This window comes from Salvia miltiorrhiza, chromosome 1, assembly GCF_028751815.1.
Source record: "Salvia miltiorrhiza cultivar Shanhuang (shh) chromosome 1, IMPLAD_Smil_shh, whole genome shotgun sequence".
In the NCBI taxonomy this organism is placed as follows: Eukaryota; Viridiplantae; Streptophyta; class Magnoliopsida; order Lamiales; family Lamiaceae; genus Salvia; species Salvia miltiorrhiza.
This window is the reverse complement of record NC_080387.1, coordinates 26498153-26570013: the sequence shown is the minus strand read 5'-3', so window position 1 is coordinate 26570013 and position 71861 is coordinate 26498153. Positions and strand designations below refer to the sequence as shown.

The 71861-nt window shown below is 40.2% G+C and overlaps 5 protein-coding genes and 3 long non-coding RNA genes across 8 annotated transcripts; all 8 read right to left on the bottom strand.

Annotated features, from left to right (window-relative positions):
* Positions 1–2997: 2997 nt before the first annotated feature.
* On the bottom strand, positions 2998–9609 carry LOC131017167 (protein argonaute 4-like). Its single transcript, XM_057945901.1, is given in 24 exon segments — positions 2998–3398; positions 3519–3550; positions 3641–3735; positions 4091–4164; positions 4247–4358; positions 4484–4547; positions 4683–4748; positions 4888–5018; positions 5239–5376; positions 5471–5583; positions 5675–5840; positions 5918–6031; positions 6113–6175; positions 6316–6423; positions 6529–6645; positions 6729–6897; positions 6984–7081; positions 7176–7273; positions 7381–7517; positions 7590–7799; positions 7885–7991; positions 7993–8091; positions 8191–8486; positions 9469–9609. Coding segments are annotated over 23 exon segments (2775 nt in total). The 5' UTR covers positions 8479–8486; positions 9469–9609; the 3' UTR covers positions 2998–3222.
* Positions 9610–24556: 14947 nt separating this feature from the next.
* LOC131017161 (uncharacterized) lies at positions 24557–28133 on the bottom strand. Its single transcript, XR_009099460.1, has 3 exons — positions 27338–28133; positions 25419–25485; positions 24557–24816 (listed from the first exon to the last, which is right to left on the bottom strand). It is a non-coding gene; the product is annotated as an uncharacterized LOC131017161 (long non-coding RNA).
* A 2209-nt stretch (positions 28134–30342) lies between these two features.
* LOC131005266 (uncharacterized) lies at positions 30343–32186 on the bottom strand. The gene is made up of 3 exons (XM_057932154.1): positions 32028–32186; positions 31026–31848; positions 30343–30584 (listed from the first exon to the last, which is right to left on the bottom strand). The coding sequence occupies exons 1-3, from the start codon at positions 32184–32186 to the stop codon at positions 30343–30345; spliced, it is 1224 nt and encodes a 407-aa protein (XP_057788137.1).
* Positions 32187–39136: 6950 nt separating this feature from the next.
* LOC131017154 (uncharacterized) lies at positions 39137–41427 on the bottom strand. The gene is made up of 3 exons (XR_009099458.1): positions 39800–41427; positions 39652–39721; positions 39137–39567 (listed from the first exon to the last, which is right to left on the bottom strand). It is a non-coding gene; the product is annotated as an uncharacterized LOC131017154 (long non-coding RNA).
* Positions 41428–41579: 152 nt separating this feature from the next.
* Positions 41580–42299, bottom strand: LOC131017143 (uncharacterized). Its single transcript, XM_057945883.1, has 2 exons — positions 42187–42299; positions 41580–42101 (listed from the first exon to the last, which is right to left on the bottom strand). Exons 1-2 carry the CDS (start codon positions 42259–42261, stop codon positions 41817–41819), a joined length of 360 nt encoding a protein of 119 aa, XP_057801866.1. The 5' UTR covers positions 42262–42299; the 3' UTR covers positions 41580–41816.
* Positions 42300–61973: 19674 nt separating this feature from the next.
* LOC131017138 (uncharacterized) lies at positions 61974–64533 on the bottom strand. The gene is made up of 3 exons (XR_009099445.1): positions 64461–64533; positions 62834–62931; positions 61974–62230 (listed from the first exon to the last, which is right to left on the bottom strand). It is a non-coding gene; the product is annotated as an uncharacterized LOC131017138 (long non-coding RNA).
* A 2594-nt stretch (positions 64534–67127) lies between these two features.
* On the bottom strand, positions 67128–68075 carry LOC131005254 (uncharacterized). The gene has a single exon (XM_057932132.1). The coding sequence runs from the start codon at positions 68073–68075 to the stop codon at positions 67128–67130; it is 948 nt and encodes a 315-aa protein (XP_057788115.1).
* A 1150-nt stretch (positions 68076–69225) lies between these two features.
* Positions 69226–71280, bottom strand: LOC131017128 (calmodulin). Its single transcript, XM_057945865.1, has 2 exons — positions 70848–71280; positions 69226–69896 (listed from the first exon to the last, which is right to left on the bottom strand). Exons 1-2 carry the CDS (start codon positions 70921–70923, stop codon positions 69523–69525), a joined length of 450 nt encoding a protein of 149 aa, XP_057801848.1. The 5' UTR covers positions 70924–71280; the 3' UTR covers positions 69226–69522.
* Positions 71281–71861: the final 581 nt, after the last annotated feature.

Sequence of the window (71861 nt, the reverse complement as noted above, 5' to 3'; positions counted from 1 at the left end):
CAGTACCGATCGGATAAAGTACTGAGTTTGTCTAAGTTGTGTTGGAATCAGGCCAATTGCTTCAGGAACGTGATTGCACAAATCTTGTGCCCACATTAGACCTCACGATTTCACTTGCTCATACTTAACTCGATTTTTAGCCCAAACCAAGGAAAACAATTACCTAGACATAATTAAATAAAATAACACAAAATAAATAAAGGAAATAAACATACTTGAATTGAAATAGAAGTTCAAAAATAAAAGCAATCTTTGTGCAACACCAACTTTGCCCAAAGCAAATAAAAACAATACATAAAATAAAAAAGTGCCCAAATGGCTTGTTTCTTTCTGGCTAGACTCTCATTGAAAATAGAATTACAAAATAAACTAATCTAAAGTGAAGAGTGGCTGAAATTATGTGGTGAAATTCGTATCCAGCTCCTTTGTGGCCGCAGGGAAGTGCTTCTTTATATAGAGAATGGAGTGGGCCTTGGGCCAGGTCTATGTAGATTAGGGCTTCTGGGCGTAGCAGGCAGCATCTAGGGTTTTTGGGCACGGTGGCTTGGGTTTCTGGGCATAGCCAAGTTGCTGAGATTTCATTTCATATATGCTTAGCCCAAATCAGATATGCATCCCATAACTTTGGCAAGTAAATTAGGTCAGATCCTCCTATACATGAGTAATTGGATATCCACCTCATTATTTCCTTATGTTGATGGGTGCGCGTTGTGCCCTTACACGCCAGGTTAGTGCCTCAAAGTTAACATCACAATTCTTCTTAGTTTTCGTTCGACCTCTGATTTGTGACTGTGCCCGTGAACACCAACTTTTTCTGATGTGCCCTGGAATGCCAGATTTTGCTCATGTCTCGCCGTTGTGCCTTGGAACGCAACTGGATCCCGCATGGTACTTGGTCTGGACACATGAGTACAACTGTTGTGCCCATAAATGATCTGAAATTTGTGCCTCTTTTACGGAATGCAGCATGTTGTGCCCAAGATCCGTCCACCTATCCTTATGCTTAAAATGTGTCCTCCCAAACACAAAAGAAACAAAAAAACACGGAAACAAGACTCGATCTAGACCTAAAAGACACACAAAAAGAGCACGAAAAATGGGCTCGTCACTCTCTATAGAGTATTGGCACCCCGAGGTCATCACGAGTATTGGAAGTTATTTGGGGCAGCCTATCAAACTCGATGGAGCCTCAACAAATCGGGATGTTGGGCACTTTGCCTTGCATTCTAGTCGAGATAGACCTTTCTCTTTCTCTTCCATCTTCCGGAATTCCTTTTCATTGATGGAAATAGTTATGCGTTTCATGTTGAGTTTGTGTTTGAATGTTTACCTTTATATTGTTCACAGGTCACTTGCTGGACAAATGTCATAGGATCACGTGACCTAAGAGTAACCCTGTAAACGTCGAAGACACGTCCCCTGATAAAGACAACGGTCCCATGGACTGCACTGCTCTTACTGCTCCGGTAGTTTATAACACCAAGCCTATGCGGCAAGCGTCGAGTATGAAAACTTGGCAGCCTATGGGATGAATCGTTCCGGATACTAACAAATTTGATTCTCTCTCGCGGGAGAAAGAAACCTATACGAGTGCCAAAGGGACTCAAGTTAGCAGCAGTAATCGCAGCACTTTCCAGATTTTGGAGCAGTCTGCGGATTTGGATGTGGAAGATCGAAATGGAGGCCCTTACTTGGGCAGTCAGCCCAAGGCTAAAGCTCCCTCACTTGGTGGCCAGACTAAAAATAGGCACGACACCTAGCTGAATAGTAGTGGGGATTTGCAGCTGGCTGATCCTTCAGTGTCTCTAGTTACTGGATGCGTTTAGTGGTCTAGATTAGATGGAGGTCTGGTTTAGCTGAAAGATTCTACCACAGCTCGGCGGATTGGTGAAGAGCTCAGTTCGCCACTGCTACTGATGGAAAAACTACCGCAACCTTGATGATTGCAACGCTTGAGCTGGAAAAGTGCCCCAGTCATTAAGAGAAAATTTCTAATCGTATTAGCAGGTTAGAGGCATAGGTTAGTCAGGGGATGCAAATGCTTGTTGAGTCGCAAGCACCGACTAAATGAGGACGGGGTCGTCCGCCAAAGGGCATGGGACGTGAGCACGTACAACAAGCTACGAAGATAGCATAAAAGGTCATTTTTTGTCGATCATAGCAACACTGCTAGTTTACGTGCCATGAACAATATCAGCCAACGGACATTGATCAGATGAAATGGAATTTGACAACTTTCACACTAACACTTATCCTTTTTGGTAGGTGAGTTGTAAGAAATTAAATAAAAAATAATTATTTTTTCAACTACTTGCCACGCAAGAATAAATATGCCACATCAAATATTAGCACAGAATTTGGATGAAATTTAGCCGGAATTTAGATTAGTAGCAAAATCAGATAAAATCAAAAGTTTAGTAATTATCACGACCACAGTTTAAAGTTTGTATGCAAAATTAGACATGAATGAAAGTTCAGTATTTTATGGACAATTAACCCTATAATATGAATAAATAATAAATAACACTACTAAAAGAAATCTCAATAATCATACCACAAAATAAGAGTTCCAAAAAAGTACATGAACTCAATTTCATGCCAACTCTTATTAGGGCATAAACTTTGGTACTTACATTAACCTTTGAGAGTAAACTCAATTTGTAAAACACTTCTCCTGAACTCCAACCAGTACTTCGAGGGTTCAAATAATCAGAAATGAAAAAGATTAATAATCCACTTTAAAAATAATATAATTTTTTTTTGTACATTCACCTGTGAAATAAAATATCAAAAATTTACTTTCTTGATTATGGTGAACAAAAATAACATTTTAACTAATTTTTTATACAAATTTTGTTCGGTGGCCATTGCATTTGATACAAACGCTACTATTAGGTACTCGTTTTAAAAACAATGGTATCATTTTTGAGACGATAAATAACTACATTAAGAAATGCCGCACAATACGAATCAAAGTAAAATAGGTGCGTATGCCAGTAAACTTAAATATAATGCCTTAATTTATAGACATAAACCCAACATTTGACAAAGTGGTTGCATCCTTGCAAAAGACAAAAACACTGCAACACAAAATCAAAAGCATTGCCAAGGGAGGGCCAAACGACCTAATATCAACGAGTTCTGGGCTCAAATATGAAAACATAACACAAGTCATGGGCAAAGAGCAATATCGAACCAAAAGCTAGACAAGTAGAGAACGACCTAACAGAAGAACATGGAGTTACGAACACTTTCATTTAGCTTAGGCATCGGAGGAACCGGGGGAGCAGCTCCTGGCCCGGACCCGTTGTGGCTAGATGATGTCTCTGATGCATCTTCGAACTTCATCCACTGCCCCAACTGGGTCGCTGCTAAGTGAGCGTAGCATATAGGGGCAACTACACATACAGAAGAAGTATTAGACAACAAATCAGAAAACCAAAAACAAATTACATTGAAGAGATACAACAATTACAAGTTACAACAACAACAAAACTTTAATCAATATATTTCATTACCAACAGATATTGCAGTGGTGCTGCGCTGGTACCTGCAATAAAGATCACAGGAATTATGGGATGAAAGAAGAATTTGACATATTGCACTGTGTGTTTTCAAGTTTTTTCATCCATCAACTTACACATAGGACAGCGAGTGGACAAGCTCCTGCAGCTCATCGGGGGAGAAGCCAACCTCATCCAGAAGGACATGATAGTGTGTTGGTCTCGTTGTCCCCTATAAAAGAAAACATCCATGTGAAACAAATTAGCTTATAGCCATTTTGTACCAACTTCTATTGAAATGCTGAGAGGTACTGCACAAAGTTTGAGAACAACTTTTGAAGACTGTCATTTAGGGAATTAGTTCACATGGCACCAGAAAAGAGAAATTTATTGTCTCCGGGCTTAGAAGGGGACAAAACAAACAACGAAGGTCGTAATGAAAATATTCCTGATCGAATAGAGTTGAAACTTATCCTGAATGCAACATTACATCTCCACCAAATAATCAGCCAAAAGAAATTAGAAGTTCAAGAAAAGGTTGGGAAATAAAGACACGTTAATGCTAAAAGCGAAAAAAGATTGCTCACAATCATCCCTGCATGTGCACACAGGTAAAAGTCATTGTTCTTGGGATGGCAAACTTTATTGTCAATTATTGTCCCTGCACATTAAAATAGTATAAGTAACAGCGTACAATTTATCCACTTGCTTTTGATCAAAATGAATGTATGAGTGTGCCTCACCAGCCTGCACATTTTCAGGAGAGTTCGGCTGAAAGAATTTTGTATGGTGATTTTTCTGTGCAATAATAACCACAAATTTGGGAGACCAGTTCGGATCGAGGAACTTGCACGCCTGGGGAAAGTACAAGAAAGGTTCGAAATAACATATGCTTTATCATATTCATGATAAAAAAAAAGAAAAAAAAAAGAAAGAAAACAGCACCATAAGCGTATTCAGATGCTAGCTGGAGGACCTACCTCTATAATCTGATTTAGTTCAATATTCAGAACCTGATTAAACTGAGATTCACTCACTCCATCTCTGCAGAGTTCATGCAAAGCAAACATCTTAAGAATCAAAAAGGAAAAATAGAACTTGGTGGTGGAATCAGAAAAGTATCTGAACATGATTTCAGTGCAGCCGCGCAGGCTCCAAGAATAAGGCTTCAACCATTACCTGAAAATAATTATCTGGTCTGGCTTCCTTTTCCCAGAACTAGTATAGAAATCCACAAGAAGTTCACTGCAAAATGAGGAAAACAAGAACCAAAAAAAAAAATTCAGAGCAATAAAACTCAAACGTGCAAAACCAGACACAAAAGAAATTTTTGGCAGGGAACTGTCGTGCTAAAGGTAACAGATAACTCAGTCAAAAACTTCACCGCATAATGCCATCATCTTCAGTTTCTGACACCCGTTTGTACAGAGAATCCATCATTTCAAGTTTCGGAGATTGAGTTCGAACAGCTGCTCTATAACGACAAATTGATGGCCACTGTCTTGAGCTAACCACCTGAAAAAAAAAACAAAAGAAGTCTCTGATTTGAGAGTCCACATTACAGGAAAGACCATAATGCCTTATCATGCTTAACCTTTGTCCATGGAAGCATGTGTAAGAAAATAATTGAGACCTGACACCTACACCCAGTAGAGGAGTAATACCTCACTGAGAATAAGCAAAACGGCTAGGACAATAGAGATATTTAAAGACATGGGAGCTTATGTCACTTAACCGCAGCAATTGATGGAATGTCCGACTGTCCAGGTGAGCCGTGAGACACGTCCATGCCAAGAATAAGTGTGGGGACCTTTGATACCACTGGAATTGTAGCCGGCAACTCACCTGCTAGCATTGAGCTCACACCACCGAGCTGCCAGGAAGAAACTGTCAGCGTTGACGTTTCAAAGTATACAGAAGCTACAATCTTATTCTCATCACATGATAAAAATTCGTGCATGACTAACCTTGGCATTGATCTTTAGCAGCAAATTTGTCAGATATTGATCATTCACTCGTGTTGGAGCCAAGCATTGTGTAACAACTCCAAAATCAGATAAGTTTTTACGTTTCCAAGGGCCTAAAAGGTACAGTTCAATTTATAATCACACCCTACTTAGTCCAAGTTTTCATCACAAAATTGAAGATTATGAAAATACAAATGCATATACCATAAATGTCACAGTTTTTTCGCTCTGGAAGCAAACAAAGCAGAAACCTAGGTGGGCCAGGAAGCTTTGACTGCACCTCTTCAAACATTTTCTCCACTCTAATCAAGGGCGGTGCTCGACGATACTGCTGATTTTCTTCAAACACATCAAAGGGTTCATCTACAGCCTGACAAAAGAATTGTATATGCTCAAGGGAAATATTTCAAGCACAAAGCATGTTAAAAGGATATGGAGAGAACATACTACTCCTTTTGCTTCACCAACTTTCTTTAGATCTCTAAGCAGGCCACGTATATCACAGCGGGCAGAGAAGTTTACAACAGCCCAACGATCTATCTTACATGGATTAGCAAATTTCTGCCCAAGAAGAAGTATTTTTAAGAAACACTCGACTAACATTTGAATATCTTATAAAGAAAATAATGATATGCAGCTGACCTTATTGTTAAAGTTCCATCTCCCATTACGAACAAACAAATCTTCACCATTACCAACTTTGAGCTGCAATTAATTGCAAACACAGTAGTAAGCAACAGCAGCCAATCACAAAAAATAATATAACAAGTTTGAACAAGGCAGCCAAACACACACACACACATAAGTCCAATACTTATGCAGAAGCAAGGTGCAGCATGTCATACCTTGGGGGTTGGCAGAACACGGCCTTCAACCTGAGTAAAGCTATTATTGATTGAAACACCACAAGCACGAAGCATAGGCTCAGCACCATAGTTATTAATTTTCAAAGCCTACAATCCACAATCAGTAAAAGAACTAAGAAGTACTCAATAATAATACATCTGGTGGATACCATACCAAATATTAGGGCAGGCTCAAAACGAAAAATGGCTTACATTACTCAGAACCAACATCCTTTCTTGCGGTTTCTGTCGTGATTTCTCCACCAAGGAGGATCGCTGGAATGTTGATAGAGCTTTTGTGTAACGTTGCAAAGAGACTAGAGAACATAGCTAATACAAAAATAGAAGCAATCAACAATATATGATCGAGAATACGTATGTCACAGAAATAAAAATGCAATCAGCATTTCAACCTCAATCGGTACATAAGTTGGTCGCTTAGGCTTTCCGACGTTAATGCAAGGTAAGTCTGCAGAATATCGCAAATCGATTTTCCTATGGTTAACAAAGTAATCATAGACAGTCACTTCTTTTTCTTGACCATCACAGCCGCCATCATTGTTTTTCTGCTTTAGTGTGAACCTAGAGATATTCCCAGAAGGTTAACCATGGCGAAAGACTAGGGGAAAGACAAAGCAATAAACAATCTTGAAAACACGGAATCATACCGTTGTTCCCGGCAAGGCATTTCACTTAACCCAGTTATTTTGTACTCTTGGTTTGTTGGACTTGTTGTAATCCTCAAATTCTTAAGAGTGCGTTTGGCCTGGTACATTGGATTTTGAAGAAAGTTTAGTAAATAAAGAAATATGATATGCAATCAGCCAATCACAAAAAATACAAAGACGCTTTCTTCTAACCTTTGCCCAATCAACTGAGAACGGATCTCTCACATTTTGATTGGCACACAGAAAGTCAGCAACACCCCCTGGCTGGATAATCATGGTCGTGGAAACATCTGGTAGTATTGAAACAGGCGGTCATGGTTAGGACTTTTAGCAATTAAGCTTGTGTACTAACAAAAGGAGTATGCTTAAAGAAAATCATATAGAGGTCAAATTTTACCGATATTTAAAGACAAGCCACTTTGGGTGGTTCTAAAGCTGGAATGGAATCCTCGGCAACCAAGAATACCACCCCCAACATCAGTAAAATTCTGTGCATCATTATGGAAGAAAGATTGACGAACCAGCAAGCATCCCCTGAGATCAAGCATTCAATAAGATATAAATTTATGTGGATTTATTTCACTGAAAACAAAAGAAGATGCTTACTGCCTTGCTGCATGCTGCCTTAATATGATATCTAAAACACGTAATGCTTCCTGAGAGTTCTCAGATTCTTGGCCACGTAAAGCATTTGCAATCGCCTGCATAGGAATCTTAGCAGCAAAGCTGATCTCTACTTTGAATGTTTTGGATTGGTATGGACGTCTTAACCTTTTCCTATCACTTTCATTTCCAGGGCTGGAATTGCCATTGTTCCTGCATGCAACCATACACTAGTATAAAGATACAATACATTACTGATTTAACAGCCACAACTGGAAAACAAAAGATCCTTACATACCTACTCGATGTAACATCCTCAAGCACAACAGTGAACTCTAGCTTATTACGTGGAAGCGAACCAACAGTGAACAAACTTTTCTCTCCATCATAAGCAAACTCCTTGCCCTGCCAACTCGGTCTCATATGTCGCACGAACCCGATCAAGCACTTTCCTACCAACGCCCTTGCCATCGACAGGGCGACCATCCTCGTAAAAAAGGGCAACCTATAGGTAAAATGAATAAGGGTGGGAAAGTTAGAATGAACCATCATATGCTTTAACAAACACAGAACATGAAAAGAGGCCAGTTGCCTGCATACATACACTGTAGTGAAAAAAGTGCCCATCAACACTGGCCACATTCACTTTGAAATGATTTGTCAGGATAGGGACCCTATTTCCTCTTGTTCCAGGGCCACGTCTAGCCATTGGGACCCTCACAACCTTTTTAGATTCTGGTTCTGGTTGAACTTTTAAAGGAGTAACATTTGGAGGAACTGGAGGAGGAGCGGGCAGAGCTTCCGGAGCCCCATTACCACCATGCTCGGGTGGAGCCCCATTACCATCATGCTCGAGTGGAGCCCCATTCCCATTATGCTCGGGTGGGTCCATTGCCAGATCTATCAAAATAAATGTACTCATGAATACCAACAAAGTTCGCATAACACAGAGCATCCATTAAGGAACAAAAAGTAACGCGAACACTGAAATTTTTAAGAAGGCCCATTTGTTGAGCTAATTGGAAATTTGCTATCATGCAGAAGAATTTCTGAATACAATGAACTACGTTCCCACAGAATTGTATTATTCTAAAAATAGAAAGAATAGAACCAGCAGATATTAGACAGCATTGTCAAATGAATATGTATTATATTTGCATGAAAAGGCATTAGAATGATGAAATATGCAGGATGATGTTAAGAAACTCTAGAAAGTTCAAAGCATGTCAAAGAAATGAAAACAGAGCAAGTAGTTTTCCCACAGTCAATTGACCGTGGAGAACAGTCATATCAGTCAATGCATGTAGATAAGAAAAACAGAAATATTCATATATCAACATGCTCTTTTTACAAGTTAGAAAAACAAATTCGTTTGTAAAGACAAACTGCAGAAAATAAAGTCAAATGATATAAGAGGAATAGCCATGCAAGTCAAAGAAACAAACAGACAAAATAGAACACAGAAAAATAAAAAATTATGTGGGAAAGTGTGGAGAGAAAAAGCGAGAAAGAATGTTTGGTATACCCATTTACCTTAAAAACTCACCACCGTAAGAGATCAAATGGTTGGACCTGTAAAAACACACGCCATCGGAAAAACAAAATGTTATGACGGAAAAAAAAAACGTGAAATCATCTCAAAGAAATCCACAAAAAAAAAAAAAATCGCCGGCATTACAAGCATAAATCACAGTAAAATAGACAAAAAAAAAATCTATTTCCATCAAAACTTCATGAATTCAAAAGAGTAACAAAAAAATAGAAGAAGAAGAAGAAGTATACACAAAAAAACCAGAAACCCACGCTGCTACGAACGACAAATTACAAAAGAAATGGAAGTAAAAGACGATATTAAGAATAGGTCGAGAAAGGAAAACCCTACAAAGAAAGCTTCGCAGACGCCGCCGCGACTGAAGAGAGAAGATCACCGAGATTCTAGAGAGAGAGGGAGTGAGGGGAGAAGTGGAGTGTGGACTGACAAATAAAAGGGCAAAAATGGTTGAGAGAGAGAGAGAGAGCAAATTGATGCGTCACTATTTGTGATATCGCAACCGTTGATTTCTGTAGGCCCATTGCAAAGTCCCATATCCAACGGTGGAACAATTATAATGGGGTGATTGGGGTCCCACGAACCGTAGGTTGTTATAACACGTGTTCTCTTGCTCGCATGGAGTGGATATATACATATTTGTATGTGTATACAATTACTATCGTATCTTTGGCTAAAAAAAAAAAAATTACTATCGTATCTCGAAAAAATATATTGGTATGTATGCCATATCAGTTGAAAGATTGCATAATCAATCTTAGGACTCTAAAAATTTACATACGTATGTAAAATCATTTTAATTTCAAAGGTTTCATACGGATGTACTCCTCTCCGTCTCACTAAGCATAACACAGTTTTTTTTTTGGTCTGTCCCACGAAGCATGACACGTTTCTAAAAATAGTATAAAAATTTATCCTTTATTCACATTTTCACTTTTTCACCTACCACACTTAACACACAAAATATCAATTTTAATTCTCGTGCCGAAAAGAACTATGTCATGCTTCATGGGACGGAGGAGAGTATTTATATAACTTCAAACTAACTATAAATAAAAAAAATTAAGTTCAATTCAACACTATTAAGATTATAAATTATATTGAGCCGGAAAAAAATTATAGAGTATAAACTATGTCGCAATGATATTACTTTATTAAGATTATAAATTATACTATTGAGCCGAAAAAAATTATAGAGTATAAATATGTCGCAAGATATTACTTTCTTCGGATAACGTGTGAGTACTAGTTTGCAGATCTTAACTCATGGAACGAACTAGTAATTTTTAATATTATTTTAGTCTTGATTCTTTATAGAAGTCATTTTGATGTTTATGGAAAAGGTATATTGGTAAAAGAAAACAAAAAACAAAAACAAAACACTATATAAATGGATTATGACGTATCTGTCAAATTTTGGAAAAAAATCGATATAGTCGGATAATTTGTAAAAGTCTTGATTTATTTTATATTTTCTTTATTTGGGAATGTTTTCTTTAATTTGCACTACTATATCGATATTGTATTCATATCTAAATTTTATAAATATTCTCTTATCTTTATTTTAGAATAATATTCTTTTATCCTCACTATTGATATCATATTAATGACTGGCAATTGAAATATCTAATGTGTTATTCTTGCCTTGTTTAATGGGGAATGAGATTCAGTGTACCACATTTTATGTTCCACTTTGTATCCCACTTTCAATTCTGTTTAATTTCTTGTATATATTTTCTTCAATTTCAATTTTATATGCTTTAGTTTAATTTTGTGATTATTAACTAGGGTTTATTCCATCAATCTAGGCTATATAATTATTTTTTATCATTTAATTTCACTTTTATTAGCTAATAATAGGTTGCTAAATTCAAAGTGATGGTATATACTTTTTAAAAAATTAATTTTTTGAAATAAAAATTAAATATAATTCATAGTATTATAATAAATTTTATTTTTATAAAAAATATTTTTAAAATAATAGATATAAGCATGGGACACAGTGGCACACATAAGATTGTGGGACACTGAATCTCATCCCGTTTAATGGGATATCATTTACACGTTTTAGTAGATCCAAATCCAATATACACATACACATAATTCTTAAAATATATATACACATAAAATCATTAACTCGGGATTATTTCTTTTTCTTTTACCGAATAATTTCGATGTTTTTTTCTTTGTTGGTTAAACATTTTTCGGCAAATTGCCTTGAATGCATATTTTTTTTATAGGGAAAGAAGTTTTCATAACTAGAGTGGTGTATTGGATTGGGATTCTGTAGGATTATAAAGGATTTTAAAAAGTCCATAGATTTTAAAGAATTCTCGAAATCCAGTAGACTCTGTGTGGAGGAGTCGGCGTGGAGTTTAGAGGAATCCATCGAAATCTCAAGTCTGAAGCTCGGATTTCATCTTTGTAATTTTTTTGACAAATCCATCTGAATCAATGGATTGTTAAAATTCATGAAACGTTGAATACCACCTGATTTTAAAAGACTTTAAAAAGTATGGTTTGAATACCTCTGAATTTTAAAAGACTTAAAATAATCTGGATTTTAAAGGACTTTTAAAAGTCTGGATTGAATACACCCAAACTTTCGAAATCCTTTAAAATCTTACAGCAATCTCAATCCAATACAAATTATCACCAACAATCTCTTCAATTAAATAATCATTCAATAACAAAACATATCACAACGAGCAGTGGCGGAGCCGAGGCGCTAGAGGTTCTACCAAATTTTGAGATTTTTTAAAGGGTTATTGACACCTAAATACACAGAGTTTTGATCCATTTTAATTTTTCCCACAAATTTTAAAAATTATCAAAGAACACACCCCCTCACGTGTAACATGGACTATCCCAAACGTCCATCTGTTGACAACGATATTGGGGGGGCCATCATTGGATTAGGTTGGCTTTGATACCATGTTAGAAATAGATATTGGGCTTAATCCTCCCTTAAAAGGCTTTGTAAGGGAGAAGAGTTGCCTCACTATATAAAGTGACTCATGCCACTATCTCCAAACAATGTGTGACACTTTAACACCACAAAATATATTATCACAAAAAAATGATCGTAATAATTCTTTTATAATTAACTAGCTAGCTTAAATAATTTAATTAATGATAGATGACAATTATTTACGAAGTGCCCTGATTTTTTTTAATTTTAAAATATATTTCAAAATAAAAAAGACGTCAGTTTTGAAAAAATAATTAAAATAAAAGAATTATCTAGATCATTTTTAATAACAATATATTTCGTGGGGAAAAAAATAAAATGAGCCCAAATTTGTGTATTTTTTGATAATCCTCAAAGTTCATGTATTTTTTCACAACTAATTACAAAGTTCGTAGGAAAAATCAATATGGGCCCAAAGTTCGTGTGTTTAGGCGCCAATATATATGGGTGGGCTACCGTGAGAGCACATCTTAAAATAAGAAATAAGAGCAATTTTTAATGTATGAATTTTATATAGAACACATATGAATTCGATGTATAAATGTATGAATTGTGAAAAATAATTTTTTGCTACTTTTGGGATTCGAACTCAGGACCATAAATCCATCCAACAGGATTACGAATCAACCGTAGATCTTGATGATCTAAGGGTTGAAAATGATTCTTATTTTATATCTTAAGAAATGCTCTTATTTTAGCTCTTCCATATATATATATATAGTAATAATAATAATAATAATAATAATAATAATAATAATAATAATAATAATAATAAATCTAGAAACATATTATGGTTTATGTTTTATATTTTAATAATTATTTAAGTAGTAGTAGCCATTAGAATTCTTCATCTACATAAGTTAGTATTTTTAATTATATAAATTTACACTCATAAACAACTATTTATTAAAATAATTTCTTTTTACGTGCAGATGCAAATCATCTCTGCTAGTATACATAAAAAAATTTGTGTTAGAGTATAGTGTAGTAAAAGTTTGTGTGATTAGAGTATAGTGTAGCAAAAGATGTTTGCTTTGGGCTATTTTGTGTTAAAATTGATAACGAGAAGATATTACAATATTTTCGATCGATGAGTACACGTTGCAATTAATGGTCGTTGCTTTCTCAAATAGAAATAACTAGCTCATTAAGTATTATTCTTAAGTTATTTGTAATATATTGAAACTATACAATCTATGATAATGTTGTTCGTTATTATTACTATTATGCCTATCGTTTTAATAAAAAAAATGTTTAAAATGTGCGAAATGCCCCAAAGAAATATTCCAGTGGCTACTGTCCCCGAACCCTCGTACAAGTTCAGCCTCCCCCCACCCCAAACTAAATTCCTGGCTCCTACCACTAACAACGAGAAGCAAACTTCGTCAGACTATGCGCCACCATATTGGCTGACCTGTACATATAAAAAACCCTCACGAGCATGTTGTATCTCACGGCAGAAAGAATGTTGCTCACATTGGTTGGAAGGAGCTCATCATTGTCCTCCGTACAGGCCATCGTTCTCGCAGCGACAAACGAATTAGTAAAGACTTCAACTGGCGATATGTGTCTATCTACACATAACATGATCCCATGAACTACGCCATAATCTCAGCAATAAGTACATTAGAAGAGAGAGAGCAATTTACAAAGCCTTAGCCACCACCAATTGACGCGCGTCATCCCTAACCACCACACCAATGCAAAAAACCCTCAACTCTTGGTTAGATGCGACATCAACATCCACAAGGAGTCTACACATTTTCTAGTCATCTCTATCTTCTCTCACCGCACTTCATGCCCAGCGGTTGATTTTATACAATAGTGTCTCGCGCCCTCTAGTATATCTCTCTCAATGTATGGCTTGTCTCCTCTGATGGTCACATTGTTTCAGTCACCCCATCATGGAGCATTTTACATACGAAGCTCCAAATCTACCATATAAGAATCTGTCACCCTTCATAATCTTCCATCTTAACCGTCCTTCCATATGATCTAATTAAGAATAGCCATATCCACTTTGATGAGGATAAAATATGCATTCCAAGAATTTCGGAAGAGAACAGGCAAAGAAGACGAAGATTCTCAGCTAATAGTGCTGTTAGGCCCAGAACAGCACTGCCCGGCCAAAAGCAGTCCTGTCAAGCCTTGATCCATGCTACTCTCAACCAAACAAGCCTAAATTCACAGAGGCAAACTTATCCCGAGGAGTCCTATATGCCCTTTCAACCCTAATTCGAAGTCAAGAACAACATGAAGACATGAAGATAATGGTAAAGAGTCATAGTCCGATTAGAACTCGAATATGAGTCATTTTCCTACTAGAATTCATAGTTATTCGCTTATAAATACATGTAAAATCCTAGTGTAAAATCACCTACGATCATTGTCAATTTACTTTCAAAGCCTTATGCTAAAGCAATACAAAGTTCAATGTTTCAACGCCTTATTCGTGTTCTTGTTACTTTCTGTTACAAGGTGTTATTTTTGGGCACAACAACTGGCGCCGTCTGTTGGAAGTCGTTACCCGAGCTAGACGTTAGACGATTTTTCACTATTGCTACTACTTTTGCCGATAATCTACACCAATCAAAGCCATGGAGAAGGAGAACGACAACATCAACATCAACCGCAACCTCAGCGCATATTTCAACGAAGAAGACGCTAACCACAATCGAATAATGGATTTAGCAACTGGAGCAGTCAACAATGAGACCACTGAACGAGTTCCTGTTAACAGCTGCTGTCATCGCCACACTGATCAAAGTCAATTCGGTCCCAAATTCCACTAATGCTATGTCGCAAACTCTCGGTTTGCTACTTATGAAGCAACTCATGAACATGGCAGTGACATTCCAATACCCTGCTCGCTACACCAGAGGCACAAATTAATGCCTCAGGAAAGGATCTTCAGGCACATCAAACCAATGAAGAAGGTAAAAGAACCAAATCCACTCTTGTTGGATGAACCAAAGACGGAGAACATCTACTATGTAAAACAACCATATCCATGGAGGAGAAATCGGTCCACATGATTGAGTAATAATAGATGATGAAGAAGGAATCAACACCATAGGCATCAGAAAACTTACGCCCCAATAACAGTGCCGGAGTAGACTTAGTTGTATGTCTCGAGGAGATGCAGAAGCAAGTGAGAGGTCTACAAGCAGCGCTGCAAAGCTAGAAAGAGCTGGTTTATGAGATGGAAAACTTGGAAATCTTTAGAGTCCCACCCAGAGAACGTATGGCACGTACTAGGGAGCAAGGAACCAGGGAGGAGCGACCACTAAAAAGGCTTGCAAATAGTGCCTTTGCAAGACAACACGAGGTGAGGAGTCCGTTTTCTGATGAAATCTTGGCAGATGTGTTAGCAGCCCATTACAAGCCTGTAACATTGGATTACAACGAGAAGGAGGATCCCGAGGTTTATATATCCCGTTTTGAGGGATTAATGACGCTTCACCAATATAGTGAAGGTATTCGGTGTAGACTTTGCTTGACGACCCTGTATTCCTTAGCCTAACAATGATTTCGCAAGTTAAGCCTGGATGCATTCACAACTTCGACGAATTGTATGATTTATTCATGCATCAGTTCGCTAGTTCAAAGAAAGGAGAGAAGACAACGATGTCATTGATGGATATACAGCAAGAGCCACAAGAAACCTTACGAGAGTACGCTGCTCGATTCAACATGGCTTCATTAGAAGTCCCCGAGGCCGAATCAATGATCAACGAATATGCCTTCATTCGAGGGCTCAAACCAGAACCCCTATTTGATGCGCTGCAGATTGCACCTCCAAAGGACTTCGATGATTTGCTTTCTCGATTGCCAGGATACATACAGTTAGAAAAGGCTAAAGCAGCAAGAAAGGTTGAGACTGACAGAAGCAAAAGTAAAAAAAAAAAAAACTGAAGGAAAACCATGTATCCTGACAGATCTGCAGCCAGAGCACCTCTGCCTAGGGGCCCTGCTGCTTTCAATATCAATACCAAGCAACGCCCATTGCTGGAGAGGGAAATAGATGATCGAAGAAGAGAAACTAAGGAGAAATCACTCGGTACCATTAAGGAGGGTCGAGGACATGGGATAAGATATCAATGAAATACGCAGACCTCCAGTGTATGCAACATATACACCATTGAACCAAAGCTAGGAAAACATATTTCATGATGTTAAACACAATGATTGTTTTCATCCCCCTAGATCATATCAAGAAGGACAGCCCCAACCGAGACCCAATAATCAGCTATGCGAGTTTCACAACAGATTTGGTCACACCACAGAGGAGCGTTCACACCTGAAAAATAAGATCAAATTGTTGATACACAAGGGCAAACCTGCAGGATCACCAGAAGACCAGGAGGAAGACATACCAGGAAGACCTCGAGTCAATGGAGAGCAAGTGCGAAAGAAACGAGCACAAGAACAAGAAGATAAACTACAAGTTTCATTATTTTAAACTACCCTTTAAAACTGTAGTCCTTATGAAATATAAAATACAGTTTTAAAACTGTAGTTTATGCATACTACTACAGTTTTATAATCGTAGTTACATATTGTAGTTCAATCATATTTTAAAATCCGAGAATCCAAAATGAAATTAAAATAAAATAAATTTCATTGCACATTGGTGAAACGAGAAACCAACACCTAAACTAGAAAGCAATAAACGACACCGGATTTACGTGGTTCGGTCGAGAAGACCTACGTCCACGGGGTGTTGGGGATTTTTTCACTATACTTGGAGAGAATTACATTTTACAAGAGATGAATGAATAATGAGATGAATGAATAATGTGAGATGATCCCCTTCTAACCCACTATTAAGTCTCTATTTATAAGCATGTAAATAAGCCTTAGGGCCTCAAGCCCATTCCCTAAGATAATTGGGCCTAAGCCCCTTTAATACATTGACCTTAGTCCAAGTCGCCTATGCTTGCTTGACTACGTCGGAAGCTCTATTATTTCTTTTATTACCCCAAGTCTTCAATTAAACCTGCACTGGTTAGCTTAATAATAATAATACTAATCATAAGCATAAATAGAAATGTTCCCATTATATAGTGCACAACGCTGGTGCATATTTCAGTCCTCATCAGCTACTCCCCCCCTAGTCTGGTTGAACCGGGTATTCTTCGTGTTCAGCCAGCGAAGTGTTGTTAAAGCCAGCGCTGTGCTGTTTTCCTTAATCCCTGTAAATCATGAAGACATACGAGTTTTAATACTGTAAGAAAACAAAGATAAGCATTTTTCCCCTTGACTTTGGAATTGTAGTTCCAAGTTAGATTTCCTTCTTGTTTGTTGAATGTTGACAAAGATAAATAATTTTCATTTCTTTGGGCGCATAAGAAGACCAGCGCTGGGAATACCCCATATTGAATATTTTGCATAGACAAGCAATATAAATGCTTTGTGTTGGATGAATCAGAAGACCGTTGCAAGAATACCCGAATAACATAAGAGGACCCATATCGAAGTTGAGAAATATGATACTCTGATCATGTGAGAAAACCCATCATAAATATTTGTCGAGTCTGAACAATATACCCTGTTGTTGAGCGCGTAAGAAATCCAGCGCGTGAGAAGACCAATTGATGACAGTAGCACGCCAAAAGGCGGCTTATTTCTCGCTGAGCAGCGAGTAGAATATCAAAGCAACCCATAGAGCAGAGGCACAAAATATTGTAGCCCGTAGAATAGAGCAGAGCATCCCGGTCAGAGCAGAGAAATGCCCTTTCAGAGCAGAGCATTGAAATCATGGCAAAGCATTGAAGCCACGGTGGAGCATTGAAATCACGTACGGCGGTAGAGCATTGGGGTCCCGGAGGGTGGCAGAGCATTGGGTTGACTCCTCTGTCAAGGATTTCGCTGATTCTTCTGGCGGGAATTTCGCTGACTCCTCTGGCGAGTATTTCGCTGAATCCTCTGGCGGGGATTTCGCTGACTCCTCTGGCGAGGATTTTGGTTGACTCCTCTGGCAGGGATTTTGCTGATTCCTCTGGCGAGGATTTTGCTGGCTCCTCTGGCAGGGATTTTGGTGACTCATCTGGCGAGGATTTTGGCTGACTCCTCTGGCAGGGATTTTGGTGACTCCTCTGGCGAGGATTTTGGCTGACTCCTCTGGCGAGGATTTTGTTGCTGCTTCTCATCCAAGCATTCCTTTGCTGCTTCCCATCCAAGCATTCTTTTGCTACTTCCCATCCAAGCTTGAACACTCTGCGCGGAGCATGGAGGGCCCGGATGGCGCAACCAACTTTCGCGGCTTACGATTAAACAGAAATAATACCCTGCACGGAGCATGGAAGACCTGGGGGCTGCAACCAACTTTCGTGGCTTACGGTTGAACAACAGTAATAGTACCCTGCACGGAGCATGGATGACCCGGATGGTGCAACCAACTTTCGTGGCTTACGGTTGAACAGAAATAATACCCTGCACGGAGCATGGAAGACCCGGGGGGTGCAACCAACTTTCGTGGCTTACGGTTGAACAACAGTAATAGTACCCTGCACGGAGCATGGAAGATTCGGGGGGTGCAACCAACTTTCGTGGCTTACGGTTGAGCAACAGAAATAATACCCTGCACGGAGCATGGAAGACCCGGGGGGTGCAACCAACTTTCGTGGCTTACGGTTGAACAATAGTAATAGTACCCTGCACGGAGCATGGAAGACCCGGGGGGTGCAACCAACTTTCGTGGCTTACGGTTGAGCAACAGAAATAATACCCTGCACGGAGCATGGAAGACCCGGGGGGTGCAACCAAGTTTCGTGGCTTATGACTCATCCTAAAACACCTAATGGATGGACTCGAATTTATACGAGGTCGTCCTAGGGTGGTAAGGTGACTCAAGTCGTCTCTCAAGGAAGACTTAACAGGGCTTCGATTATGCTACTCACAAGTACAGAAATAAAACCTAAACACTCTAATCGGATAATTGGGGCTGGCACTGACTAACGCTCTAACACCGGTACGTAATTGAAATGAAGCAATAAACATTAACTAATGCAGAAACATGTACGAACACATATAAGAACTAAGAACACGACATTTAAACATTAACGGAATCAACTAGGGTTTCGATCTCGAACTCTGAACCAAACAATCATAAACTCATAAGCATTAGCAATAAATCATTACCTAGGCAAGAAACTAAATCAAGCATCAAATTCAACTCACAAAAATCTTCAATCACCATAAAAGAGATTACTAAACATTCACCAACAAAAGAAATCCTAAGGCGCAATACTTAACAATGATTCATGTACTTCTCACGATTCAACGACACTGATCTACAATCACCACATTCATCAAAAACACAAACTAAAGGATTCAAGTGACCAAAGATTCAAATCAACTAAATAAAGTAAATGAGTTCTTACAAACGTAGTGATCCGAGCAAAACAAATCCAACGGAAAGAAACGATCGATCCACGGCAATCCAGCGAATCCAAGAATGTATACTAATGTTTTGAATCTCTAAAAACCAAGGAAAAATAAATGAAAATCGCCCTAGAGGCTGTGCTGATCGGAACCCTCAATAAAACCCTAAAAATGGGTTTTTATACTAAAAACCGTAACTGCCGAAAAATAACAGCGGCGGCGGCCGCCGTGATACGGCGGCGCCGTGGACGGCGGCCGCCGTGGCACGGCGCCGCCGTGATGCCCTTTCGCAGAAACTCCCAAAAACGTGCACGGCCCGCGCCGTGGGGCTGCGGCGCCGTCTAGACGGCGGCCGCCGTGGCGCGGCGGCGGCCGTGGGTTGTCTTCGAATTTTGCTTCAATCTAAGCTGAAAAACTTGACAACTCTCGAATCCTGCACATGACAACAATATACCAAAAAGGTCATCGAGCACGTGAAAAATAAGGCAAAGAGGAATAAAACATGCTCGAAAACACGGTAGAACACTAGCAAGCACCGCCCAAAAACGAGGTAAACAACCCCCCCACACTTAAATCCTTGCTTGTCCTCAAGCAACAAACACACAATCGAAAGAAAACTCACAGGCGATTCTTCTCACCAATCAAACTCAAACCAATCCAAGCCTTTCAAGAAATCGATGTCCCCCAATCAAGTGTTCAAAGCTAAGATTTAAAAGTGCAACAACGAGGTGATACAACTCAATCCGATCAGACCCAGTTCTCCGCTAAGGGTGAATTTCCTAATGCAATTCCCTTTACAATCATGTCTCATTCCTTTTCATATTCTTTCACTATTTGCATTACGCTTCTCTTCTTTTTTTTTTTTTTTTTTTTTGGGTTAAGTTATTTTCGCTCTTAATAGATGGGCCATAATTCACGAGATTTCACTTTTGGAGGTGATCCAAAATGTTCTCGTGTGGTTTCCCATGCCCATAATGAAATCATTAGAGGAGCAGAGACCCAGACTATCAGAAGCTCAACAACCAACCAAACATTTCACAACAGAGACAGATATTAGGAAATTGCACTGAAAACACTCCCCTTAGCATCTACCGGACAAATCACGTCAAGAGTTGCTCATCAGGGTGTTGCACCAAAACCTTAAACTTATTACACTTCATAGGGAGCAAATCAATCAAGAAAAACGAGGACACAATCCAAACAGACACAATCCAGAATCGCCAATAAGTCACTATCAATCATGTGAAGTACTTAAAAGAAACAGGCAAGAAGAAAAAGGAAGGGGACCATTCGCCCCAAGACAAACAACCAGGACAACAAAACCAAGCATGCAACGAATTGATAAAGCATCATAAACCGCATGCGGCACAACCAACAACATAACCAAGACAGATCCCCACAACGAAAAATAACGGCCCTCCCCCTCACAGAAAAACTTGCACTGTCCTCAGGGCATGAAAAGGATAAAGTTAGAGAAAGTCCCTGAATAGGAGTGCAGTCAACACGGCGACGGCGGTAGAGAGAGCGGCGACCGAGAGCCTGTAAACCAAACAACCACAAAACCCACAAGAGAAAAAAAAAACAGCAGAAAAGCAAGAAAGAAAATAAAGACAAAGCAAATATGTACAAAGGTGGGTAAGAGGATGCTCAGTAGGGGCCCCGAGGGGGGCCCGGGGGCGGGTGCCAGAACTGGTCCTGGTTCTGCAACGAGAAGGCGGCCCACTGTCTCTCTAGGTTGGCGAGGTAGTAGTTGGTGTCGGTTAGTCCGTGGTTGGCAGCAGTGAGGCCCTGGTTGTATTCGCCAAACCGAGCATCAAATGACGCCACCTGTTCACGCAGACGCGTGACCTCTCCGCCAATGGTGTTCACCTGGCCGTAGACGTCGCCCAACTGTGCATGCATGGGCGTCACATAACCACCAAGATGGTCCAGATGACTAGATATGTCGTCGATCCTAGCATAGAGGCCGCCCACCGAGTCCTCCACTGAATCAAAACGGGAGGAGACCTCCTGGCGGAACTGGCCAAAGGACTCGTCAAAATGGGCCTGGAACTGCTGAAAGGCATTTGAGGGTCCGGCCTCAGGATCATAAACGAAAGCAGGTGGTGGCACAGGTTCTTCGTACTCCGCCTCTTCATCGTCCTCATCATTGTCATCTACGACATGGCGCGCCGAGGATGACGTGCCCTCGCCCCGTTGGAGTTGCTGCAAAATGGAACGGACGTTGGGGCGTTTGGCCTGTGGAATGATGGTGAAGTCTTTGGCCACAAAAGTCTTGAGCTCAGAGTGATCAATCGCCCGTGTCTCAGAGGCGCGCAGGTGTGAGGGAACCTGGGTCGGCGGGAAGAGGCCGAAATGGAGGGCCAGGGCGGTGGAGATGGGGCTCAGAGAAGGCTTGAAACCCCCATACCGGGCCATGCTGTGAAGCTGGTTCCAAATGATGGTCGTGGCGTCAATCTTCTTCTTCCGCTTTGCACACCATAGCATATAGAGTTCTGTCTCATTTACTTTGTTGGCCTGGTCCTTGCCCAGAATGCAGAATGACAGGAACTTATGGAGCACGCCGATGTCAGCGTCAATGAGTTGGTTGCTCGGGGCACCTTGGCCAGTCCAAGTGGGCAATCCAGTCAGTTCTTTCCAAGCCTTAGCCGGCACCCACGTATCCGGGAATCCCCTCAATCGCTTCGGGTGAAACCCAAAGGCTTCACTCATGATCCGGTAGGTGACGACGCATGGCGTATCGAGCATGCGGCAATGGAGCTGGGACTTGTCTGCTGTCATGTTGAGTGTGCAAAGGAACTCCAAGTGTAATGGAAGCAAACCCGGCGGCGTGGTTTGGGAAAACTTGTAAAGTCCCAAACTCTTCAAATGTGCCGTGACGTCTTGGTCGAGTTGCGCCCTTCGAAGCAGGGGCCAATCAAGACATCGAGGCTGAGTCACCTTCTTCCCTTTAAGGGCCTTCCATCGGGTGCCTTCCCAGTCCTCAAAGATAGCAAAAGGGGCATTGTAGACATGCCGGATGTCCTTCGGTGGCGAGGGAGGGCGGGGAATCGGTGAGGCCGGCTGCCGGCTAGAAGAGGCCGGCTGGCGGCTGGAAGAGGCCGGCTGGCGGCTAGGAGGGGCCTGAGGGCTAGGCGGGGCCTCATCTTCGCTTTCGTCGACGACGAGGGGGCGGCGGCGCTTGTAGGTGGTGAGAGGTGCCATGGGAAGGGCCGGAAGTAGACGGCGGCGGCTGTGCTGACGGCGGGGGCGGTGCAGACGGCGGCGGCCGTGGAGACAGCGGTGGCTGTGGGATACGGCGGCGGCCGTGGAGACAGCGGCGGCCGTAAGCGACGGGAGGAGAAGGGCTGGTCTGCTCTGCGTCGGCGTCTGCGTACTGGGAACGGCGGTGGCTGCAGGGGTGGTGGTGATGGAGGTTGTTAAAGGTGGAGACGGGCTGGCGGGGGGTGGTGGTGGAGGTTGGTGTACGGTGGTTGGCGGTGGGGATTGGTGGTGGTGACGGCGGGTGGTGGCGTGGTGTTTATGGAGGTTGGTATGAAGGTGGAGAAAAGGAGGTTGGAGGTGGTGGACGGTGGTGGTCGGATGTGGGTAGTAGAGGTGGTGGGGCGGCGATTATTGAGAAAGGGGGAGAGAGATAGGGAGGGAGGCGGGAAGGTGGGGGGAGGCAGCTAGGGTTGGGTTCTTTTAAAGGGTGGGGACGGGCCGGGCTGGGGGTGACGGCGGCCGCCGTGGGACGGCGCCGCCGTGCACCCCCTTCGGGGTTTTTGTGAAAAGAGCTGGTGAAAATGGTGGCTGCGCCCGCTGTCAGGCGGCGGCGCCGTGCACGGCGGCCGCCGTGAGACGGCGCCGCCGTCCCCCCCTTTCGGCGTTTTGTGTAGATTTTGAAGATTTTGGTGGCAGCAATTGGCGGCGCCCGCCGTGTGGCGGCGGCGGCCGTGTGCGGCGGCCGCCGTGAGACGGCGCCGCCGTCCCTCCCCTTCGGCTGTTTGCTGAATTCAGCCAGAATTACACTCTTTGGGCTCGGGGACAGTCCGGGAAGCCTATTTCCTGCATCACCACAAAAGAACACCAATGAAAACCCATCTAACGCCGGCAATAACAGGAAACAACACCTCAAGGATTCACTCCACACACAACAAAAAGGAAAGAAAGGAAAGAAGAAACGTGGGTTGCTTCCTACGAAGCGCTCTAGTTAAGGTCGAGAGCTCGACGGTATTAAGCTTGTCAAAACAAAGGGTCGTGGAGTGCTTGGGACTCCACTACGGCGGCAACCACTTCATGCTCCAAGTAGGGCTTCACTCTATGTCCATTGACGGTAAACGTCTCTTCGTTGTTCTCCTTGCTTAAGATCACAGCGCCATGAGGGAGAATCTCCTTAAGAATGAACGGGCCACTCCAACGAGACTTGAGCTTGCCCGGGAAAAGTTTCAACCTTGAGTTGAACAAAAGAACTTTCATTCCGGGTTGGAGATTCTTTGGCACAATACGGCTATCATGCAACCTCTTGACCTTGTCTTTGTAGATCCTTGCATTCTCGTACGCCTCGTTGCGCAATTCATCGAGTTCTTCCATTTGCAAGGCTCTGTGCTTCCCCGCGGTAGTAATGTCGCAATTGGTGGCCTTGATTGCCCAATAAGCTCGGTGCTCAACCTCCACCGGTAAGTGGCATGCTTTACCGTAGACAAGGCGGTAGGGGCTCATTCCCAGGACTCCTTTGAAGGCGGTGCGATATGCCCACAAGGCATCATTGAGCTTAAGAGACCAATCCCTACGCGAGGGTTGGACCGTCTTTTCCAGTATGCCCTTGATTTGCCGATTACTTGTTTCGGCTTGGCCCGAGGTCTGAGGATGATAAGGTGTGGCCACTTTGTGAGTAATGCCGTTTTTCCTCATAAGCTTCTCAAAAAGCTTGTTGCAGAAGTGTTTGCCTCTGTCACAGCCCGCCCTAACTATGGATAGTTAGGCCGAGTGATCCACGACTAGGGATGGGGTTAAAGAAGAAGGGGAAGAAAAGGGGCGTCATATATAGCCGTAAAACTTACTCATCTTAATAAAGCTCGTCATTTTTATTCATTAATACTCAATTGAAAACAGTCTATGAAAGACAACATAAAACTTAATTAATATCATTAATAAAGTTATACATCGTATGAAACCATTCTCTTAAGACTCAAAGTATGACATAATATACTATAACATCAACAACATCTTGCAGCGGAAAGTAGCTAGACATATGTATGAAGACATATTCTAGACAGGTTAACTATTTATTAACAACCCTGGAGACTCCGCTCATTGCAGCACCATCATCACATCAGCTCAACCTGCACATTTAGAAAACATATGCAGGGCTGAGTACAAAAGCACTCAGTGGGCACGTATGCCTAGGTATAAAAATACATGCTTCAAAACTATAAATTGTCATGCCATCATAATCAGTACAGCAAGGGAGTTTTTCGCTAAAAAGGCCCAAGCTTACTAAGTTCATTTGTGATTCTTAAAGTTCGTCTGATCAGACTAAGTTCTTTTGTAATCTATCATATCTGGAACTTTGTGCCGGAGAGGTGGCCACCTCTCACGGTCACTTGACCGGCCAACCCGCTAGATGACTCACGGTCACTGGTGTACACTAGTCCTGGCAGGATAGCTATCAACTGCTCAGGACCCGAATTCGATTGCATCATTGGCAAAGCCAAAGCAGATAGATATCATACTAAAATTGAAACATTTTATGGCAAGACAATACTTGAAATAACTTTAACTCAAAGATTTTGTCATGAAATAACTTGTTTGAATGTAACATTTAAACTCATTTGATATATATGAAACTGAAATTAACAGTTAGATCATCTCATGCATTCATTCGTATAAGAGGCCTACGATACGTAGGGGATCTCTATATACGTATAGTAAAAGTAATGCCCACCTCGTTGTGTCTCTGTATCAATGAGTAACGTCACTCTCTCCCTCAAGTCGTTACTTCCCAAAAGGACCTTCATTGTTATGAAGAATTGATGAGAAGTTATAAAAGAAACCTCGATCAATAATCTAATCTCTTTTATGAAACATTAGTATCTCTAATGTTCATCTCTCTTGATTGTTAATCAATATAACAATTATTATCTCTCGTCATTACTCATTAATTATAACATCCTTATGTTATAATTAGCAGCTCTTCAATTAAAAGAAATATTTAACACATCGAAAAGTCCACTTTCTTAGCAGATCTATTCGCTCTCATCTCGTCTAATTAACCAATTAGAAGTTAAACTATCCATTAGGCATGTATTTGAGTCACGGGTCAACAAGAATTGACTATGCTCAAATCCTAATTTCACTAAAAATTTCGGCATGACCTATTCATATATAATGTCAACCACGAGATTTCAACGCGTGAATCTCACTACGTGAACTCGTCTCTCGACTCAAAACTTAACATCTTGACATCTTTTCAACGCAAACCAAACAATTCAAAATCATCAAAACTCTTTATCAGTAAACTATCATTTATACTCGACACCAATTGTTCGAGTGTCAGATACCAACATTTATGTGCGTTAATCATAACTCTCACAACTCACACCATTTAGTCATATCGTATCATCCATCAAAACAAATATAATCAAGTTGTTTTCTAGAAAGTTTTGCTGTTTTTGTGTCATCTTTAAAAATTCATAACAACCAACTCAATCATCATAAACTCTCATACCAATTGATCTCAAAAACTTCATGAAGTGTAGTTCACTCTAAAAATGGTAGTTAACCAAAAAGGTTAAAGGTTTTTGGAGATATTGCTCTTTTAGTGCAGGCTGTCAAAGATTGACAGTTTCTGCCAATTTTGTTTAGGCCATTAGAAACCAAGGCAAACCTTAATAAAATTCCATCAAATTTAATCATCCAAAACTAAAGGTATCCTTGAAGATTTGGTTAAAATTTCACGAGAGAAAACGTTCATATGATCTGCCAAATAAACAATGAAATTCATACACTTTTACTGTTGGACAAATATGACAGCAGAACAGGGCATTTTTGAAATAATAAACTGCTCTGTTTCAGAAGTCATAAAAATCGAAATCTTATGTTTTTAGAAAAGTATTGAAGTCTAGTTTCGTTTAAAAAAAACGGTGATGCAAAATCCTTCATGGATTAATAGATATAAACGTTTTTGTGAAGTCTACCAATAGTTGACAGATTCTGTCAAGGACTTTTCAAAATATCTTTAAAATAGCAAACATCATCCAAAAGACATGAAATTTTGCAGCAACGAAATACACATATCATAGATAAACATACTAAAATTTCAGAGCCATCAAGCAATGAAAACTCATCGAAACATAAGCTTGAAACTGCTGTAAAATTTTGACAGAATTCCAGTTTTAATTTCGTTCAACAATTATCATCCATAAATTGTAAATCAATTAGCATGCTCATGTGATATCGTAGAACACATATACGCAATAATATTCATTATGCAACGTCTCTAACTTCACGAATTTAAATAATCATACTCTAAAAATTTATACAATTTTCGTGCTTGGAAAAATACGAATTTAATATATATCGATTCTAGCATACCCCTAAGCACAAATATCAAGTCAAAACGATCAAACAAAAATCGAAAGACAAGCTAATATGTGAAAAACGGGGCTGCCCTCATGGGTTTCATAGCTACGGTTCGTTCCGTTCTTACTCCCTTCATTAAACATGCTCAACATCTACCCAAGAACAACATACTAAAATTTCACGACGATCCGACGTCGTTTCAAAATAAAGTCGAGAATCGACGTTTTTCGACGTCGACGAAAATCGAAAAGAAAACCATCAAAACGTAGGTAGAGATCTTACCTACTTAGATACGTGATCGAAAAGATGATCGGCGTTCATCTCGGTGCTCAAATCGGAGCTCAAAAGCTTGAGCTCAAGCTAAAAATGGTATATGCGTGAATGGTGTGTGTGTTTTAGGTGTTAGTGTGTGTGAGTTGTGTGTGGGCTGAAAATCAACGTGAGTTAAGAGTGTTTGACTGAACTTGGGCGGTTGGGGGGTGGTTTTGGTGGGGTAGGGTTAGATATTTAGTCGTTAAATATCTCGTCTCGTCTCGTCTCGTCTCGTCTCGTTTTAACGACTAACAACCCATACTCTTCGTTACTCGCCCTCTCAACCTCTACTCACTTTCATTACACTCGTAATTCTATATAAATATAGAAAACGCAAGCTCGTTCTCGAAATTCTGATAAACGAGCTCGGTTCGTTTATCGAGAAATCCCGATTTAGTATTCACTCGTCGTCCAAAAATAAAAACTTTCATTATTGGACTCGTATCGAAAAACTAAGAATATTTCTCGACGACGTGCACGTAAGATTTTGAAAGTCGACAAAAAGACGAAATAGCCGTATTTTACTATTCATCGTCAAAAAGTCAAAAATTTCAAAAACGTCTTAACGGACTCAGATTTCACTTCCGAGTTCACCGTTCTCATTCAAATAATTATCTAGAATTATTTGAATACTCAAACTCAAATACGGATATAAAATCCCACATCATTCTCACATCATCAAAAGAACATCTCAACATTTTTAAAATATAACAACAAAACTTCATATAACTCTTCATCTCTTTACAAAGTAAATCAAACAAGGGATCTAAACCCTAATTACTCAAATTCAATCAATTAAACACGTCATCAAAAGCCCGGGTATTACAGCCTCCATCACTGATTATGGCCTTGGGAAATCCAAACCTACATAATATGTTCTCCTGCACAAACTTCAAGACGACATTAGCATCACATGTCCTTGTGGGGATGGCCTCAACCCACTTGGACACATAATCAACGGCAAGCAAGATATATTCATAACCGTAAGACATGGGGAAGGGGCCCATGAAATCTATGCCCCACACATCAAAAATCTCCACAACAAGAATGCTCGTGAGGGGCATTTCATTCCTGCGCCCAATTGTCCCCACTCTTTGACACCGGTCACAAGCAATATAAAAAGAATGAGCATCTTTGAAAAGAGTTGGCCAAAACAAACCGGATTGGAGGACCTTATGAGCCGTCTTTTGTCCACCAAAATGCCCACCACAATGGGCTTCATGGCAAAGCCTCAACACTTGTTGTTGCTCCACATCCGGGATGCATCTCCGAATCACCTCGTCCTTTCCCAACTTGAAAAGGTAGGGATCTTCCCAATAGTATTGCCTGCAAGTAGCCAAAAACCTTTTCCTCTCTTGGGATGTTAGATCGGGTCTTAATTCCCCACAAGCAAGGTAATTGACAATATCAGCAAACCAAGGCACAGAGGCAATTTCATAAGTATGCTCAAACGGGAAAGACTCATGTATGACACCTTGACTCGATTCAACCACCATATGCTCAAGTCTAGACAAGTGATCGGCAACAGAGTTTTCACTCCCCTTCCTATCCTTAATCTCAAGATCAAACTCTTGCAATAATAAAATCCAACGGATAAGGCGTGGCTTAGCTTGGGACTTAGTCAACAAATACCTTAGAGCCGCATGATCACTATGGACAATTACTTTAGAGCTTATGATATAAGCACGAAACTTGTCTAAAGCAAAGACCACAACAAGCAACTCTTTTTCAGTGGTGGTGTAATTCACTTGTGCGCTATTCAAAGTCAAGCTAGCATAGTAAATGACACGCAACATTTTATCCACACGTTGACCAAGAACGGCTCCCACAGCGGAGTTTGACGCATCACACATAATCTCAAAAGGCAAAGACCAATTGGGTGCAACAACAACAGGTGCAGTGCTCAACTTAAGCTTCAACAATTCAAAAGCATGCATACATGTTTCATTAAAATCAAATTCCACATCTTGAGCAAGTAGACGACATAAAGGTTGGGTAATTTTAGAGAAATCCTTAATGAAACGCCGGTAAAACCCGGCATGACCTAGGAAACTCCGTATACCTTTCACATCAATTGGTGGGGGTAATTTTTCAATCACCTCCACCTTAGCCCTATCAACCTCTATACCATCTTTTGACACCACGTGGCCAAGAACGATGCCACTAGTCACCATGAAGTGACTCTTTTCCCAACTAAGAGTTAGCCCACTCTCTATACACCTTTTTAAAACCAAATTAATTTTACCCAAGCAATCACTATACGAATTTCCAAACACGGAAAAGTCATCCATGAAAATTTCAACAAAATCACCTATCATTTCCGCGAAGATCGACATCATGCACCGTTGGAAGGTCCCCGGTGCATTGCACAACCCAAAAGGCATCCTCTTCCACGCAAAGGTACCAAATGGGGTTGTGAACGCCGTCTTGTCCTGGTCCTCCGGCGCGATTGCTATTTGGTAATAACCTGACAAACCATCAAGGAAACAGTAAAAATCATGGCCAGCTAAACGATCCAACATTTGATCAATGAAAGGAAGCGGAAAATGATCCTTCTTTGTGACGGCGTTTAGCTTCCTGTAGTCAATACACATACGCCAACCCGTGACCGGGCGGGTCGGCACCAGCTCCTTGTTGTCATTCAGGACAACCGTGATTCCTCCCTTCTTGGGCACCACATGCACCGGGCTTACCCACTCACTATCGGCGATAGGGTAAATGATCCCTTCCGCTAATAGCTTGAGTACCTCCTTGCGTACTACCTCCATGAGGACGGGGTTGAGTCTTCGTTGACCATCCCTCTTAGGTGTTGCTCCATCCTCTAGGTGAATTCGATGCATGCACGTGGCGGGGCTAATACCACTAATGTCGGCAAGGCCCCAACCAAATGCCAACTTGTTGCTCCTTAGCACTCCCATCAACGCCAGTTCTTGCTCATGCGTGAGCTCGGCGGATATTATCACGGGCTTCTCCTCTCATTCTTCCAAGTACACATACTTGAGGTGTTTAGGGAGATCCTTGAGTTCCAACTTGGGCTTTTTGCACTTCGTGGCCTCTTCAAGCACCACAGGCTCATCAATGGGGAGTTTGTCTCTTCGTTCTCTCTCTCTTTCCTCGGCTTCCCGAGCAAACTCCTCCATGTCCGCCGATCCTGCAAAGACCCCCACTATCTCTTGTTCCTGCGCAAAAACCATCTCGGCGAGGCCATCAATAGCATCTATATAAGAGCATTCATTAGTGAAAGAAGATGATGGCAAAGCGCGACTATGATGCACAGAAAAAGACACGGACTCTCCTAACACGGTCATTTTTATTGTTCCATTTTTCACATCAATCAACGTGTTAGTGGTGGCCATGAATGGTCTTCCTAGCAGTAAAGTGTGTTCCTTGCCATTCTCATGGACTTCTCCTATCTCAAGCACAACAAAATCGACAGGCACAATCAAACCACCCACTTTAACTAGGATATCCTCAATAACCCCGCGAGGATACCTAACTGATCTATCGGCCAATTGTAAGCACATTCTAGTGGGTTTTAAATCGCCTAACTCTAATTGCTTAAAAATAGAGTACGGCATCAAATTAATCCCTGCCCCCAAATCAAGCATACCCGAGGCCTCCTTACCGTTCCCCAAAGCAATATTGATAACAAAACTACCTGGATCTCGTTGCTTGGGTGGCAAGGGCTGCTGCATGATGGAATTGGCAACCTCGGACACAAGAATCTTCTCGTTGTCAACAAACTTCCTTTTCTTGGACGCCAGCTCCTTGAAGAACTTCACGTAAGCTGGGACATTTCTGATCACGTCCAGAAGTGGCAGGTTCACGTTCACCTTTGCCAACATGTTATAGAAGTCGGTGAACTGTTGGTCCAGCTTTTCATTCTTCAACCGGCTTGGGTAGGGAACCGGTGGCTTGTATGGCTTGGCAGCCTTGTGGAGCTTCACCTCGGGCTCCTTCTCTTTCTCATTTTCCTCCTCTCTTGGCTGCAGCGGCTCCTTTACTTGCTCTTCCATGCGAGCTTCTTTGGGTGGTTCTTCCACAGGGGCTTCCACTTTGTTATTCACCACCTTTCCATTGCGTAAAACAGTAACTGCTTGGGCTTGGTGGGGCTGCAATCCTTGTCCATGGAGCTTCCCTGGTTGTTGCTGCTGCTGCATCTGGTTCAATGTCCCGGAGAGCTGCCCAACGGTTGTCTCGAGACGCTTGATTGTAGCCGACTGGGACTCCATGCTCTGCTTGGTCATCTCCATAAAAGATTGCATGGTGTCCTCGAGAGTCGGCTTCTGTGGTTGGGCTTGCTTCTGAAACTGTTGGGGAGCAGTCTGAAATTGCTGCTGCTGCTGCTGAAAATTCGCCTGCTGCATAGGGGGTTGTTGGTACTGCTGATACTGCGGTGGCTGCTGCTGGTAAGCTTGTGGGTAGTTCTGCTGCTGAGGAAAGGGGAACTGCTGTTGAGGTGGGTAGAACTGCTGCTGGTTCTGATACCCAAATTGCTGAGGAGTACGGCGGAATAGATTTCCTTGATTTGATCCCGACCCTTGGCCAGGCGCTTGGTTCCTCCATCCAGAATTCTGCTGAGTTCGCCACCCCGCCCTTGATTAAACATGGGCCTCTGTTCAAATTGAGGTCTCCCCTGGTATCCCTAAGCAGCATAGACCTCTGCCTCCCCTTCAGGTGTGAACTCCCCCATTCGGTGGCACTCGTTAGTTCCGTGGCTAAAATCGCCACAAATGCCACACCCTTCTGCTGGCGGTGCCTGAGCTGGCGGTGCTTGTGCTGGCGGTGCTTGAACGGGTTGAGGCTCCACCTGATTCATTCTTAGATGCTGAACTTGCCTCATCAGGTCCGCTACTTGCTTCTGCAGCTCATTGTTTGGGGCTACCGCATTGGCTTCGATCCTCCTTCCTCTGACTGATTTTTGTTGAGAACTCGCGGCAAGAGTGTTGAAGATCTCCTTGAGCTGATCAGCTGTCTTTCGGGCAATGTTGCCCCCAGCGGTACTATCCACCATAAACTGTGCCGTCTGAATCAATCCGTCATAGAAGAACTGCATCAGCATGACGGGAGCCAACTGGTGCTGCGGGCACTGGCGGAGAAGCTCTTGGAATCTCTCCCAAGCCTCGTGAAGGGGCTCGTCAGCTCCTTGCATGAAGTTCATTATCTGTGTCCTAATCTCTTGCGTCTTGTGATTAGGGTAGTATTTGAGCATGAACTTCTCACTCGCCTCCGCCCATGTGGTGATGGAGTTTGGCGGCAAGGACAGTAACCATGTTCTAGCCCGGTCCTTGAGTGCATAAGGTAAGCACTTGAGTCTCAACTGATCCTCGGTGAGCTCCAATAGTGGGAAGGTCTGCACTTGAGTGCAGAAGTCACGGATGAACTGTAAGGCGTCCTCACTCGGCATCCCATAAAAGAGCGGCAACAGGTTCGAATCGTTGGGCTTCAGATTGTAGTTCCGGACTGCCGTGGGAAGCACTATCGCTGACGTGCTGGTGGTCCCAATGACTGGCCTGGAAAAATCTCCCATGTACTGGACATTCTGCTCCGCCATGGTTTCTTGGTCAGGATTAGGCTGAGCTTCTTCTTCTCCTTCCGAGTGCAACGGAGGTGTATCCTCGACGGCTTCCAGAATGGGGTTGGAAGCGATTCTCTCTTCACGGTCACCCTCTCGAGACTGTGATTCCACAAGGGTTCTCGAACTGGACTCAGACTCCTCCTCCAGATTTAAAAGGACCTCACGAGGTCGGTGAATGTTGTCAAAGTAAGGCACTAGCTTTCTCTTCAAGCTACGGCGACCTTGCATACACAACACTAGCAACCAAATCAAACGCACCGGAGGGAGAAAATAACCAAGTCAAAAGAAAGAAACAAAAATAAACACGGAAAACAATGCAACACAATCAAATGCCTAAAGCCTTCCCCGGCAACGGTGCCAAAATTTGACTCATCCTAAAACACCTAATGGATGGACTCGAATTTATACGAGGTCGTCCTAGGGTGGTAAGGTGACTCAAGTCGTCTCTCAAGGAAGACTTAACAGGGCTTCGATTATGCTACTCACAAGTACAGAAATAAAACCTAAACACTCTAATCGGATAATTGGGGCTGGCACTGACTAACGCTCTAACACCGGTACGTAATTGAAATGAAGCAATAAACATTAACTAATGCAGAAACATGTACGAACACATATAAGAACTAAGAACACGGCATTTAAACATTAACGGAATCAACTAGGGTTTCGATCTCGAACTCTGAACCAAACAATCATAAACTCATAAGCATTAGCAATAAATCATTACCTAGGCAAGAAACTAAATCAAGCATCAAATTCAACTCACAAAAATCTTCAATCACCATAAAAGAGATTACTAAACATTCACCAACAAAAGAAATCCTAAGGCGCAATACTTAACAATGATTCATGTACTTCTCACGATTCAACGACACTGATCTACAATCACCACATTCATCAAAAACACAAACTAAAGGATTCAAGTGACCAAAGATTCAAATCAACTAAATAAAGTAAATGAGTTCTTACAAACGTAGTGATCCGAGCAAAACAAATCCAACGGAAAGAAACGATCGATCCACGGCAATCCAGCGAATCCAAGAATGTATACTAATGTTTTGAATCTCTAAAAACCAAGGAAAAATAAATGAAAATCGCCCTAGAGGCTGTGCTGATCGGAACCCTCAATAAAACCCTAAAAATGGGTTTTTATACTAAAAACCATAACTGCCGAAAAATAACAGCGGCGGCGGCCGCCGTGGCACGGCGCCGCCGTGATGCCCTTTCGCAGAAACTCCCAAAAACGTGCACGGCCCGCGCCGTGGGGCTGCGGCGCCGTCTAGACGGCGGCCGCCGTGGCGCGGCGGCGGCCGTGGGTTGTCTTCGAATTTTGCTTCAATCTAAGCTGAAAAACTTGACAACTCTCGAATCCTGCACATGACAACAATATACCAAAAAGGTCATCGAGCACGTGAAAAATAAGGCAAAGAGGAATAAAACATGCTCAAAAACACGGTAGAACACTAGCAAGCACCGCCCAAAAACGAGGTAAACAGCTTACGGTTGAACAACAGAAATAATACCCTGCACGGAGCATGGAAGACCTGGGGGGTGCAACCAACTTTCGTGGCTTACGGTTGAACAACAGAAATAATACCCTGCACGGAGCATGGAAGACCCGGGGGGTACAACCAACTTTCGTGGCTTACGGTTGAACAACAGAAATAGTACCCTGCACGGAGCATGGAAGACCCGGGGGGTGCAACCAACTTTCGCGGCTTACGGTTGAACAACAGAAATAATACCCTGCACGGAGCATGGAAGACCCGGGGGGTGCAACCAACTTTCGCGGCTTACGGTTGAACAACAGAAATAATACCCTGCACGGAGCATGGAAGACCTGGGGGGTGCAACCAACTTTCGTGGCTTACGGTTGAACAACAGAAATAATACCCTGCACGGAGCATGGAAGACCCGGGGGGTACAACCAACTTTCGTGGCTTACGGTTGAACAACAGAAATAGTACCCTGCACGGAGCATGGAAGACCCGGGGGGTGCAACCAACTTTCGCGGCTTACGGTTGAACAACAGAAATAATACCCTGCACGGAGCATGGAAGACCCGGGGGGTGCAACCAACTTTCGCGGCTTACGGTTGAACAACAGAAATAATACCCTGCACGGAGCATGGAAGACCCGGGGGTACAACCAACTTTCGTGGCTTACGGTTAAAATGGTTCCTCTGGTCTGCCCTTGACATTTGCTTTTCCCTTTACTTGCTGAGCAGCAATTTTGAATTTGTAAATTGTGGACTATGGGTATACACCCTACTCCCCCCTCTGGTGACATGTGCAATGCTCTGCATGAACATGTTAAGTAGAATATACAAGTTGCATTTCAAGCCCTAGCACATATGCAGAAGTTGTGCAGCTTCCAAGATGATGTTGTGATTGCATAAATCCCATCAAAGATCATATAAGTCATGGTTTTGCTCAAGTAAAGAAGTAGAATATTTCCCAAATCCCTATTGTTGTCTATGATTTCGTAAGTTTATAATCTAGTTTGTATACTCTGGAGTTGTAAAAGTTTACTCTGGTGAAGTTGCCAGAGCAGAAGAATCGCTGCTGCCAGAGCAGAGGATTCGCTGCTGGCAGACCAGAGGAATCGCCACGCCAGATGAATCGCTTCGCCAGAGGAATCGGTTCATCAGAGGAATCGATCTTCTGCCAGAGCAGAGAGATCGCGCCGCTGGCAGAGCAGAGAGGCCACTGATGCCAGAGTCAGAGCCGAGGCATATCAGAGTCAGAGTTGCCAAGGCAGAGTCAACACTCCAGAGACAGAGTCAAAGTTTCTTTTGCAGAGCTAACTGTTTTGCATAACGGTTTCTTTGATGGTTGTTTACAGCTCGTTATTTTCAAAGCTTGCTATATAATGAGCAATTGGGTGTCTAATGTAAACAACAACACTAGTCAACACTTGTAACACCTTGTAAAATTCTCAGTTTGCGTAGAAGCTCCTTTCTTGGTCCCGTGGATGTAGGGTTTCAGCCCGAACCACGTAAATCTTTTGTGTTCATCGCAATTTCTTCGTCGATTACTTAACACCTGTCATGCTTGCATGTTCCCATAAAATACCCTAAGATCATAATTTTACCTAGTGATAAAGCATAATATTCCCCCATCATGCTCAGATGCTTTCACGAGATAAAGTTCTGCGAAGTACCTGAATTACCACTTACAAGTGGTTTACCGTTTTCATGTTATGGCGGTTCCCATACTTTGTTCAAAGCTTTCCCAAGTTTAATTGCCCCGTCAGAGCACCCGGCAGAGCACCCGTCAGAGCAGAGAAACACCCGGCAGAGCACCCGGCAGGGCACCCATCATAGCAGAGAAACACCCGTCAGAGCACCCGGCAGAGCACCCGTCATAGCAGAGAAACACCCGTCAGAGCACCCGGCAGAGCACCCGTCAGAGCAGAGAAACACCCGTCAGAGCACCCGGCAGAGCACCCGTCAGAGCAGAGAAACACCCGTCACCTGTCAGAGCAGAGGAATGCCCGTCACCCGCCAGAGCAGAGGAATACCCGTCACCCGTCAGAGCAAAGGAACACCCGTCACCCGTCAGGGCAGAGGAATGCCCGTCACCCGTCAGGACAGAGGAATACCCGTCACCCGTCAGGGCAGAGGAATGCCCGTCACCCGCCAGAGCAGAGGAATACCCGTCACCCGTCAGAGCAGAGGAACACCCGTCACCCGTCAGGGCAGAGGAATGCCCGTCACCCGTCAGGACAGAGGAATACCCGTCACCCGTCAGGGTAGAGGAATGCCCGTCACCCGTCAGGACAGAGGAATACCCGTCACCCGTCAGAGCAGAGGAATGCCCGTCACCCGCCAGAGCAGAGGAATACCAGTCACCCGTCAGAGCAGAGGAATGCCCGTCACCCGCCAGAGCAGAGGAATACCCGTCACCCCGTCAGAGCACCCGTCTTGGTGGTCCTGAACTCACCATGCGAAATCAGGGCTAAGTTAGTCCAACAAAATGACAGAATTAATCCCCAAAATCAGAGCAAAAATCATAGCTAAATCACTCCCAAGTTCAGAATTATATCTCAACAATATCAAGTCCCAAAAACCATAGCAGCATATCACTATCAAGCTTACCAATAAAGTAAAATCACAACAATAACAAGCTTAAAAATCCCAAGAATCAGCACAAGGCAGATGATAAACTTTAAAAAGGTCAATCGCTACATGATTAAAATTTGCCCTACTCCCCCCTCTAGTTTATAAACAAAAAATGATTAATCCCGTAAATTTGCCCCAAAATCAAAACAAAGATCAGAACTAAATCGCCATAAATTTACAGAGAACCAAGCTGGTTGTCACAATTTTCAGTTCATAAAATCTCTAATGGCCTCAACAAAATTTGAAACAATAACAAATAATTCCCCACTTTTCCTCAATGACAATCACTAGATTTGTAAACAGTTAAAGATGCGCAGTCAGCGCATAACTACAGGAAGCTCAATATTGAGATAGATGAGATCACTACATAGCTTCAATCATGTAATCATGACCCAGATCTTAATCAATTAAGTCTGCATATAACAACTATACACAGTCCAAAAATTCTCAAATTAATCATTAGACCACCTGAAAATCCAAGACCCACTGCAAGTTCACCAAAATCAGAGTATATCAACCAAGAAGCACTAACAAAACAGATACTAATTAAATAGCTCATGCTGTAACATCATATCCCAAGATTCCCCACACTTCCCCATTTTGCAAGTTATAACCTCCAATGGCAGTTTTAAGTACATATTATCTCGATAACCATAATGTTTGATTCGTATCCCAAACCAGAACAAAGTCTGCCCCAAAATCAAAGCAAAAATAGAGCTAAACTTATTCAAAAGCATGATTGATTCATAGAATTTCAACAAAGTGAAGACATGTAACTTAGCTTTGTCATTGATCAAATAGAACTGGTGTGGCACTCCCTTTCGCCGGAAAATGGAAAAACAGACCCCAAAATCGGAATCCCATCTTCCCCCTCTTCGACTGCTGCGACTAGTACAGCATCACCTCGACCTCTCCAATCTCGGCTCGCCGCAGGGTCCTCATACATCAGCTACTCAGATCCGGCAGCTGCCGCTCTGAACCAAAGCTAGGGCAGCTCCGATTCGAAACCAGATTTCAACATCAACGCGTGAGTCTGCCTCCTTTCCCTCAGTAAGCTCGTCAGCAAACAATTCCAGCAACAACAAGTGGGATCGACGGGTAGAAAACTATGAATTAGGGCTTTGCAATCGATCCCTTGCCAGAATTCAGGAATCCCATATTAAAGGGGTTTTGCAGTAATTTCGTGAGAATTCCCTGAAGCTCGAGTACTTAGGATTCTTTGAGGCTTGTTTCCAAATCAGATCGCAGCCATATCGAGAATGAAACACCGTGATTCTCTAGCTGCGGAGAGCCGCGGCGGCGGTAGCTAAGTTGAATCGGCCTTGAGGCGATGATTTCGCCGGAGATTCCAGAGCAGCGGCTGTCCGATCCGAGGAAGAAAATGGCCCAGCGCGTTTCCCCCAATTCTTTCCCCTTTTTTTTTTGATGATGATGAACAGTGACAAACAGTAACCCCAATCCCCAATTCCCCAAATTTTTTCGATGAACAGTAATCTGAATTTTGAAATTCCGAAAATCCCCAAAAAAAAAATGTAGAATCGAAACTCACGCCTTAAGCTCAATTTCCCACAGACGGCGCCAGTTGGTAAAACGAGAAACCAACACCTAAACTAGAAAGCAGTAAACGACACCGGATTTACGTGGTTCGGTCGAGAAGACCTACGTCCACGGGGTGTTGGGGATTTTTTCACTATACTTGGAGAGAATTACATTTTACAAGAGATGAATGAATAATGAGATGAATGAATAATGTGAGATGATCCCCTTCTAACCCACTATTAAGTCTCTATTTATAAGCATGTAAATAAGCCTTAGGGCCTCAAGCCCATTCCCTAAGATAATTGGGCCTAAGCCCCTTTAATACATTGACCTTAGTCCGAGTCGCCTATGCTTGCTTGACTACGCCGGAAGCTCTATTATTTCTTTTATTACCCCAAGTCTTCAATTAAACCTGCACTGGTTAGCTTAATAATAATAATACTAATCATAAGCATAAATAGAAATGTTCCCATTATATAGTGCACAGCGCTGGTGCATATTTCAGTCCTCATCACACATAATTAAAATATTTCATCCAACAATGTTGTAGCAAGTATTAATACAATGTCAAACCTAAAATTAACCACAAAATACAAAGTATGAAGTGCATATAATCAATACAATTATGTCGATTCAAAAAGTCTATCACACTAAAACAAAAATCGATCGTACTAAATGTTTTCCATCAACAGGATTGCCCACTCAACACGAACTTCATCAATATCCTTTCGATCATAAGTTTGATTATCTTGTATATATTCACAATTAAAAATTTAAATATATATTAATACTATTTTATACAAATGAAAAAAATTAACTTAAATTTGAATAAGTGAAAGGTAAATTTCTTACAAGTAAACGTAGAGAGCACGAACCACTCTCTATAGTATTTTCAATAATGTTCTTCATGAATCGCAATAGAAAGAATCCACATTGTTTGAAATCCGGTTGTATTGGACACTATGTCAAAAAATGAAGTGTTATCAAAATCATCTTAAGCATATTGGAAAAAAAAACTCAATAATATATAATGAAAAATATTACCTTCATGAGTTCCCAAGTGATTTGTTTCTTGCCTCTTTTTTGTAATTTTGCATTGAACATGTAAATCGCCCTTCAAAATATATTAACATATATTAGTTCTCCAAATAATAAAAGATAAATGTAACTATATTAAAATATGAAACCTTACGTGTTCACAATAGTCTTTCAAGTATTATCAAACATACATTCACCGAGAGAATCAAAATGATAAATTATCTCTTTGCGAGGATCCAACACGGTAAGAATCCAATGATCCCTATATATAATAAAAAAAGTACTGTTAGGTCTGGAAGGTCTCGAATAGCTGTATGGGGAGGGGGAAATACACCTATAGGCTATTTTCGATCTTTACCAGAGATCAAAACGAAACTACAAACACAAACTCACACAACCTGTTTACTGAAAAGAGTTTTGACCAAAATAGAATTGACGACTGATACTGAATACTCTTCAGTAAAGAGTTATCAGTTAAGTCAAAGAACTTAACTGATGAACGTAAGGCTTCAGTCGAGTTTGATAAAAAGAGATGTTATAAATCTTACTGACTATCAGAAGATAGATCAGTTAGACTGATAACACACGCAACGGAAAACTTTTGTTTCGCAATAGCCTGTGAGTTAAGCACGTTGTCAGTCTTAAGGTTTCTCTTTGCAATTAATCAATTTTCAGTTTACGAAGGGAAGAACACAAGTAAGAAAGTAAATACTGAAAGCTGTAAATAACACATAGATTTTTACGTGGTTCAGAAAACACTTCCTACATCCACGGTCGGTTGATCAGACCAACAACTTCACTAGCAAGTGCTTACGGGTGCACTGCAAACCGATGCTCGTGCTTACGGGTGCACAGCAAACCTGAACGTGTGCTTGCGGGTGCACACAACCGAAACAATTGAAGATCCAATCTTCAGTACCAACACACCTTGTTGGATTTTTCACTCCTAGCACGCACTGTGTACTAGGACCTCACGGAGACAGAACGCATTTCTGAACTCCTTTACAACACAAACACTCGATTCAGTAGGTTGAAGGGAGGCTTGAAAACTTGCCAACTAAATTTCAAAAAACAAGTTCTTTGGAGTTAGTTTGACCTAGACTTTGGATAAACAAGATTTTCCTAAGGTCTAAGAGAATATATGCAATCAGCAGTGACTGATTTTTGGCTTTGGGATTCTCTTCTTCGATTCAAACTTTGGAGAGTCTGGGCTTTAGCTGAGAAACAATTTTGGCAGCATTTCAGCTTATGTCGTTGAATCGGTGAAGATTGAAGTGATCCTCGAGCGCTATTTATAGGAGAAGTCTTGAATAGATCCGTTGGCGGAGAAGGTCTTCAAGATTTCTTCCGTTAGAGAGTAATTTGAACTTGGGCTGAGGCTTCAATCTTCGAGGTTCCTTGTTTGGTGAGAACGGCTATGTTGAAGAGCAGGAGATGTGACATCTCTGAAAAGATAATCACCAAAAAGGAATGACCTCTGCAGAGAAATGACGATCCTGAGATCTCTGTATTTAATGCGGCTGTACTTCTGGAGTGCGTGGCTTCCTTTGAACGTTGGAGGTTCAGTCCGAGGAAGAATGTTTAACTGATACATGACTTTAGTATCAGTCCGCTGATTCCACGTGGCACGCATTAAGTAATAAGTCAAAAACTGATTCTTCGACTGATGCTTCAGTCGGCAACTTCAGTCTTCAGTCCTTTGTTCTTCAGTCTTCAGTCTTCAGAACAACAACTAAACAAGAAAAAGAACTCTAACACTTGAGTTCAAGCAGTTCTAGTCTATTACAAACGAAACCTATTGATTTTGGTATCATCAAACCAAGGATTATGATATTTCATTAAGTTCCCAACAAGTACACATTAGACAAATTTAAAAAAGAATAATAATAATGAGACAAGAACAAAGGAATAATAATACTTACTTTATATTGCACGGACATATAACTAATTGACCGGGGGATATATTCTCAAGCCTATTTGCCAAAGCCAGTGTTCGTGCATCATGCTTGTACTTGTTTACATATGATACATCAAACGGATCCACAAAACAAAACCGATGAGAAACACTACTATTCTTCAATTTTTTATATAAGTGCCTGATAAAAAGAAAAAAATGTATCACAACTACATATACTTATGCTTTACATATTAACTTACGAAAAAGCAAATACTTACCACATGTATACTACTATGCAATTTCCTGATATTGGCTCTAATTCACAGAATGCAACGATGTCATCAGCATGCACGTATAGCTCAAAAGGCTTACCAAAGATGTCAAAGTCAAATTGCACAAAAATTCCTTCACCATTCGTCAAGTGCTTATCAACATATCTGCACAACATTTTCAATGATGTATGCAAAGAATCAAAACACTTCACCTTCCTTTCATTAACTACTTCGTGTCTTGCTGCTTTTTGGGGCGGAGAAGTGAACTCCAACGATCTTACAACACCCTATATAATTACAAGTTAATCTGCATAGTGTAAATTATAATGAAAATTTGTTGATTATATGTGAAAAAAAAATTAAATAACAAACCTTTACTGCATCAACTTTGTCAATCAACACCACTTCATCAACATTATTTTTATCCTTGTCTGTTTCTTTATCCATCCACAAACACGGTTGCTTAATAGAACAACTCCTTTTTTCTTCTGTATCTTCAAGTTGAGAAACTCTTTCTTGTAGGTTCTTTACTATGTTAGCATACTCTTCAATCACCGTATACATTTCTGTATTCTTCATCTCATCTTTTCTCATGTGTAGTCTTCTCTCCTTGGAATACTTGAAGAACACAGAAGGAGTAATGTAACTACCAATCGCCCTAACGCGCCCCGAGTGTTCAGACTTCTGTAGTGCATAGGAAAGCTGTAGTAGCCCGCTATTTTATTTTATGATTAAGATTAGTAAATGCGATATTTAAATTATTGCATCCTCAGTTATTTTTAATCCAGTGATTAATTTCCTGTTAAGTTAGCCTAGATATTTGAATTTAATGCAATTGCATGTTATGATCGCAATCGAATTATTGAGCCAGTCAATAATTTATAATTTTAGATTTATAACTGACTTAGTAAAGTCAAGTTATTTTTTTTTTACTTGCAATAGAAATATCATTTCTATGTATTTACCTTTATCACTCGAGTCGTGGATTTATTTCAGCTTGTGAAGTGAATTAAATCTACAGATTTAATTTAGATTTATTCTACAAGTCACGATGTTAATGGATGAGAAGTCAACAATCAAAATATGAGAATTTTTAGAGTATTTTGTATTTTTAGCAAGACCCGAGATTAATAACATATATAGATTTACCAACAGAGAATGATTTATTTTATTCATCACATCACAACTTTACAACTTATTATTCACTACATCCCTATTTCCTACCTACTACATCAAGAAAACAAACCAAACTTCCTACCTACTACATCAAGAAAAGAAAAGGGAAGGCATGCGTGTGGGAACAAAATCAGCCATTTTAGTAGACTACTCAAGTATAGCCATTAATGCACTCCTTCAAATAAACATATCAGCCAACAACACTCTTCATTCATTCCCTTAGACACCAGATTTGAGAGAGAGTAAGATGATTTCTGCTGCCAAACCTTGAGAGGTAAGTCTTAATTCGAATTTCCTCCATTCCTCTTTAGTACCTCCTGAAATTGTCAAGAAACAATATTTGCTGTTTCAGCTTTCATCTCATTGAATCCAATCAACAACATCAGCTACCAACACAAAACAATTGCAAGGTATCTATACTAAGCTCCTTTATTTCGAATCCAGTTTGCATATCATCCAACAAGTATGTTATTTTCTAAAGAATTCAGAATAAGCATAAATAACATAATCATTTTTCCCATATAGAAACAACAGACTTCACTAACACAAGATTATAGAAAAACAAGAGCTCACTAGACTCATGAACAATAGCTTTAGAAATCTCTTTCCCTTCCACGAGAATCATGAAATCCCTAAGGTGTGAAGATGATTCATATTGCATAATAACCATAGCATGTTACATATATAGAATAGCTCAATCAGTTTTTATTCACAAGACAAAGGCGTAGAATTTTATGCGAGATAATTACGTTTTAACATATTAGTTTCTAAACCAAGTACTCAAGATAGCAATAACACTTATGAGATTCATAGTATTAGATACCACAAGAATTCCTTTTACACAACAGTTGGGGATCGAACTTAGCTTTTGGGGGAAAGGGTTTGTACCTGTTCCATTAAACAAGGAGGATGGCGACTGCCCGCTTGGCGGTGGCAGCCTCTGGCTTGCTACCTGCCGGACGAACACAGGGAGGAGAGCACGGCGACCTCGCCGATTTTAGAACCCGGCGGCGGCGGCAAAGGTGCTAGCGAGACAGAGCGGTAGCATTCGAGGCCAGGGTCGAGGGCGTGACAACACAGCGGAGGAGCTGTACGCCGCGGTGATTTGCGGACGAGTTCCGACACGCAGCGGCGGTTGTTCGCCGATTCTTCAGTGGCGGCGGCGGCTGATTTCTGAGGAAGAAGAGCTAGGGCATATAAATTTAGAAGAAAAGGGTAGTCTGGATTGAGGAATTTAGAGGAAGAGATTGTGAGGGGGAGAGTGAGTCGGAGGGGAGGCCCCATCGGAATTTCAGAGCGGCGGCGGTTCGGCGTGGAGGCGGCAACGGCTGGCTGGAGTACACGGCCGATCTTGGTTCTCAGCTTGAAACCTTGAAGAAAAGGAGTTCAGCGTGAATTAATTTGGTGTTTGGGCAAGCTGGAGTTTGGGCTGAATGTATGTTATGATGGGCCGCAATTAGGAGTTAAGCTGGGCCGGATTGAGGCTGAGCTTTTGGGCCTTTATTTTAAGTAGTATAAGCTGCCCTTATTTTCCTTCTTATGGGCTGTATTTAATTAGTTTGGGATGGAGTTTTTTTCCATTATTTTATTTAAGCCCGATCAAGGATTTGATTTATTAATCGATTAATTAGACTCAACCGTTTCTAACTATGATTTTTAATTTCGAATGAGGTTATGAGATTAGTAAGCGGGTTAGCAAACCCTAAGATGAGTGGATTAATTAAGATTAATAATCTGATATCATAAGACGAGCTTTGATCCAATATTTGGATTAGTAATTAAAGGAATATGAACCATGCATATTTATTTTACGCATTCTCATTTATTTGAGAATTTTCATCGAGCTAAGGTTTGACCTTATGTTCTCGCATTCAAGGTTAAGCGCAAGAGTAAGAGCTAGTCAATGAGCTACTGAACTGTAGCAAAGCTTCACTATCAGGTGGGCATTACTTTTACTATACGTATATAGAGATCCCCTGCGTGTCGTAGGCCTCTTATACGAATGAATGCATGAGATGATTTAACTGTTAATTTTAGTTTTATATATATCTATCAAATGAGTTTAATGTTACATTTGAGCAAGTTATTTCGTTACAAAATATTTGAGTTAAAGTTATTTCAAGTATTGTCTTGCCATAAAATGTTTAAATTTTAGTATGATATCTATCTGCTTTGGCTTTGCCAATGATGCAATCGAATTCGGGTCCTGAGCAGTTGATAGCTATCCTGCCAGGGCTAGTGTACACCAGTGACCGTGAGTCATCTAGCGGGTTGGCCGGTCAAGTGACCGTGAGAGGTGGCCACCTCTCCGGCACCAAGTTCCAGATATGATAGATTACAAGAGAACTTAGTCTGCAGACGAACTTTAAGAATCACAAATGAATTTAGTAAGCTTGGACCTTTTAGCTAAAACTCCCTTGCTGTACTGTTTATGATGGCATGACAATTTATAGTTTTTACGCAATGATGTGTATATTTAGGCATACGTGCCCACTGAGTACTTTTGTACTCAGCCCTGCATATATTTCTAAATGTGCAGGTTGAGCAATGGCTGATGAAGATGAAGTGATGAGCGGAGCTTTTGTCATGAGTTTAAAATGGACTCTTGGATACATGTCTTCATACATGTAATCAGATTATGTTATTCCGCTGCATACTCTCAAGTAATATGTCTTTAAGCTAAGTCGGGTTCATCCGAACTCACGAGTTAATCGAGTCCTTGTGACTAAACAACAGTTATCTTATGATTGTCCCTCCTTAACAATGATTTGATTTCGAGCCTTCATTATTTATTCACCCCCTTTCTATCCCCGCTTCTAATCTCCCTCCCTTAGTCACGGTTTCCCCGATTTAATTATCCTTAATTAGGTTCGGTCGTGACAGAATGGTATCAGAGCAGATCGTTTGCTCTGAATCCAAGAGTTACCCAATTAGCCCTAGATTAGATATTAGTATAAAAGTGTCAGTCGACAAAAGCTCAGCACTTCATCACATCGTCATGCTCAGCAAGAAAGAAGGTGGTAATGATTTTAAAACATTGAGAAGTTCACGTTTTATATGAATGTACTGATGCTTACATTCAAGTTTTATGCTTTATTGATTGATTAGATATCTCAATGAACTTAGATGCGTTAAGAATGCATGATCACTGTTACAAGAAGAACAATACAAACTAGAAACTCAATTATCTTTCACTATAGCAATGGTGAAGAGCTAAGAAAGAGGAAGAGAATCCAATGAAAGCAGTGCAAGCGGAGTGCCACGCACGAATCACTGAAGCAGGCATAGTTCTTCATTCAGGTTGTTCACACGAGACGGAGCACCTAATCGACTATTGCCTTATTCAATGATAGTTTAAGTATGATATTGCTTATAGCGATGAGTATGACTTATGTAACCAGTTAGCTAATCCCTAATAAGTTGAGACTCACTTCTAGCCTCGATTATCACTAGCTATGACTTGAGGATAACTTTCATGATTCATCAATGAACTTCATAATTAGACTTACCAGGGGTCAAAATGCTTTGTATATGATGTTAATAATTCGATTAAAGCTATCAGCTTATAATTTCAGGTATTCGGAACCATTCTGCTTACAGTACCTATCATATTAGATGAGGACATGACTGAGAATCCCTATTGATTACGATCACCTACTACGAATTGGAAAGACGAGATGTGATATGGGTACTGACAATTACCAACCATTATGATTGATCATAAAAGTTTACGCAAGTGGGTAAGACGAGGGAAGTTCTCGAAGATGGTTCAGAGTTTAATAATAGCTAGAAGCGCCGACAGTGGATCGATGCTAAAGTCAATATATTGAGATTCTAATGAGACCCTGAGGGTATACTTAAGTTAAGTATACATACCTTAGCTGATCAGGGACATTTCCCCGGCTAGAACGTCTCGAGTGGAACATCCAGTCTAGTAATCAGAATGAAAGCAATTACTAAAGTCGTTCCATGATTTAGTATTGTGTGTGGTGACACATACCTCGCAAAGATGCTCAGAGATGCAAAATCCATTTCCTGTAAAGGCGTGAGAGAGTGCTTCGAATTACATAAATGCATAACAAGCATTATGAGAATGAACGCTAGATACAAGAAGTACGACATTAAGATCGTTCAAAGGATGAATATTGAATAAGGTCAAATGTGTGAATGGTCTTGTTTCGTGTAAAGAAGATTTTAAGAAAAAGTGTTGATTTTTAGGAGGAAGACCCCAAGCTTGGGAAGCTTCAGCGTATTCTCAAGGATAAATTTTAGATGTGAAGAAAAAAAAAAAAAAAGTAGAGATCTCAGACCAGAAGTACCTTTTGCAGCCCAATAAACAAAGAGTTACCAAGTTCGGAAAAGTAATTCCGTGTGACTGAGAAATAATTGTGTTGGACCTGGCCAGTCCACATGACCAAAATCTCAGTAGTCGTCATATATGGGTCTCTAAACCTATGTATTTAAACTTTCATCTGAAAAGCCAAACGGGTTCAGATTATTAGGTCATTTCATTTCGACCTTTTAGTCAATTCATTTCTACCCTAATGTCATTCCTTTTCAATTGTTTGACAAAATTGTTGAAACACTTTGCCTAATTGTCTTTTGTGATTTCAATCATTGTGGTTTATTAGTTGTTAGTAGATTTCCGGTGACCTAAAGACAAACAAGTATTCACCAGATTAAATCCATCTGACACGTATGCCTCGACCGAAGGGTCAAGCACGTGATCCAACTAGACCATCTCTTATGGATTTAGTAGAACGTTATTTGTGTTTTTTCAGAAACGTTGATTGTTCTGATGCTTTTTATGCCCTTATGCTGGCTTAGTTGTTTGACTAGTACTAGTACTGAAACGCTGGTCCACATGGCGTAATGTGACTAAGTTCTTTTGTGATAACTGCTAGACAACCAGTCCACCACGTGTAGTATTTGGATAGATGAGCAAATCTATATCCAAATGTTAATGAAATAGTCTTTATTGATGTAAATTTCCTATGTCTATTTAGCAACCTATTTGGTCTTTTGCGGCAAGTCACTTCTGCCACGTGTTACTTATATGCTTGCATGAGAAAGAGTCCGAACAAGATTTGAGAATCAAGAAACAATTTACAGAAGTGATGATATGCATCTGTATGTTTTACAATGCGTTAATGAGTATATGTCAACTCATCAGTATGCCACCAAATGAGGGTGTCCGAGAGGAGAAAAAAAAAAAAAATCCCCGAGATAATGGAAAAGGCCCAGTACCGGGGCCAGAACAAGCCCCACTAACCATACAACAAAATGTAGAATAGAATAACTATTTCTACGAGAAAACCCACTTGTCTTCGATAAGATAGGAGATCCAACGAAGGCTGAGAAGCTAGTGAGCGCATCTTCAATTTCTTTCGCAGGAACGTCTCGCGTATCCTTTCAGCTGACTTATGGTGGGAAGCAAGGAGGAAGACAATGACACCTAAGCAGTTAGGGAATTTAACGTGGGAATAGTTTAAGACTGGAATATATGACAAGTATACACCCAAAAGCTATCGCATAAAGAAAGGAATGGAATTTTACAATCCGAAGCAGGGAAGAACAACAATTACTCCATACGACATGATGTTCTGCGATACGTCAAGATATGCGCTAGAGCAAGTAGACACATATGAAAAGATGTTTAAAAGAATTCTGTGACGGACTGAGGCATGAGATTAGAATGGCTTTGGCAAGCCATGGTGGATCGTCTTACGTGGAGTCGCTTAGCAAAGCGTTAGGCATTGAGGCAGCAATGCTGGGAGAGAGACCAGCAACTGCGCCTACGTCTGCACCTCCACAGACTCGGGCTCAAAACTTTTGAGAAAGAAAAAGATAATGGGATATAGTAACCCTGGCCAAGCTAAGAAAAGGGCCATGGCAGGGGCAGACGTCCCAACAACGTGGCTATGACACATCAAAACAGATGGGGAATAACAAGTATGGGACTCCACCCTGCCCAAAGTGGAACAAGAACCATGGGAAACTCTCCAGGACTGGTAATGAAGGTTGTTGCATAGCAACTGGAATGAACATTATACAAATCGTTACCCGAATAAGCAACAAAGGGCGGGTCTCAGGCTAAACACGCCTGTTCAGACTCTGCATTTGAGCAATCCAAGCTTTGCCCAACCATACCAAGAGCAGTAACCACACCAGCGATAGTAACAACAACAATAATAGCACATGTGTGCTTGAATTTAGAGCTAAGCATAAAAATTATTCAAGTTGGAGTGAACAACTCGTATGTTATGCCGATGAGAGACTTATACATAATTTTAGGAATGGAATGGATAGTTGAGAACTATGCCACCATCATTTGCAATGAAAGTCAAATTTCTTTTCGACCACGGGGAAGAAACTGACACGTTTTCATGGGATCAGCATGGGTAGGAGAAAGACGATCATCTCCGCCCCTCAAGCAACAAAGATGATAAGAAAATGGTGTCCACCCTACCTTGTGTACTTGCACAGAAAAAAAAAAAAAAAAAAAAAAAACCGAGAAAAGTATAGGAGACGTGACAATCGTACGTGAATTTCCAAATGTTTCCTAGAGATTTCACCGGGGTGCACCCGTTCTTTTGTAAAGAATAAAGATGGCACATTGAGAATGTGTATCCTTTACCGAGGATACACATCAACTTATGGAGAGTTGAACAAGGTGACACTCAAGGACAAGTATCCTCTATCGAGGATAGACGACTTCTTCAAGCAGCTCAGAGGAAAGAGTGTGTCCTCAAAGCTAGATTTAAGGTCTAGGTACCATCAACTATAGATTTGATAAGAAGATGTACCCAAGATGGTCTTCCGAACTAGATATAGACACTATGAGTTCGTAGTGGTGTCATTTGGATTGACCAATGCACCAGCCATGTTTGTGGACCTCATGAATCGAGTGTTCCATCCATACTTAGGCAAGTTGTCTTAGTTTTCGTAGATGATGTCTTGATCTACTCGAGGAACGAGAAGAACCATGAGAAACACCTGAGGATAGTCCTAAAAACATTGAAAACAAAGCATCTTTATGCTAAGTTCTGCAAGTGCGATTTTTGGCTCAACAAAGTCACGTTTTCGGGACATATTATCTCATTAGAAAGGATCAAAGTGCACCCTGAGGAAGTACAAGCTGTACATGAGTGGAGATCGCCTACCAACCCCAATGAGATCAAAAGTTTCTTGGAATTAGCAGGTTGCTATCAGAGATTCATAGAAGGATTTTTCAAAATAGCAAGACCAATGACCCAATTACTCAGGAAGGGAATTAAATTTCCTTGGACAGAAGTATGGGAGGAAAGATTTCAAGAAGCTCAAGGAGAAGTTAACCATAGCTGTTCCAACAGCTGACAAAGAATATGTGATTTATACAGACGTGTCCAAGGAGAGTACTTAGTTGCATGTTAACGCAAGAAGGAAGAGTGACAACATACGCATCACGATAGCATTAACCACATGAATTGAACTAGCCAACTCATAAACTAGAATTAACTGCAGTAAAGACCATAAAAGTTTGAAATACTTTTTCGAGCAAGAAGATCTTAACATGAGACAGTAAAGATGGCTCGAACTAGCGCAGGACCGCGACTGTAGTATTAACTACCACCCAGGCAAAGCTAACAAGGTAGACGACTCCTTGAGTCGTAAGACTCAACTTAAGTTGGGATCTCCCCTTACTTAGGAAGAGGAACCCATGAAAGATTTTAGTAGAATGAATTTAGAAGTGGTTCAACCACTAGAATCTGTAGAAAGGAATATTGCCACGATGGTAATAACACCCAACTTTATAGGAAAGCTGATAATGCAAAAAAAAAAAAAAAAAAAAAAGAGAATGAGACCTTGGAGAGAATACATTATCAATAGGAATAGGCAAGCCTGGACGTTACCACTAGACGTCGGATGCTGCGTTAATGATTGAAGAAAGATTGTGTATCCCACACTATGAGAAACTCAAAGATGAGATAATGAGCGAGGCTCATGACACATCATATACTAGCCACCAGGGAAGCACAAAATATACCAAGACTTGAATAGACAAATTCTAGTGGGAAGGTATGAAGAAAGATATAGCTTCACTTGTTGAGAAACTCCTAGCATGCCAACAAGTGAAAAAAAAAAACTTGCACCAAACACTGTATGAAAAGTTACAGCCATTGAAGATTTCAGAGTGCAGGTGGGAGCACATTGCAAGAGAGGTAATAGTGGAGTGACTCACGAAATGCGCTCGTTTTGAACCAATACTGATCGCATACGGATCAGACAAACTAGCCCAATTATATGTCTGAAAAATTATGCGTTGCACGGCGTGCCCGTGTCAATTACTTCAAACAACGATTCGAACACCCAGACTGTAGATGAACTTGCATAAGGAATTAGGCACAAGATTTAATTTCAGTGCTATCTTCCACCCACAAACAGATGGACAGTTTGAGATAACAATTCAGATTCTCGAAGACATGTTAAAAGTAGTAGAACTAGATAGAGGTTGGAGTGAGGAATCAATGTTACCATTGATTGAGTTTGCCTATAACAATAGTTATCAGGCAAACGTCGATATGGCGTCTTATACGGCATTATGTGGAATAAAATGCAAATCACCATTTTATTGAGATGAAATAGGTGAAAGGATAATTTGAGGGCCAAATATGACTGGCGAAATGATTGAGATAGTTTGTCATATTAAGATAAAGAATAAAATAAGCACAAGATAGACAGAAATCGTATGCTGATACGCGCCGAACTAAGTTAGATTTTAAAGTAGGAGGCAAAGTCTTCCTAAAAGTATTACCCTCCAAGGGAATAACTAGGATTGACGTAAAGGAAAAGATTACACCACAACTTGTGCGACCATATGAGATTTTAGAAAATAGGCCCAATAGCCTATAGATTGGTGTTACCGCCAAGTTATGAGAATGTCCAATGTTTTTCACATATCCCAATACAAGAAGTATGTTTTGGATCCAAATGACGTGATCCACCCAAAACGAAATGGTCCTTAGCTCAAATTTGAGCTATGAAGAAAAGCCAAAAGACATCTTGGATCGTTAAGAGCAACCGCTTAGAAACGAGTTCATCACTTTGGTGAAAATCCATGGAGACACCATGGATAAGAAGAAACTACATGAAAATTTGAAGGTAAGATGCTAGAAAGATATCAGAACTGGTGCGATAATATGCAAATTTCGGGACGAAATTTTTGTTAAGGGGGGTAGTATGTAGTAGCCCGCTATTTTATTTTATGATTAAGATTAGTAAATGCGATATTTAAATTATTGCATCCTCAGTTATTTTTAATCCAGTGATTAATTTCCTGTTAAGTTAGCCTAGATATTTGAATTTAATGCAATTGCATGTTATGATCGCAATCGAATTATTGAGCCAGTCAATAATTTATAATTTTAGATTTATAACTGACTTAGTAAAGTCAAGTTATTTTTTTTTTACTTGCAATAGAAATATCATTTCTATGTATTTACCTTTATCACTCGAGTCGTGGATTTATTTCAGCTTGTGAAGTGAATTAAATCTACAGATTTAATTTAGATTTATTCTACAAGTCACGATGTTAATGGATGAGAAGTCAACAATCAAAATATGAGAATTTTTAGAGTATTTTGTATTTTTAGCAAGACCCGAGATTAATAACATATATAGATTTACCAACAGAGAATGATTTATTTTATTCATCACATCACAACTTTACAACTTATTATTCACTACATCCCTATTTCCTACCTACTACATCAAGAAAACAAACCAAACTTCCTACCTACTACATCAAGAAAAGAAAAGGGAAGGCATGCGTGTGGGAACAAAATCAGCCATTTTAGTAGACTACTCAAGTATAGCCATTAATGCACTCCTTCAAATAAACATATCAGCCAACAACACTCTTCATTCATTCCCTTAGACACCAGATTTGAGAGAGAGTAAGATGATTTCTGCTGCCAAACCTTGAGAGGTAAGTCTTGATTCGAATTTCCTCCATTCCTCTTTAGTACCTCCTGAAATTGTCAAGAAACAATATTTGCTGTTTCAGCTTTCATCTCATTGAATCCAATCAACAACATCAGCTACCAACACAAAACAATTGCAAGGTATCTATACTAAGCTCCTTTATTTCGAATCCAGTTTGCATATCATCCAACAAGTATGTTATTTTCTAAAGAATTCAGAATAAGCATAAATAACATAATCATTTTTCCCATATAGAAACAACAGACTTCACTAACACAAGATTATAGAAAAACAAGAGCTCACTAGACTCATGAACAATAGCTTTAGAAATCTCTTTCCCTTCCACGAGAATCATGAAATCCCTAAGGTGTGAAGATGATTCATATTGCATAATAACCATAGCATGTTACATATATAGAATAGCTCAATCAGTTTTTATTCACAAGACAAAGGCGTAGAATTTTATGCGAGATAATTACGTTTTAACATATTAGTTTCTAAACCAAGTACTCAAGATAGCAATAACACTTATGAGATTCATAGTATTAGATACCACAAGAATTCCTTTTACACAACAGTTGGGGATCGAACTTAGCTTTTGGGGGAAAGGGTTTGTACCTGTTCCATTAAACAAGGAGGATGGCGACTGCCCGCTTGGCGGTGGCAGCCTCTGGCTTGCTACCTGCCGGACGAACACAGGGAGGAGAGCACGGCGACCTCGCCGATTTTAGAACCCGGCGGCGGCGGCAAAGGTGCTAGCGAGACAGAGCGGTAGCATTCGAGGCCAGGGTCGAGGGCGTGACAACACAGCGGAGGAGCTGTACGCCGCGGTGATTTGCGGACGAGTTCCGACACGCAGCGGCGGTTGTTCGCCGATTCTTCAGTGGCGGCGGCGGCTGATTTCTGAGGAAGAAGAGCTAGGGCATATAAATTTAGAAGAAAAGGGTAGTCTGGATTGAGGAATTTAGAGGAAGAGATTGTGAGGGGGAGAGTGAGTCGGAGGGGAGGCCCCATCGGAATTTCAGAGCGGCGGCGGTTCGGCGTGGAGGCGGCAACGGCTGGCTGGAGTACACGGCCGATCTTGGTTCTCAGCTTGAAACCTTGAAGAAAAGGAGTTCAGCGTGAATTAATTTGGTGTTTGGGCAAGCTGGAGTTTGGGCTGAATGTATGTTATGATGGGCCGCAATTAGGAGTTAAGCTGGGCCGGATTGAGGCTGAGCTTTTGGGCCTTTATTTTAAGTAGTATAAGCTGCCCTTATTTTCCTTCTTATGGGCTGTATTTAATTAGTTTGGGATGGAGTTTTTTTCCATTATTTTATTTAAGCCCGATCAAGGATTTGATTTATTAATCGATTAATTAGACTCAACCGTTTCTAACTATGATTTTTAATTTCGAATGAGGTTATGAGATTAGTAAGCGGGTTAGCAAACCCTAAGATGAGTGGATTAATTAAGATTAATAATCTGATATCATAAGACGAGCTTTGATCCAATATTTGGATTAGTAATTAAAGGAATATGAACCATGCATATTTATTTTACGCATTCTCATTTATTTGAGAATTTTCATCGAGCTAAGGTTTGACCTTATGTTCTCGCATTCAAGGTTAAGCGCAAGAGTAAGAGCTAGTCAATGAGCTACTGAACTGTAGCAAAGCTTCACTATCAGGTGGGCATTACTTTTACTATACGTATATAGAGATCCCCTGCGTGTCGTAGGCCTCTTATACGAATGAATGCATGAGATGATTTAACTGTTAATTTTAGTTTTATATATATCTATCAAATGAGTTTAATGTTACATTTGAGCAAGTTATTTCGTTACAAAATATTTGAGTTAAAGTTATTTCAAGTATTGTCTTGCCATAAAATGTTTAAATTTTAGTATGATATCTATCTGCTTTGGCTTTGCCAATGATGCAATCGAATTCGGGTCCTGAGCAGTTGATAGCTATCCTGCCAGGGCTAGTGTACACCAGTGACCGTGAGTCATCTAGCGGGTTGGCCGGTCAAGTGACCGTGAGAGGTGGCCACCTCTCCGGCACCAAGTTCCAGATATGATAGATTACAAGAGAACTTAGTCTGCAGACGAACTTTAAGAATCACAAATGAATTTAGTAAGCTTGGACCTTTTAGCTAAAACTCCCTTGCTGTACTGTTTATGATGGCATGACAATTTATAGTTTTTACGCAATGATGTGTATATTTAGGCATACGTGCCCACTGAGTACTTTTGTACTCAGCCCTGCATATATTTCTAAATGTGCAGGTTGAGCAATGGCTGATGAAGATGAAGTGATGAGCGGAGCTTTTGTCATGAGTTTAAAATGGACTCTTGGATACATGTCTTCATACATGTAATCAGATTATGTTATTCCGCTGCATACTCTCAAGTAATATGTCTTTAAGCTAAGTCGGGTTCATCCGAACTCACGAGTTAATCGAGTCCTTGTGACTAAACAACAGTTATCTTATGATTGTCCCTCCTTAACAATGATTTGATTTCGAGCCTTCATTATTTATTCACCCCCTTTCTATCCCCGCTTCTAATCTCCCTCCCTTAGTCACGGTTTCCCCGATTTAATTATCCTTAATTAGGTTCGGTCGTGACAAAAGCAAATCCTCCTCCAACATGTTAGTGTCCAATTCTCCTTCATGCTTTAGTCGTATGCACTCATCCTTATAGTTAGCAAGAACAAATAACATTATTGAAACACTTTTATAATGTAACAAACAAAATAAATTGCATGTATTAATCTTACAATCTTTTCCATAGTCTTCTTTAACTTCTCGTCTTCTATGTCGCCACTCTTGGGCACTCGTGCTCTCTTCCACATGATAGCTCTATCTACATCATCTTTGCCACATAATTCATCCTTCTACAATTATAATATTTTTTTTTGAGAGGGAAAGGTCTTTCATTCATAATCTCGATGTACAATCTCCTGGAGCCAACTCGGAAAATCCGATCTCCAGACCATTACATCAGAATGCCAAGTGGCAAAGTTTGCCAAACAATGAGCGGCTCAATTGGCCTCTCTACGAGCATGACAAAAGTAAAAAACAAGATAATTTTTAGCATACAAAAACGCTTCATAAAGCTCGTCGCAGAGGGAGTCCGATCCGTTGTGTTGATCAAGGACAACATGAACCGCAAGCAAGGAGTCCGAGTACACCACCACCGGTCCGAGATTTTGCTCCATGCAGTAGCCGATGCCCAGGAGAAGGGCGTGCAGTTCGCCCATCAGCGTGGTCTCCGTCCTCCCAATACGGCGCGCCACAGCCGCAACCACTTTTCCAGCATGGTCACGAACAATAAAACCCACTCCAACAATGGCTCCTCCTTCATGAATCGAAACATCAACATCCAGCCGAAGGATTCCTCTAGGAGGGGGTTTCCAGCGACGTTCTCCCTCCCTCGGCAGAAGTTGGCTTTGAGCATGAACTCGGGCCTTGGCTTCTTGGAAAGCTTTCAAGAAATTAGCACTCTCAAAAAGTGCTTCCTCCCAGTTGCATTGTTTCCCATTATGTTTCAGATCACAAAGATTGCGCCAGACCATCCAAAGGCATATGCAAAACAGATCAAAGTTCTCCTCGCCATGTTCCTTAAGGATTAGGCACAATAAATCCTCAACTTGGAGATGGAGCTTTGGCTTAAGAGTAGGCCACCACTTCGAGAGTTTCCAAAAGGATTTTACAACATCACACGCAAAGAGACAATGAACAGTGGTCCCCCACTCCCGTTGGCACCAGTGGCAGATACCGTTTGTGGGAATATGATGTCGACGAAGATTATCCTCAGTGGCTAAAAGGTTTAGAGAAGCTCTCCAGATAAAAATTCTGACCTTTGGTGGTATATTAGAGCTCCAAACTGAATTCCACCACACTTTCCGGTCCGACATCGTAGCTTCATGGGTGTGGTAGAAGCCAACTGCACATAAGTAGCCCGACTTCACCGAAAAGCTTCCTTTCTCGTCAAAGATCCAGTATCGTCCATCTTCTTTTTCTGAATTACTGATTTGAATGGTAAGAATATTAGCAACCTCATAAGGAAGAAAGAACTCAGCCAGCTTCTCATCATTCCAGTTACCACACGGCCTCAAAAGATCAGCCACCTTTAAGTTTTCTTCGCAAGGGGGGATTCGGGCAGCGATGCCAATCCTGCTTCCCGGGATCCACGGATCAAGGAACGCCCTTGTCGATTTGCCGTTGCCAATCTTCCACCGTAAGCCTTTAATAAGAAGTTCCCGGCCCCAGATGATAGATCTCCAAGCGTATGAGGCGTTAGCTGTAATCCTTGCATCCATGATATCACAACCTTTATAGTATCGTCCCTTGAGCACCCTAGCAACCAGAGAGTTAGGAAATTTTATCAGCCGCCAAAGTTGTTTTGCAAGGAGAGCCTTGTTGAAAGCTGCCACCTTACGGAACCCCATCCCGCCTTTTGACTTTTGAGAGCAAAGAATATTCCACTTGGCCCAATGCATGTGTTTGCCCTGTACAGTTTCTCCCCACCAGAAGTTTGCACAAGCACGCTCGATATCCTTGCATATAGCATCAGGAATTTTGAAGCAGCTCATGGTGTAAGTTGGGATGGCCTGAATGACGGATTTGATAAGAGTCTCTTTGCCTCCGGCTGAGAATTGTTTGTTATTCCACTTGCTCAGTTTTTTGCACGCCCGCTCCCTTAAGTAATCGAATTGAATCCTCTTTTGTCGAACCACAAAAGTCGGGAGTCCCAAGTAAACTGCGAATCCTTGAGTCTCACGGAAGCCCAAAATGCTCACTGCCGTATCCATATCCGCTGGAGAGGTGCATGGGCTAAAGGTGATAGCTGATTTCTCAAGGTTAAGCAGTTGTCCGGATGCCGTAGAGTAAAGCTCCAGCGCCTCCTTAATAGCAGCGACTCCCTCGGCTTTAACCTTGAAGAACAGAAGACTGTCATCTGCGAAGAAGAGGTGCGACACAACCGGGCTGGATTTCGCGACCCGAAGGCCGTCAAAGAGCCTCTGAGACTCGTAGCTGTTGAGAATGGAGGAAAGACCCTGGGCGCAAATAACAAATAAGAATGGTGACAGAGGGCAGCCTTGTCGAATGCCACGAGTAGGGATGACCTGCCCATAAACCTTACTGTTAATGACAAAGGAGAAATCCACAGTGGTGACACAGTCCATTAACAACCTGGCCCACTGACTAGGGAAGCCGAGAGTGGTAAGCATGGCCTTCAGAAAGTCTCATTCGACGCGGTCGTATGCCTTGCTCATATCAAGTTTTGCTGCTGCGAATCCGTGTTTGCCGAGCTTTTGATTTCTGAGCCAGTTCATGCACTCATATCCAACTAAAATGTTGTCAGATATCATCCTTCCCGGAACGAAGGCACTTTGTGATTCATCGATGACGCTGCCCAGAACTTTGCGCAATCTGTTTGTAAGGGTCTTTGCCACAATCTTATATATAGTGTTGCAAAGGCTTATTGGCCGGAAGTCTTTCACCAGTTTCGGAGCTTTGATCTTTGGGATAAGGACGATCAAAGCTTTGTTCCACTCCTTCACTGATCCTGTTCCATTCAAAATCTGGAGCACATCCTTTGTCACGTCCCCGCCGATTTCTCCCCAATATTTTTGGAAAAAAATCGGTGGAAATCCATTCGGCCCGGGGGCCTTGTGTGGATTCATTTGAAAGATAGCCCTTCGGACCTCAGCTTTGGAGAATGGCTCAGCCAGAAAACGAATATCTTCAACACTGAACCTATTTGTCACCCTCTGACTGATGATGTCGATATCTGAATCATTGGGATTAGAAGAGCTGAAAAGATCATGAAAGTAGTTCTGAATGATACCTGCCATATCTCTTGCATCTTTTTTTAGGATACCAAAAGGATCCAGGAGCCCCTTGATCGTATTCTTTCTTTTCCGCTCGGAAGCAAAGCCGTGAAAATATTTTGTATTCCTGTCTCCCAACCCCAGCCAATTGGCTCTAGAGCGTTGTTTCCAGTGCGTCTCCTCGGCGTCAATAAGGCGCTCAATCCTAGCGTCGATCTCTCGCAGCTCAGTGTTAGAACCTCTGTTGGTACAGCGGTTGAGAAGTTGGGCCCGTTTCTTCCTCAGCTCTTCAAGTTTCAAAGTAGGGTTGTTGAACTCGGACCTCTTCCATTTGTCGAGGTACCTTTGACACTGTCAAAGTCGTTCTTGGATCGAAGAGCCTCCACTAATCCTCCAATTCATTAGAATGTCAGCACTGAAATTGTCGGCTAGCATCCACTTTTATAATCCTCCAATTATAATAAATCATGCTTAAGTCAATCTATTTGCGAGAGGATTTCATGAGCCTCCCATAATCAAAACGTGATGAAAATTTTACGATAACTATCTGTATATTCATAACATATATCCACCAAATTTTAGCCCAATCGGACACCATTTACTATGACTAAAGAATTTTATAAGTTTACTGCTCAGTTAAGTTAAACTATCCGGTCGAAACAGTTTGAGGGAAGATTTCATAGGCCTCCTATAATCAAAACGTAATCAAAATTTTTTAGTAACTACCTGTATGTTCCTAGTATATATCCACCAAATTTCAGCCCAATAGGACACCATTTACTATGACTATATATTTTTACAAGTTTACTGCTAAGATTAGTGAAAATGTCTGACACAAACTGATGAAACAATGATCGCAATAATCTAAAAAGCAATAATCGAGACAGGATTTACGTGGTTCGGTCGTTAAGACCTACGTCCAAGGGAGATCTTCGAGTTCTTCCACTATATTTCGAGATAATTACATTTTACAAGTGTGTTGCTCCCAAATAAACTATGATCTTAATGCTAATGCTAACCTTCTATTTATAGATGTGAGAGTGAGCCCTAAAGGCCTTAGGCCCATGAACTCTAATAATTGGATTTAGGCCCTTTAATGCCTTAATATACCTTAGTCTTGATTTGACCCATCTGCGCTGTCCTTCGTTGCCCGTGTTGAGTAGCTCCCTTGCGCAGGCGAGTCTGTGCTGCCAAGTAACTTGGGTAGTCTGCGCCGCCAAGTTCCTTCGTCCGTGCTGCCGAGTCCCTTTATTATCTGAGGTCCTCAATTAAACCTGCGCTGGTTGGCTTCGTTCAATAAGAATAATAATAACAATAATAGTAATCAAGTAAGATGTTCTTGTATTGCTAAGCACAGCGCTGATGAGTATTCTAGTCCTCATCACAAACAGTTTGAGGGACGATTTGATGGGCCTCCCACAATCAAAACATAATGAAAATTTTACATAAACTATATGTATGTTCCTAGAATATATCCACCAAATTTCAGCCCAATCAAACACAGTTTACTATGATTAACAAATTTTACAAGTTTACTGAACAACTGATGTGTCAAGCCTCAACAATCAACCTTCTACTTCGGACTGAAGCTCAGAGATTTGCATTAAATGATCCTGCAACGGCATTAAATGCATTGAATTTGAAGATCGTCCTTTCTAGTACACCAACTTTTCATTTTGGTGTCAAAGTACTGACGCACCATGCTCCTAGGACAAAGAGGACTCAAACTCTTAACCAATTAGGAGCAAAGAAGATTGAAGCCTCAGCCCAAAGTACGGAATGTCTCACAACGGCAGAAATCCTGAAGACCATCTCTCCAACGGATCTATTCAAGACTTCGCCTATAAATAGAGCTCGAGGAAAATCTTCAATCTGGGGATGACCGATTCGAAGACATACGTTGAAGCTCTGCCGAATTAGAGAGCCAACTCTTTCATAGATAGATTTCGAATAGAAGAAGAGAGTAAATCATCGTTGTAAAATCAGTCTAGCCGATTATCAAAACTCTCTTAATAGACTAGGCACCTCATGGTGTATCATTAGCCTAGCATATATTACCTGAGATCATGTTCTCAGTAATCTAAGTTGGAAGTGTTCAAACCTCTTTTCAAAGAAGAGGAAAGTGTGTTTGAATGGTTGTTTAGTACCAAGAAACTAAACAGATGGTTCCTTGGCACGAGTCAAGCCAAGTGGTTGTGGTTTAGTACCAGAAAACTAAACTGTTGTTGGTTGTGGTTTAGTACCGATTCAAAACTAAACCGTTCGGTTTTCTTGGCTCCTAGAAAGCCAAGATTGAGTTCAGCTTAAAGGTGCTTGCTCAATTACCTTAGCATTAGCTGAGTGGGTACGACAGTGTCAGGGCGTGCTAAGTGTTAAATCCAATTCAAGATGAATTGGTAGGTTTGCTGTGCACCTCTAAAGCATAAGCCCAGAATGTTTGTCAGACAAATAATCTAGCTGTGGGTGTAGGAGAGATGTCTCCGAACCACGTTAAAAATCTTTGTGTTATTTATTTGCTTTCAGTTATTTCCTTTATTTGTGCTTATTTATTTTTAACTGAACTGGATTAACTGAAAAGAGAAAACAAGAGTTTTATAAGTAACAAACTTTTTCTAAAGGCTATTCGCACTAAGTTTAAATTCCGCTTCTGAGTTGTTAATCCTACTGATGACTGATAGTCAGAGAGATTAATAACTCTACTCTGTTTTACAAACTAGACTGAAGCCTTACTTGGATATCAGCTAAGCCCAGTGCTCGACTGTTGTCAACTCACTGAAGTATCTGCAGTATCAGTCTACAACCTATTTCTAACTGAAACTGGTTAAGTTTGTTTTGATTACGAAAAATAGCCCACCCAACAATTTCATTCATAGCATGTTTTTCACAATCATGTTCCCGAAACAGTTTAAACCATAACATTTTTAAAACATTGTAACACCAGTTACCTTTTCCTTGATTGAGCGTGATGCAATGGAGTGTTGAGCGGTGTCGTATGAACTCATATAAGTCTAGTGACTCGATCTGGACTTAGCTTTTAAAATCAATTTTCTAGGACAAGAGCAAACGAACTGCTCTGATACCACTCTGTCATAGCCCACTATTCCTAATGGTGGTAAGCCACAGTTATGGCTTAGGATGAGAGTTAAGAAACGGAGAAAGAAAGGGCATCTACTTAACATAAAAGTATTTTGAGAAAACATGACATTAAAAGAAAGTACGAGGACCACATTTGATCATTCAAATAATTACAAAACATTCACATAAGGTGACCTAATCGAAGGGGATTACCCAAAAATGAATACATTGACTTCATAACGTAGAGTTACCATAATCAAAGTATTTCGCAACGGAAAACGTGTGAGATATACATATGAAGATGTATACTCAAGGCTACATTACTTGAAACGACAAAGAAATACCCGCTCAACACCATTCCATTCCATCACCTGCTCAACCTGCACATTTAGAAATACATGCAGGACTGAGTATAAAAATACTCAGTGGGCACTTGCCGAAAATACATTCATGCAAAATATACACATATATACATTGTACTGCCAAACAATAACACACAAAGGTTTTCTTGAAAGACCTGTGCTTACTGAAACATTTATTTTATTTTCATAAAATCGACTGGCCAGTCACATTTTCCTTTTTTTTTATATCTGTCCTTTCTGTCACGCGCCGGGAAGGAGGCCTCCTCCCACGGACGCCAAGACCGGTCGCAAGCGACTCGCGGTCTCTATGAGTGTACACGTTAACCCGTACTAGCAAACCTTCGTCTAACATAGGGTCCGAATTCGATTTCCTTTGAAGTTGGCGAACCAACACAGATAGGATACATACGTAAAACATAAATATTTTTGGCAGACAATAATTGTATAAGCATTTCATTTCATTTCATAAGACATTTCATTTTCATTTCATAAGAGCCATTTATCATTTGAGCATAATATAAAATTGAAATTAATAGTTAAATCATCTCATGCATATATTCGTATAAGAGGCCTACAACACGCAGGGGATCTCTATATACGTATAGTAAAAGTAATGTCCACCTGAAGATCTTAGCTTACTCTCGTAGCACTCGAGGTGAACTCACTTCCGTCCTCTGCTCGTGTCTTCTGATATCATAACATCGAAGATAATCAATAGGCTAAGATAAAAAAAAAAATTGGTTAGGAACCTTCTTACTAAGAATGCTCTTCCTATCTTAGTACTATTATGTCACTCCTCATTACTACACTCCAACTATCTCAATCTCATAAGTATAACGCTACTTAAGTAATCACTAATCCTACTCTCGACTTGTCGCTCATATAGAACTAAACTACATCAACAAATAAACACATAGATATGCATACACAAAGCAATATAAATCCCAAATTAATCATTGGAAAAACTAATCAATTTTAATAACATCTTAACAATCATACTTAATTTTTTTTTGTAAAAATCAAAAAATATTTTTAGTTGGGGAAAAATTCCCAAAAATTTAATTTAGAAAGTCAAATACACATAATAACACATTCTTAAATCATTTATCCAATAATAATTCACATTAACAAGTTATTCCACATATTATAACATTCTTGACAAACTAAACTCTAAATTTCTTCGTTGAAAAATTCTCAAAAATTCACATTAAGCTCACATAATACACAATAGCACGAATATGTGTTCAAACGACTCAAGAAAAATCAAACTCGGCTTCCCCTTTTTCTCATCACATTCGGTCAAGACCTAAATCCTTAGGGGTTGGTTCATTTCGTCTCATATCACATACATAAGCTCAATTAATCATCAAATAGCCATATATAATCATATTCAACACATAACTCTTCGCATATGAAAGATCTCATACAAACGCGAAAACTTAACTCTGTGAACTTTCACATTTCATTTATATTTCTCAATTCAATCATGCTATAATTCTTCATATAGTCCGATTAGCATATAGACATCATTAATCCAAACATTGATCTCATAAATAAAAAATACCCAAATCCTAGTAAACTAAACTCAAGCAAGTTTATACATATCCATCAATTAATCAAATCGATCATTAATAAATAGTCCTATCATGCTTATAATCAATTAACCTTAGCCAATTTAATCATTTAACACATTATAAATTAAAAAGTTCAAATTTAAAGTAAACTAAACTTTTTAAAAATCTTTAAATCATGCATGAATCATAAATCAAACTTTAGATCTATCAAATTAACCCACTTAATTACATATATAAACCATCAATTAGCAAATTAAAGCATATAAGCAAATTTGCCCAAATTCTATCAAACTAACTCACATCAAACTTCATCAATCGATCTCAATCATTAATCCAATCCATTAAATATCATATTAGCAATCTTAATAGCTCATATCAATAATCAATCCATCAACCAATCCTCAAATTCAAAAATTCCCAAAAATAGGTAAACTAAACTAACTCGAAATCCATATTTCATTTTAAATCCAATTTTGACACATGAAAAAAGACTCAGTAGGATCCCAATTACATAAATATCACCTCAAATTAAGAAAAGGAAAATAATTTTTTTTGAAGGGCATGAACCCTAAATTTTCGAAAATTTTGAAGATTAAAAAGGGCGGTGTTTTCTTGCTTGATCTATCCATATACACACATATCTATCACAAATATAACTAGATCTGAGTAATTACCTCTCTTACTCAAGGACTTCAAAGAAAAGTAGAGACTTTCTTGGCTCAAAGCTTGAAATCCTTTCAAAGTTGTAGATGTTTAAGGATTGATTTTAGTGGAGATCTATGCTATAGAAATGATTTTTGGAGCTTGGAGGTATCATCAATGGAGGATAGAGAAAGAAAAGATAAAGAGGGAGAGGGGGGGGGGAGGGGGAATTGTGGGGGAGAGATCAGAGAGAAATTTGTTTTGTTTAAGAGCTAATACTTGGTCACTAAGTTATTAGAGCAATTAATGCTCAACTTGGTCACTTACAAATTTAATCCCAACTTAGCTTCTTAGATAATTCACAAAGCAAGTTGGTCCACTTGGTGAGAAATATCACATGCTATAATATTAAATAATGTGAGTGAGTGTAGGAATGTGTAGTAAAATTTAATCATGTCCAATTATTCACTAATTAAATAAATCTATACATTATGCACGCATGTGGCCCAAAATAACAATAACACTTAGGAAATAAAAAATTAAATCCGTACTTACCTCAGAAAAATAAATTCCGAGAAATTCCGTTACGAAAATTATAGTGTCAATCATAACATTACTACTTCCGATTAAAAATAATCTCGTTCGTTACAATTTTTAAAATTAATCTCGGGTGCTAACATGCTCAGAAAAATCATAAATCACTCAATCAAAATCACACATGACAGTCAATCAAATAATCTCACTCAAAACATATTGTCGCAATCAGTCAAAATCTAACGTCAATTTATCCGTCTCCCGGATCTGACTCTATCTCTCTGGTGATTCTTTACTCACTCACCCCGACTATATTTCTAGTCAGGTATCACTCAAAACATATCATCGCAAACAGTCACGAAGATAATTATGCTTCCTCAATTGGTAACAGAAACTATAATCTCTTCTCGATTCAATCAGTATCTCTATCTAAACTCATCCTATGAATATAACTCACTTAATAGGTCCGTCATCGGACTTTTAGAATACTCGCATCTAAATCTACTGAGAAAACTTCATCCTATCCGTTATAACCTCTCAAGAAAATATTAAAAAAAGCTCGAGTCACCAGGACTCTATGCTCAGGTTTGTAAAACCTTAATGTATTCCTTAACACTAATTACCAGAATAGTAATAGAATAATAATAATGCGAAAATACGGGGTGTTACAGAATCCTAATTATCAAAATTAAGCCCTTAATCCGTAATTAAAAGTCGGGGCATGACACTTCTCCACCATGTCAAGCTCCATCACCTTCCCCTCATGTCCCTTCGCAACAAAACCCTATTTCCTAGTTTTGCCCGTTGTCCACCCCCTTCAGTGACGGGCAAGTTGTTGTGTCTGTTGTTTGTCGCGCCTCCGGTCAACGCTACCGGGGAAACATGGCTCTGATTTATTGCTGATTTTTTTTTTGTTATTGGCTTCTTTCTGTTTTGTTCTGTTCGAGTCTTGAGGTATTCGGGTTTGGGTAGGGTTCTGAAGTAGGAATTAATGAAGAGATTGTGTCAATTTTTCTATCCTTTTTGTTTTTTCTAAGCTAATGGATCGGGCACTGGGATTTGACCCGTATCTTGGCTTGGCAACCCAGACGGCGTTGCGATTTTGTTCGTAATGCAATTGGTGATTTGCAGCCATGGCGGTGCTGTTTTCCTCGTTGCCTCTTTTCTCTAACAAATTTGAGCCTCCAACTCCAATTTTCTTCTTCAATTATTTTTCTTTATCTTTGTTTTTTATTTATTTATAATGGGCCTCCAACTCCAATTAACATATTTGAGTTTCTGATCTTGTTGCAGAAAAAATAAGCTGGCGAAAATTATGAGTATAATTTTAATTAATCTCCTAATAGGATACCTTTACCTTCAATTTCGTTCTCCTTAATCTCCGTGCCAAAAAGGCATAGACTATAAATAATGGGACGGGGGGAGTAATAATTATCATTATTATAAATATATACATATATGAAGAATATAATATGAGAGAAAACATATTACATTGTTTTAATAATCATGATTATTCACGTTAATTGTTTAATATTTTACAGTGATTTGTTCTATTAATTAAATTTATGTTTTTTTTGTCCCCTTTTCTTTTTTTAGTTAATTTTTAATGTTAAGTTTGAATCAACTAGTTAAAGTAATTAATTTATTTTTATAGAAGATGGAACAATTAAAAAAAAAATAATAAATGTAGCTTTTATGTGTTTTCAATGTAAGAGTAAGAGATTGTATTATAATCCTAGGTCTATTTAGTTTCTACTTATACATAAAATCGAATTATACCTACTTCGTAAAAAATTTGGCCCATGGACATCACCTCCAAACACCTGTGTAATATCTTTGGAATCAGACTCCCCCCACCCCTCAAACCCCCGATCTAAAAAATTTGGATTCGCTCATGATGGGTATTATTTACCTGTTTTGTATTCATTAAATTGGTTTCATTTATAAACTGAATGCAAGATACTCAGAGACGTAAAAACAAATATAAGGTAAGGATATGCTTACTAATCTTGTTATAATTGTACATAAAAAGAATATTTAAGTATATACATGTACATAAATACAGTGATCGAGACCCCAAAAAAGAAATGCAATTCTAATGTTTGTGACCACAGGCAACAGTGGTATGCCATTTGTGGAAGACACAAAGAATTAAAATGTTACAACTAAATTTCAAAGGGTTCGCGTTCGCCCATTTGCTCCAATTGCACATATTTGTCACCTTTTTTATCCTTATGTCGAAGTTTTTTCTCCTTCTTTTCCCTATGTTTTTCTTTCTTCTCGCTATGTTTCTCTTTCTCCTCATCTTCATTGCTCTCCTTGGGCTCGACGTCTTCCTCCTTTTGTCGGTGTTTTTTCTCCTTCTTTATTCTAGAGAAGAAATTTTCTTTTTTCTCTTTGTGGTCGCTACTTTTTTCCTTCTCTTTCTCCTTCTCCATCTCCTCATCATCATTGCTCTCCTTAGCCTCAGAATCTTCCACCTTCTGTCGGAGTTTTTTCTCCTTTTTGATCTTAGAAAAAAAAGTTTCTTTTTTGTCTTTGTGATCGCTACTTTTCTCTTTCTCCTTGTCCTTGTCCTTGTCCTTGTCCTTGTCCTTCTCCTTCTCCTCGTCATCATTGCTCTCCTTGGACTCGGCGTCTTTCTCCTTTGGTCGGAGCTTTTTCTCCTTTCTTAACCTAGAAAAGAATTTTTCTTTTTTGTCTTTGTGATCATTATTTTTCTCCTTCTCCTTTTCATCTTCGTCATTGCTCTCCTTGGGCTCTAAGTCTTTCTCCTTCTGTCGGAGTTTTTTCTCCTTCTTTTCCTTATTTTTTTCTTTTTTTTCCTTGCGGCCACTATTTTTCTCCTCCTCCTCCTCCTTCTCCATCACTTGCTCCTTCTCTTTCTCCATCTCCATCTCCATCTCCACATGCATCTCCATGCCCATGTCCATCTCGATCTCTGTCTCCGTTTTGATCTCCATCTCCTTCTCCGTCTCCTTCTCATTCTCCTTCTCATTCTCATTCTCATTCTCCTTCTTCTCATCATTCTCATCCTTCTCCTCCTCTTCATCGCCGTTGATCTCCTTGGTGTTGGGAATGAGTTCGCTGCTGGTTTTGGATTTCTTCTTCATTGCTTTACTAAGAAACCTTTTGGCGGATAGCTTGGGAAATGAGTAATGGCGATTGGGACTGGCGGTGTTACTGAACTTGGGAAAGGAGGCCCGACGCGGATGAACGCCGCGGCAAAGTTTCTTCAGTCGAGCTCGTAATACGCGCGTCTTTCCCTTTGATGGCCCCTTTGATGAACTCTCAAACCATATGTCCCAACTGAAATCCAATAATAGAATCAATTTCTCATCTTTTTCCTTTCAATTTTTACAAAATCACAGCATTCCTCTTGTTTATTTTTCTTTTGATAAATTAAATAAGTAAATAAAAAAATTAAATACCACACGATAGTAAACTTTAACTCAAGACCTTAATCCTTGAGCATTAACCACCTATGCTTACATGTAGAGCCTATTCTTAACTCTATGACTCAACAAATTGGAGCCATTTTAGATAAGACCAGCCACACCCCCAAACTCGTGTACTTTTGGACTAGATCATATAATAATTAGATAAAAGAATAAAAGAAAAAGGAGAGCTCATGTTCTTTTACGGGAATATAGTGGAAGGCAAACCTTCTATTTTTACTTTTTTATATATTTTTGACTTTTGTCACCTCAATACTTAGATTCTACACCTGAGCCCCATACTTATATTTTCTTTACTTTCCCTTCAAAAAAATAAAATATATATATATTATATATAGAGGCAAAAGTCAATAAAGCATCAATAGCAAAAGAACAAGAGTATAGGGAAAAAAACAAGTAAAATTATAAGTAGATAGAGCCCAAATTCTAAATTCTAAAATAAAGTACAAGGAGCATAAGTAAAAAAAAAATAAAGTACAAAGGGTAAAAGTTACTTTTCTGAAAGAAAAGTTGAAGGCAAGAATGTGTTTGTTTTTTGGGGAGATGGTTCAAGTGTATGACATCAAACTTGTATTGATAGGAGATAAGGGCATCTTCAAACCACAAATTAAAGCAAGAAATCACTATTTTAAACTACAACATAAACACATGGCATTTCAAAGTTCCAACAATCCCAAGACATGAAATCAGTGGATACCCATAGCAGTAAAAGGGTGAGAAATAGGGCAGAAAATCAAGCATTATGAGAGAATACATAGATAAAAAAAAAAAAGCATCCATGATTAAGTGATCAAAGCAAATGAGATGAGCAGACACAAAGATGATGCAGTTACTTACAGCCCAACTGTTATAGGTTCTTACAATCAAATGTCAAGAAATAGCGGACATAAGAAAAAGGAACAGGGCAAACAGCATATACTGAATAACAAAAAAGCACTTAAAAATCAATGCAAAATGAAAAACAGGTGAGCACCAAAATAAAGCTGATAATGCCAGAAGAATACATCTAAGAGAAAATAGAAATCTCATCAGACTTATCTGCCCTTATTCCTTTTATGGTCTATTTCATACTTTCAAAGATTTAGAATTGGTTGTTCGGATCTCACTTGGCCATCATGACCTTGACGAACTCCTCGTAGTTGATCTGCCCATCACCATCCACATCAGCCTCACGGATCATCTCATCAACCTCCTCATCAGTAAGCTTCTCCCCAAGGTTTGTCATGACATGTCGAAGCTCAGCTGCAGAAATGAATCCATTTTGGTCCTTGTCGAAAACACGGAAAGCTTCCTTGAGTTCTTCCTCTGAATCAGTATCCTTCATCTTTCTGGCCATCAAGTTGAGGAACTCTGGGAAATCGATTGTCCCATTGCCATCAGCATCAACTTCATTGATCATATCCTGAAGTTCGGCCTCTGTGGGGTTCTGCCCCAAAGAACGCATCACGGTACCAAGCTCCTTGGTAGTGATGCAGCCTGTGATAGAGTTCACACGCAATTATAGGGAAGGTAAACCTAGAAGCTCCAGAAAAATGACAGCAAATGACCAGGAAAAAAGACAGATGCAACTAAAAAATGAGAGGACAAATGCCTAAAGGATTTTAGATCCCAGAAAACAAGAACATGAATTCAGACTAATACTGTGAAATCAATAAACATTAGAATCTCTTTGTCAGACAACTAATGTAAATAGCAAGGCCACGAACTTAATATACATGCATATCAGAGAGGGAAAAGAGAAAGGAGCCAACAAAGGACGTATATCTGTGAACCCATGTCAATGAGTTATATTACTACTTTGAACTACTTCAAATTTTATATCAAAGTTGCAGAGTAATAACCTAGCTCACCCAAAAAATAAATAGCTTATTCCTAATTACCTGCCCTAAATTAAATGTGAATGATTTTACTCAATTAAAGGAGCTTCCAGACCACGACATCTTAGATTGGTTAGAACGAATTAACCATCAGAGTTCTAACCCAAAACTACCCACCATAACACATTCTATTAATCAAACACCTTCGTAATTAGAAAGGTCAATAGCATTAGCAAGCAATTGAAAAACAAGCAGCGGAATTTCATTGATTTCTAATAATCTCAATATCCAAAGACAATGACGAACATGTAATCCATTCGCAGGGAGGAGAAGAGCCACACACAAGCAAATAACAACATATATAATCACGAATGAACACCGAAGGTCGCACTTCCAAAATCTCCTTCCATTGAGGGATCTATATCTCAATTACAAATCCCTACACATATAACATGCAAATACCACCAAAACCTAGCAAATCAGAAATTATCAAAATCCACAGCCGCGAGCATTTGAGCAGATCCGGACGAAGACATATTGATATACATAACAGAAAAAATGATAATAATAATAATAATACAGGAAATAAAATAGGCAAATATATATTTACCATCGCCATCCTTGTCGAATAGCGAGAAGGCTTCCTTGAATTCGGAGATCTGCTCATCGGTTAGCTGATCCGCCATTTTCTTCCGATTGTTGCTTCAATGCGGAATCCTCTTCTCTCAGATAATAATACCAAAAGGGCTGTTAGAGAGAGAATGATATGTGGGCGTCGACCAAGAAAACGAGAGGAAAAGATATTTCTCACACTTTAATACTAATATTAATATTAATATAATTATATATGTATTATTCGCCTCAAAAAATAAAATTCATTATATTAATTACTTCTGCAATAAATTTATACTAGTATTTTATTATTACAGTTAATAGCTTCCTTCTTTATAAACAAATGCGACAAAATTGGTTTTAGTGGCTGGTGGGGGTATCCGGTATCATAAGAAAATAATTAGTGTTATTAGAATTTGAATTCAAACTACAGAGATGTTATCTAATTTTTCTAAAATTCGACAAATTATTTTATGAAAGATAAGGCATATTTAAATTTTCAAGATATTCTACTGTTTCCATATTATTGTATGTCACTACCCCGTTTCCTAAATATTATTGAAAGTATTTAAATATTTAAGAAAGAATATCACAATTGACTAAAAAAATGAGAATATCATAAACTTAGATAGGGATAATTAATATAGATAGGGTCAGTTTGATAGGGTGTATTAGAGTAGTTAATTAGTATTTCTATAGTTATTTGAGTGTTTGATAGGATTCATTAATAATGGTCTTGGCCCGCAAAAAAGCCAAGGCCCGCAGCTATTCACTATTCCACTTAGATTCTGAATCCACCACTTCCCCCAAGTTAAATTATATTGATTTCTACAGTAACAAGGATTATTTTCATTTCTGACGAAACTATCCCCTCACCCGCCCCAATTCATCTCTCTTTCTTCCTCATATCTTCTTCCTCTTGGAGAATCACACACAGCGCCCACCACTCTGCTTCCCCACCACCACCGCATCCACACACACAGTGCAAAAATCACCCCCAAAAATCACACCA

Bases quoted from the DNA above. Each gene is read 5' to 3' on its own strand.
- LOC131005254 (XM_057932132.1), bottom strand. From the start codon at position 68,075: ATGAAGAAGAAATCCAAAACCAGCAGCGAACTCATTCCCAACACCAAG.
- LOC131017143 (XM_057945883.1), bottom strand. From the start codon at position 42,261: ATGGATAAAGAAACAGACAAGGATAAAAATAATGTTGATGAAGTGGTG. The intron at 42,102-42,186 runs GTTTGTTATTTA...GTAATTATATAG, and splicing joins ACAAAGTTGATGCAGTAAAG to GGTGTTGTAAGATCGTTGGA.
- LOC131005266 (XM_057932154.1), bottom strand. From the start codon at position 32,186: ATGAATCAGGTGGAGCCTCAACCCGTTCAAGCACCGCCAGCACAAGCA. The intron at 31,849-32,027 runs GTCTATGCTGCT...TTTGGGTATCAG, and splicing joins CACCTGAAGGGGAGGCAGAG to AACCAGCAGCAGTTCTACCC. The intron at 30,585-31,025 runs GTAGTTTTGTTA...GCTCTTATATAG, and splicing joins ACCCAAGCAACGAGATCCAG to ATGCTATTGATGGCCTCGCC.
- LOC131017128 (XM_057945865.1), bottom strand. From the start codon at position 70,923: ATGGCGGATCAGCTAACCGATGAGCAGATCTCCGAATTCAAGGAAGCC. The intron at 69,897-70,847 runs GTAAATATATAT...ACTCTATCACAG, and splicing joins ATTCGACAAGGATGGCGATG to GCTGCATCACTACCAAGGAG.